General features: G+C 52.8%; 1 long non-coding RNA gene across 1 annotated transcript; it reads right to left on the reverse strand.

The window, feature by feature from the left end:
* Positions 1-40579: 40579 nt before the first annotated feature.
* Positions 40580-56531, reverse strand: LOC123652417. The gene is made up of 4 exons (XR_006741751.1): positions 56127-56531; positions 51519-51673; positions 51035-51128; positions 40580-40846 (listed from the first exon to the last, which is right to left on the reverse strand). It is a non-coding gene; the product is annotated as an uncharacterized LOC123652417 (long non-coding RNA).
* Between the last annotated feature and the right edge of the window lie 4417 nt (positions 56532-60948).

Below are 60948 nucleotides of genomic sequence, written 5' to 3' on the forward strand. Positions count from 1 at the left end.
CTATGGGATTCGTAGCAACATGAGCTCAGCGCTGCCAGGCTTTTGAGATAGCAGGTCTGAGGCTGCAGAGAAGAAAGATATAACTGAGGGACCAACACACGGGAGGCATCCTTGGCTCATTCATGCTTCTAACAGGGACTCCTGGGGACAGAGCACAAACGAAGTCCTCTTTTAGTCTCAAACCCACAGCCCCTGGCAGGTTCAGGGTGGCTCTGAGGTGAGTCACAGGCCTGATAAGCCCCATTTGCATTGCGGTAAAAATAGTTTATAATAAGCAGCATGCGCAGTATTTCCTCCGTTTTACTACAAACACTGCCACGCACCAAGCTCTGTGCTAGTACCATTTTTTTTAAATATTTTATTGATTTTACACAGAGAGGAATTGAGAGGGATAGAGAGTTAGAAACGTCGATGAGATGAGAAATATCGACTAGCTACCTCCTGCACACCCCCCCATTGGGGATGTGCCTGCAACCAAGGTACATGCCCTTGACTGGAATCGAACCCGGGACCTTTCAGTCCGCAGGCCGACGCTCTATCCACTGAGCCAAACCGGTTTCGGCTATGCTAGTCCCTTTGTTGCCTCCTGGGGCCTTTGGAGCAGTGAGAGTTGGCCAAAGCTGCAGCAGAGCCCCTTCCCAGTAGCAGCCCTCCTCCCATTGCCCCCCAGAACCCTACCTGGACTGCCCTCACTGATAACCCAATGTCCTCAGTGCTGTCCATGCCAATGCCCTTTCCAGGAGGCATCGAGGTGGTGAAGGAACTTTGGAATCAAATGTCAAATGATAGCAACAGCAAGCATTCATTGATTATGGATGTATTTATTTATTTCAGAGAGGAAGGGAGAAAAACATCAATGACGAGAATCATTGATTAGCTGCCTCCTGCATGACCCACACTGGGGATCTAACCCACAATCTGGACATATTCCCTGACTGGGAATCAACCGACCTCCTGGTTCGTAGGTTGACGCTCAACCAACTGAGCCATGCTGGCCGGGCTCATTGAGCATTTATTATACAGCAGACACAGCATCAAGCATTTTCAACCCACTTATCTCCTTTGGTCTTCACGAAAAACATCCTGGATTAGGTCATACTCTATGCATATACAAGAATACAGCGTGGGGCGGAAGTAGGTTTACAGTTGTGAGGACACGAAACAGAGTTTATTCTTGTGTTATTTATTATTGCATTATTTTTCCATACTAACCACTGTAAACCTACTTTTGTCCAACCCTGTCTGTATGTGTGTGTACTTGTACACAAAAAGGAGCATATTTTGCATACTGCTCTGCACCTCGGTTATTTTCTGTCAACAACATGCCTTATAGATGATTCCATTTCAATACTTAGCGTTTCAGTGTATGGTTGGTACCAGAATTGTGCAAACAAACCTCTCTTGATGGACATTTGGATTTTTTTTTTTCTGATATTCCTTATACTTGGTTCATTTTGGGGGGAAATTTCTAGAGGTTAAATTTCAGTGTCACTCTCAGTAATTCAAAGAATTGGAGTCACCCACCAGGTAGGGTTCAAGACTGATTCTTGGAGGAGGAGGGGTTGAGAAATAAGGAGGAAGCAAAGGGCAGGAGGAAGAGAGGGAAAGAGTCCTGGAGGGTCCTACCAGGAGGCAGCTGGGTAAAACTGGGGCTGGGCAGGGCTGTGCTGGGCTGTGCTGGTGGGTGGAGTCAAGGAGACTGAGAGAAGGCACAGGCCTTGTGTGTTTCTCCATCCTTCCCAAAGCCTGCTGCAAAGTGCCCACCTCTCCCTGTACCTGCTCCCCCTCCATGCCACCCAGTTCCCAGTCTGGGAAAACCCAGTCAGAATTAATAAAAGCAGCAGATTGCTTGGAGACGAAGGGCGAGGGATGGAAACAGTTTGGGGGCCTGATATTTCCCTCATGTGCAATAATCTGGTTGTGAGGTCTAGAAATAAAACCCCTTCGGTGGAGCCTTTATTAATATTAGCTCCTAATGCATAATTACCTGGCAAGCCCAGGGGGCTGGTGCCTGGGCCCCAACCCCACTGCTCTCCCCTAAGCTGGGCCACCTGCCCCGGGGGCTGCAGGGGGTGGAGGCACTGGGGGGAGGCAGGCTGGCTCTTCCCACACAGGTGGAGCCACTCTGCGGTCTGGGCTGCAAAGCTCTGGTCTCCTGGGGAGCTCAAGCATTTCACTGCCCTGTGGAACCCCACTGGAATCTGGGGTTCAGGCCTAGGCTGAAATCCACTGGAATTGGGGGTTCAGGCCTAGGCTGGGGTTCTCCTGGAGGAGTCAGCGTCAGACACAGCCGGGTTGCCCCCTTTTCGGCTCTCTTGGCAGCTGAGGTGTCACCGTGTGGCTGTGGGGCTGTGACCAGCACAGTTCCCCCAGGGCGGCGGCCACCACATCCTTCTGACTGCACACTGAAACCCTCAGGCCTGGGACTCAGCTGGAACCACCGAGTCCTGCCCGTTCCCTAGTTAAGGAGCTAGTCCTCCAGGCTGCACCTCCGCCCAGCAGCATTGCTCTGCAGTGGTCGCTGGGTTGCCTTTGGCAAGATGCTTGCCTTTTCTGACCTGTTTCACAGCTGGACAGTTGGGTGCCTCCTGGGTTCCTCTCTTGCTGCTTTGTATTGTCCGGTGCAGGTGTCGGGGGGCCCAGAATCACTCCCCACCCTGCCCTGCAGAGACCACGTGTGCACAGTCATTTCTGCTCCCACGTGATGCTGGGCAAGGGGGAACCTGCGGGTCCCCGCAGATAGGAGAGGTGGGTGCAGACCCTCTCCCTTGGCAGGCCCCATGGGGCGTGGGGATAGGGGAGACAGGGAGGCAGCTGCAGGACGTGTCCTCAGGGACCCACCAGCTTCTCACTCCTATGTTTCTCCAGCTCTTTCCTCCTCTCCTTGGCCAGGCACGGAGACCAGGCCTGGAGTCTGGGGAGAGGCGGGGGCACCGTGTAGCAGAGCTGTCCAGCTACACTTCCTATCTGCTGCTTCTGCCCCTCATGGTTCCGGAGCTGACGGTTCCGCTGCATCACCCTGGTGGTCAGGAGAGGGGCGAGGGCAATGGCCACTAGAAACACCAGACAGAAATCAGCCTCTATTACGCACACCAGAGGCAGCATCGAGTGGTGATGACAGTTAATGAGGGTTCTGGAGCCAGACAGACCGGGTTCAAATCCAGCTCTGCCGCCTGCCCATGGGGTGACATCGGGCAAGTTATCTCACAGCTCCGATCCCTCGTTTCCTCTTCCTTAGGTGGGGACACGGACCGTGTCTGCCTGAGTCAGGACTCAATGAGGCAACACATACAATGTGCTCGGCCCAGGGCCTGGCAGGCAGGACGCCCCCATGAGGTCATTCATTGTTCTTCCCTTAAAAAACCCTTCCCTCCTCAATAAGATGGCCTTGTTTGGCCAACATCTGATCAGTGCCCTCCTTCCCCCACCGCACTCAAGGAGGGCAGGAACTAGGTTGCTTCGTTGGGGTCCTTGCTGGTTTAGGGATCACGATTATGTGGCCCCAGTGCTGACATCTAGGGACATTGTTCTTTCTATTTGCATCCTTACCAGCCCTGCACACGCCTGCCCATGAACTCGCCCACCTGATTATGCCTCTTTCCAGGAAGCCTTCCCTGATGCTCTCATTTCGATACATCTCCCCCGCCAGACTCTCCACAGCCCCCATCGTCAGTGTGGCTCCCTCTTCCCTGCTCAGAGCAAGCCCCCCGAGGCCCCGCGCTGCATCCAGCTTTCCTCTGTCTCCCAGCCTGGGCCCAGCTCAGGGGCTCCAGGTAAATGCTGTCTGTATTTGTTTCCTGGTGAAAGACGAGGTTACCTCCAATTCCAGCCTCCACCCCAGCGGCTCCAAAGCTATAACAGCGTTGTCCAGCCAGTGGCCATGAGCCACCTCTTCCTGAGTGCCTGCAAGTGGCAGGCCAGGAGCCCAGCCGAGGACAGGGCAGAGCGGGAGACCTGCCTAGTCTCCCAGAGTGAGGCAAGACCCGGCTCTCAAGGAGACCCTCTCCCAGGCAACCAGCGAGCCCTTTGGCTCATCAGGGATCAGAAGGAAAGAGAAGGCCCAAGGCCCATATCCTGCATGTCCTGACCTGAGCCGGAGCACTGGACTCTAAACAGCCCTGAGATCCCTGGTCTCAATCCCAGCTTTAGTGGCATTCGGCAAGTCACTTAACTTCTGTGTGCTTCGGTTTCTTCCTTCCTTTCTTTCTTTTCTCTTTCTTTCTTTCTTTCTTTCTTTCTTTCTTTCTTTCTTTCTTTCTTTCTTTCTTTCTTTTTCTTTCTTTTTCTTTCTTCCTTTCTTTCTTTTCCTTCCTTCCTTCCTTCCTTCCTTCCTTCCTTCCTTCCTTCCTTCCTTCCTTCCTTCCTCCCTTCCCTTCCCTTTCCTTCCCTTTCCTTCCCTTTCTTTCTCCTTCCTTCCTTCCTTCCTTCCTTCCTTCCTTCCTTCCTTCCTTCCTTCCTTCCTTATCATCTATCTATCTCTGAAAAAGTCCTTATTGATCTCCAGGAGTTGGTGTAGCATCAAAGAAAACAGATACAACTGTAAAGCCCTTTCCCTGTACATGGACTTATGGTCACTGTGCATTTGTATGTGGAGATCCACTTAACTGAGGTCTGGGACTTTGGGGAAGGCCCTTCCTAATCTGAGCCTCAGTTTCCCTTCTAGCACAGATGCTTTCTAAGGTTCGTCCAGCTCCGGAATGCCACGCGGCAGGTTCCTCCATGGGGAAATGGAGGCGCTGACAGGTCTTCAGTGTCTGCAACACGATCTTCTCTCTCGGGGGGATACAGGCTCCCTGCTGGCGCGCCTGGTGATTAATACGCCCTGAGTGGGGCTCCTGACCTGCTGTCAGGGACGTCAAGGTAAGTGCCTGTCCACAGGCTGGGGGCTCCGCCGATGAATAAATAATAGCAGCAGCGAAGTAATGGGATCCGGGGAGGCCGCTTAGGATAATGGAGTGACAGACGTGGCGTGGAGCCCCGGGGACCAGAGCTGCCGGAAGAGCTCCTGGGAGGGCCGGCAGGAACACTGGCCCGTGCACATCTCAGCAGCCTTCTGTCTGCGGACCGTGGCGACAATGACCCCATCCCCGTCCTGGGTGACCTGCAGCACCGTGCTTACGTTGCAGCTGTGAGTGCAGGCTTTGGAATCCCCGGACCTGGTGCCACTCTGCCCGGCTGAGCCTCAGTTTCCACATTTGCACACTGGGCGTGATAGGCAGAGGCGGTGTTACTGTGCAGCAGCTCAGCCTGAGCCCCTGCTAGTGCTGGTGCTGGTTGTCTCCAAAGTGACCACACCCCTTTCAGAGCACTGAAGTCTTCACTCAAACTGCCCTGTGGACCGTGCAAGGCGGGGTGGTCCCTGTCTCTCCCCAGAAAATCCTAGCTTTGCACATGGCAACATGTGCTCAACACTGACAAAATCCCTGCTGTGGGTCCAGCTGTGTGCGGAGAATCTCACAGTACAGCTGGAGGGGAGAGGAGAGAAGGGAAGGGGCGGGGAGGAAATGGGAGGAGAGGTGAGGGGATGTAAAGAGTGGGTCTTTCACTTGGGCCTCTAAATGAAAACCACAATGAGGCATCACTACACACACTTAGAAGGGCCCAGTGAGAAAGGTGACAATACCCTTTGTGCTCGCAAAGATGTGTGTTACCTGGAACCATCTCTCATTGCCCATGACAGTGCGAGATGTTACCACCACCTCACAAAAGGTCTGACAAGTTCTTGTAAGTCCCAACATGTAACTGTCCCTGGCCCAGCAATTCCACTCCTACCTGTTAGCCAAGAGAAATGAAACTGTATGTCTACACAAAGACATGGGCATGAGCATACATAATAGCTTTGGTTATGGTGGCCAAAGCCTAAAATCCCACAAATGTCCATCGACAGGTGAAGGGATGAATAAAAACTCATCTTTCACCAGGAAACAAATACAGACAGCATTTGTCACCGATGTATGAACCAAGGAGGGTCAGTCTCAAAAATACTATGCTACGTGAGAGAACCCAGACACAAAAGAGTACGGATGGCCCAAAATCCAGCCAACGGGAGAGCTAGTCACTAGTGACAGAAAGTACATCCAAGGCTGCTTTCTGGGGCCAGGTGTGTGTGGGGGAGACAGACTACAAAGAGCAGGAGGGCACTCTCTGGGGTAACAGAAACATTCTATGTCTTGACTATGGTTGCTGGCGGTCACATGAGTATACACACTTGTTAAAACTCATAGAACTCTATTTTTATGGGTACATTGTATTGTATATAAATCTTACTTCCTAAAGGTTGATCAGAAATCACATCAAAAGAAAACACAAGTGCCAGAAAATAAAATTACTGACGAGAGTAATCTAAATAGCTGGCAATCAATCCCCAAAAAGCACATGACTGTAAGTGTGGCCAACGAGAAGCTCTAATACAAGCAACCCATTTGGTGTGAGGTTGGTGGCTAGAGAGAGGGAGAAGCTTTGCCCTATCTGGGCTGGCTAAGTCATGGTGCCATGGGGCATGGGCCCCCTCTCTGAGCACTGGGAGAAGGACAGGGCCTCCTCGTGGGCCAGTCTCCTGCCCCTTCCTCCCCAGAAGAGGATCAGCCTGGGAAGGACTCCTCTGCTGAGGTCTTCGTTTGGGAAGATGGTGAATTTGTGCAAAGAAAAAGGCTCCCCTTTCCCCAAGCAGACACAGCTCCTGCCTCTTGACAAGCAGAGAGTGGACTGGATTTCAGCCCCTGCCTGCCCCTTGGTGCAGGCCTTTGTGCTTGACTCAGCTGGAGGCTTCACGCTGAGCCTCCGCCCAGGAAACTGCTCAGCCCTTAGGCAAGCCCCTGCCCCTCAGTTTCCTTGTTTATTAAATGGGACCAACCAGCTGTGAAGATCTAAGGAGATAATAGAAAGTCGCTTTGGAAAGTTATGATATGCTTGATAAATGCCAGTTTCTCTCTAGCCCCTGGAGTGGATAGAGGGAGAGAGGAACAGATGGATGGAGAGATGATTGAATGGTTAGGTGGAAGGTAATTGGATGGATAGATGGATGACAAAATAATCTCTAAGTTCAAGTTCTGTGTCCTTTGTATTCTCTGGACGCAGTGAAAGGCAGAGAGTGAGATTTGGGCCCATTTTTGCACCACCCTCCCACCACTCCAAAGTGGTTGATCCCAGCTCATGATGGTTTGGACCCCAAATGCCATGAGCCATCCTCCTCCTCCTCAAGCTAGTTTGGCAGGTGGGTAGTGGGCTGAAGAAACGAGCCTGCTCCTCCCCCAGCCGGGCTCCTCCCCGTCAGGCCCCTCCCTCCTTGAGGTGGAGGGCCCTGGCTGATGAGCTTCTCTCCTAGGCCCTGATCTACAATGAGATAAGCAGTTATTCTCTTAGCAGCTAAGCCTCTTTCTCCATAAAAGGATGGACAGAGATGAGACAATTAAAAGGCGGTTCCTAGCCACCCTGGAGAGATTCAATGAATAATAACTGCCTTCCAGCTGCAATCTGGCTCAGGCTTTGGGAACAACCAGCTACAAAAAAACGGCTTAAGGGGCCCATGGAATGACTTAATTTTCTGGAGAACAATAGCCAGGAGGGAGCAGAGAGCTGGCTTTCCCTTCCTTAGGATGAGAGCTAAGCATCTCCTACAGAAGGAGCCACTGCTCTCCAGCTCACCAGCCTGCTGCCAGATGCCAGGACAGGGGAAACAGAGAGCAGGGACTCTGAAGTCAGGCAGAGGAGGGACACACCTCAGCTCTGGCCCAGCTACCGGCCTTAGCACATCTGAGCCTCGGAATCCCCTCCCTGTTTGCCCATGTGTGAGATGGGGTGAAAATGAAGCAAACCACACAGGCCAGTCCCATCTGATCACAAGCGAGATGGCTCTGCTGTGTCTGGGAAAAGTGGTGGAGACCATGCAACCAGCCGTAGTGACCACTGCTCGGGTCACCAGGCGTCTTGGTGTTGAGAGTCTTCAGGAGCAAGGGGGGAGGAGAGGCACACGTCACATATGGGCCACCTGCATCTCCTCCTCCTTGTACCTGCAGCCCTCCCCAATGTACCTGCTCACTCAGAGCCTATTCCATCTAGCCCACAGCCCAGCACAGATGACAGAGATGACCCAAGGGCTGAGTAGGGGAGGAGTAGCTTGCCCAAGGTCACTGGGCTCTGGAACTCAGGTCTCCCACTCCCCAGCGAAATCTACCTGGTATTACCCCTCATCCTTGTGGGCTCTGCACATGGGCCTTGTCCTTAGGGAGCTTTCCTGAGCCCTCAGACTAGGGAAAGCCCCTCTGCCCTGTCATCCAGGGATGCTGGAGCACATCACACTTGCACTATAATTTTCCTTTAATGTCTGTGCTCCCAGGAGAGAGGGTGGCCCCCAAGAACATTTTGGAGATGTCCCCAGTGCTTAGCACAGTGCCTGTGCACACCCAACTGTGCCCAGCCGGCACAGCCATGGGTGAGCCTGAGAGGAGCGGTGAAGGATTTAGAAAAGACAGACAAGAGAATAAAGCTGGGTCTAGGTGGGACGCTACTCTCTGACGGAGAGACAGTGCCACAGCCTGCAAGCCAAGTCTGTTTTATAGCCAGATTCCACAAGGCAAAGTAAGGGTGTGGTCAAGATGTTTACAATGTTATTGCGGGTTTCAAATCTACTCAATTGCATGCACCTGATCAAGCTTTGTTTACTTGCAGCACCTCCCGCAGCTTATATCACTTAGCCATGTGGGACCACAGGTTTGGACCATAAGGTCAAGCTTACAACGATAGCCTTTGGCTATGATTGTGCTGGGACTTGCACATGGCTTTGCCAGGAGAGGTTCATGCCCTCTCATTAGTCCCAGGCTTGAACCCATCCAAACGCTGTAGCCGCTCTCCACAACCAACGATCCATAAAAACGTACTTGCCCAGCCAGGGCTCAGTGGTTGAGCGTTGACCTATGAACCAGGAGGTTACATTTTGATTCCTGGTCAGGGCATATGCCCAGATTGTGGGCTTGATCCCCAGTGTGGGGTGTGCACGAGGCAGCCAATCAGCGATTCTTTCTCATCCTTGATGTTTCTATTTCTTTATTCCTCTCCTTTCCTCTCTAATTCAATAAAAATATATTAAAAAACAACAACAACAACGAACTGAACTTTGAACTGTTGTTTGCAATGCCTCCACCCTTTGAGCTCCCAAGGGTGGGGATGGGAGTTCCCACTGTGGAGCATAGGAGTGGTCAGAAGTGCCCCAGGCAGGCTATGGGCTCCCAGGCAGCCTTAATCAAGCCCCGGTTCTAACTCCAGCTCTGCCTGGACTGCACTGGTCCCCACTGACCAGCAGGTGTGCTTACTGGGATGTGTAAAAATAACTGCACGATAAGCCCACACAGCAAGGTGAAGACATGGAGAGCTGGGAGAGGAATGAGCTAATTAGGGAAGGTGAGTATTGAGCAGATGTCCAGGTGTTTAGCGAGCAGGAGTCTGGGAGGCTGAGGACAGCCTGTGCATCGCTGTCACTCTGGCACGTGGCTGGGACTTGCTGGCCAGGTATCCTGTCCTGCCCTTTGTGGGTACCTTCCCGAGGCCTCTGTCACTCGGGGAACTGTATGGACAACTATGTCCTCCCCTGCAGAGGTCAAGTCCCCCAGGGCCCTGGGAACAGTACTCATCTTTTCCCTCCTGCCTCCCCCATTCCTCATCTCCTGAGCTCAGGCCCGCAGTGCAGAGGAAAGAGCACTGTTCTGAGAGTCCAGACCCTCTGAGGGGCTTTAGTCAGTACATAGCACTTGATGTGCTGAGACTGTGCAAACAAAACCATATCAGATCCCAGACCCACCTCACGTTTTACATTGGAGACCACAATCTCTATTTCAGAGACAGAAAAATCAAGGCCCAGACAAAGAAGGTGGCACGGGTCAGGGCTGGAATACCACTCAGGTCTTCAGAGGACAGGGACGTGTGTCTGTTGTGGGACCTAGAGCAATGCCTGGCACTCAGAAAATATTTGTCAAGTGAATGAACAACAGCTACTATTTTCTAAGTGCATATTATGAGCCAAATCCTGAGCTACATGCGCTTCGAGCTCAATCTGAGGACAGGCCATCCGAGGGGGTGGGGTGAGGTGGGAAGGGGCCTACATTGGGGAAATGCACTGGGAGCCCTGACCGCACGCCCTCCTGCCTTTCCCCTCCTCTAACCTAATGAGCCCAGAAAGAGACTGTGCGTGGCCCAGGGTCACTCCCTTTAGAGTGTGGAAAGTCCTGTGGTTTAATTCATTCTGACAAATCTGCATTAAGTTCATTCCTTCAATATTATTTTTCTTGATGAATGCTCAGAGAAAAGGCCAAGTACCCGTTCATATCAGATATTCTATTCCCAGAAACCTTGTTATACTCTCCCAAGAAGACTATAATAAAGTCAAAAGACAGGTGACAAACTGGGAAAAATATTTGCAACATCTATGAGAGAAAAGGGTTAATGGTCTTAACATAAAGAGCCTTTCAAGTCATTGAGGGGAAAACAAACTAGGAACTTGTAGATGCACATGACCAATAAACTAGAAGGAACTTAAAAAAAAATTATCTTCCCTCATAATCCAAGAAATGCAAATTCAAATAATAATGGGATGCAATTTACCTCCTAACAAATTGGCACAGGTTCTCTAGCTCTAATGTGGGCTTGAATATCAGAAAGAGCACCGTGTTGGTGATGGTGCATTGTGGGTACGAGTGAACACTGGCACATCCTTCCAGAGGGCAATTGGACCAGGAAAATCATTAAAACACGAGCACTTTTTAATCCAGTGATCTTACTCCTAAGTATTTATCCAAAGAAATGTTTCAAGGATGTCTCTCTATGTCTGATCAGGGTTTACGAATAAATGGGTTACTAATAAATGCCTGATTTCAGACAATAAAAAATTAGTCAAATGAAGCATGGTACCTCCTACACCAGAGTATCATGAGCCATGAAAAAAGTTTATGGGGAGAGAGAAACATTGATCACTTGCCTCCACATAGGCCCCAACCAGGGATCAAACCCACAACCTGGGTATGTGCCCTCACAGGAAATCAACCCACCACCTCTTGGGATAACACTCCAACCAACTGAACCACACCAAACAGACATTGGGTCATCTTTAGAAAGACTCAAGAAACTGGTAAAAATGCTGAGCCCCTTGGGAGGAGAATAGGGAGGGCAATTTATTTTTTATTCAATTCTCTTTTGTATTAAATTCTTTATCATGTGCACATATCAACCACTAAAGTAAACTCAATTAAGATTTAAAAGACAAAATGATGTAGAAATATATTTTTGCAAAAAAAATGAATAGACTTTGGATGGCTCTCTCTCAAACTGTTAACCATGGCGACTGCTGGTCACAGAATTCCTACCCTTTTCCAGGCTCTGGCCCCCTATTCCCACCGCCTTTCCTCTCTTATACCCCTTCAAGGAGTGCTGCTCAGCCTTTCTGATGCCACGACCCTTTAATACGGTTCCTCATGTTGTGGTGACCCCCAACCATAAAATTATTTTCGTTGCTACTTCATGACTGTAACTTTGCTCCTGTTAATGAGTTGTAATGTGAATATCTGTGTTTTCCGATGGTCTTAGGTGACCCCTGTGAAAGGGTCACGACCCACAGGTTGAGAACCCCTGCCTTAAAGGAGGGAGAATTTCTACTAGTAATGGACCAAGCCCAGGATATGTGTGGGTGTTGGAGGCACCGTCAACAGAGGTCAAATTCACGGCACTGAAAAGACTCGAGACTGTTGAGCCCTCCTCTGTCCTGCTTCCCCCATCCTGCCGCTGGTCTTGACCCCAAAAGGCAGTCATCCCAAACGTGGGGGAAAGGGCAGAAATCCCCTCAGTCTCTCAGGCCTGGGTTCCTCACCTTACCTCTTAGCACGTATTAACACACTTATAAATAGAGTAGCATTTGGAGTCCGATCCAGCACTGTTTCGCGAACACAACTTTCCTGGCTGGGAACTCTGTGTGCGGTGAGGGTGGGGGATTGTGACCTGGGGCGTCTGCATGCCTGGCTCTGGTCAGTATCTTAACAGCACAGAGTCTCCACTTGGAGCTCAGAACAATTCTCTCGGGATAGTGGGGCTATAGGGTATTTTTAATGCTCATGTTTATGCTAATCTGCATTTTCTAATCTTTTCATTATTCAGTAATTTTTAAGTAGTTCCCACCCCAACCCCCTATCCCCTCCAAAAAAAAGATGAAAAAAAATCCCTCTTGGACAATCTTGCTGAAGACAAGGCCTTGGCCCCCACAACTCCCTCTTTAATCAGGTCATCGGATTCTCCAAAGAGGTCTTTTGTGGACATCAAATTGCCTCCCTGCTTGCAGGGGATTAGGAAATGCCAGTTTTGATCCCAGGGGATTGGTTTTTGGAGGAACCATGGCTTCTGAAGTGCAGAAGGGCTGTGAGAGAGGGCCTTCGAATCAACACATTAATGCTTGACATTTGTACAACATCCTGGATTTGCCGTGAGCACCCACATCCATTATCCCCTTTGATCCTCCCAGAAGCCCCGGGAGAGGTCGGGCTTCCTCTGGAAATGGGAAGGGAATTATTAGTAGTCCCATCTGACTCGTAAGGAAACTGAGGCACAGAGCCCTTAATTGCCCACGATGGTCGAGTCAGACTATAAGGGCAAGACATCTGACTCTCCACCCTATACCCTTACACTGACTTCTTCCCCAAGCTCGAGACTCCGTTTCCCCATCTGACAAAAGGGGGTTAAATATCGGCTACCCTACACTCCTGGGCTCCTCGTGAGGGTGAATGAGTCAATACACAGCCCGCCTTAAGCCCATGCCCGGCTTATAGTAAGTGTTGAATGAATAGCTCACTGAAGGCAGAAGAAAATAGGTCTGTGCCTGCTCTGCCCATCTGCTGCCTGCCCATGTGCAGGGCGCCTCCTCTGCACGGAGGCGAGAGCATTAAACCAGACAGAGGGGCCCCTAGGCAGAACCAGGAGGCAGGTACACACTCCAGCCCCCGAATGAGGCGCTTCTAGGCGCTGAGATCTCAGAGGGGAATTCATTCTCTCCTCGGAGCAAGGGCTCTGGGAAGACCTCTTTGATGAGAAGCTGGGGACTCCTGGCTGCTGTGGTCCCCCAGGATGAGGACTGGGTTCCAAAACTGGGAGGCTCGGAGTGCCTGAGAGAGGTGGTCCATTCCTGGCCCAGTAAGGACGCTCCCTCTCCCTCCCCCTCCATCCCCACAGCACAAAGCGGGAAGAGCCTGGCTTGGCAGAGGCTGCTTCCTGGGATGGTTTCCCCCATTACAAACCAGTGGCCAGGCTGGGTGCCGTGATGAAGAATCTATGGGGTCTCCCTGCCCCTCCTGCTCTAACCCGCGTCCACCCAGCAATCTCCCCAAAGCTTTCCAAAGTCAAGGTTCCCCTGTTTGCCAGAGTCTTCGGGTGAACCCTCTCAGTCCAGAGAGAGGCCGACGAGCTGGAGGAGTGCCCACCACACCCCATTGCTGCCAGCTGCCCCATAGGCACTCAGGCAGCCTTCGGGGAGAGCCAGTTAGGAACGCTCCAGGTTGCTGACTGCTGCTCAGGGTGAAGTGCCCACACCCCTCATACGTGACTGCTGATGTGTCCTCAGATCCAGGGAGACACACAGCCTCCCCTCAGTAACCCGGAGGCCGCTGCCCTCGGTGAAGCCGGAGGAGCCCCTGTCCTGTGTGCCGCTGAGTGACCTGGAGCACCTTAGCTAGCCTAGCTGGCCGGCTGTGTAGGAAAGATGCAGTCTCTCCCCGGTCCAGCACAGCAAGGCCTCCACAGTGGTCTCAGCACTGTTCTGGGTGTGATGATAGCATGTATGGTCTCCCTGTGTGACCCGTGACATGGGACTAGCCATGCGCTAGGGGGGTCCCTGCGGATCCAACAGGATAATGCACGTGCAAGTGCTTGGTGTTTGTCAGTGTGACACGTGCTGCCACATAAAGTGGTCAGTATCTTCAATCTAATATCTTTTAAAATATATATATATATATATATATCATAGCTTTTTCATTTATTTTTTTTTACAGAGAGGAAGAGGAAGAAGGAGAGGGATAGAGAGTTAGAAACATCCATGAGAGAGAAGCATCCATTAGCTGCCTCCTGCACACCCCCTACTGGAGATGTGCCCGCAACCAAGGTACATGCCCTTGACCGGAATTGAACCTGGGACCCTTCAGTCCGCAGGCCAATGCTCTATCCACTGAGCCAAATCAGTTAGGGCTTAAATCTAATATCTTAAAAAGTGGGTCTTCAATATGACAGTCACTGGGGCTCCTTCGGCTCTAACTCTGCCAGCACGTTTCTCTTTTTTCTTTTTTCCCAAACATATTTTATTGATTTTTTACAGAGAGGAGGAGAGGGATAGAGAGGTAGAAACGTCGATGAGAGAGAAACATCGACCAGCTGCCTCCTGCACACCCCTCACCGGGGATGTGCCCGCAACCAGTGTACATGCCCTTGACCGGAATCGAACCTGGGACATTTCAGTCTGCAGACCGACGCTCTACCACTGAGCCAAACCGGTTTCGGCCCAGCACGTTTCTTAGTGAGCGTACTCCGTGCCCTCAGCTCAGCCCCCTGGCAGCTTCTTCAAACTTCAGACAAAATCAGCCAGAAGCCCCTGAAGCAGCGAGCCCACCGTGTGCCTGGGCCTGCAGGACCCTCTCCTCCCAGCTGCTGGCATTTTCCGCGGCTTCACAGAGGAGCCCACCAACTGCCCGCGGGCGGACGGTGACAGGCCCAGCTCCCCTCGCCAGGACTTCCTGCTGGAATCAGCTCCAGCCACTGTGAAATCTGCAGAAATGTGGAGCCACTTGACCTGTGGTTGGTCACTGGAATGGGCCACACCGAGGCATTTATACATGGGAACCCGGCAACACTACAAAGCAGGGCGTTCTTCTTCTCCTTTCTTTTTACTCCGAGAGCTGGTTGTTCAGTATTTAGCAGCTCGCCTCTGCGGAAGGCTCACAAAATGTGGCAACCAGTGATGAGGAGCTGAGAGGAAGGCCCCATGTTAATCCCCAGGTTAACACGTGTGCTGCCAGGTTTCATTCCCTCTCTTGACTGCTTTCCAGCCCCCGGGCAGTGAGGCCCAGGAGACTGCCCGATGCAGTGGGACCAGGCGGAAGGAGACTGCAGAATGTAAAAACTCTTGCCCAGTCGGCACTGAGCATCGAACTAGGAACCAGGAGGTCCCGGTTCAATTCCCGGTCAGGGCACATGCTCCGGTTGTGCGCTTGATCCCCCGTGTGGGGCTTGCAAGAGGCAGCCCATCAGTGATTCTCTCTCATATTGATGTTTTTATCTCCCTATTCCTCCTCCCTTTTTCTCTGAAATCCATTAAAAAAATATATTTTAAAAAAGACATGATGTCTACACTGGCCAGGGTTCAGAGGTCAGGAACTGGGGTGCCCCGTGTCTGATGGCTGCGCTTTCCTCAGCTCCCTGGCCTGCCAGGGGCCACGCTGAGACATCATAGAAATGGGATCATGTGTCTGCAGGTGCAGCTCCTCAAGCTAATGAGCCCCCGGAGGGTGCTTCCTGTCCTGTATGCAAAGCCGGGGGCCCAGTAGCACCCACAACCCTGTCTCTGCCCACCCTCCCCCAGGCCTGGGGAGAAGGCAGCTCTGGGTGGAGGGTGAGGAGATCCTGGCTCTGACCCCATTACAGCCAGTGCTGAGGCCTGCCCTCGCCCTGGTCCCCCGTCTGAATTTGGTAAAACAGGAGGATGACAAAGAGACACTTTTTACTCTCTCAGTGATTGCCCTGGGAATCCTTCTTGGGGACAACACTGGATTTATTTGGAAAAAATATGTTTGCCTGCCCCTTGGGGTGAGGAATGAGACCCAGAGGAACGGGTTAATGCCACGACTGTGGTCCTGGAGCTGCCTCCCCTGGAGCCGGGGCCCCGTGTGCTGCCTCCGGTGATGCGGACGCTGTAAAGCAGGCCTCTGAGGCACCTTCACCCGATGCAGATGCTGTAGGCAGTGTTTCCCAAACTTCCCTCATGATGAGAATCACCTGGTGGAGTTGTTAAAATACAGATTCCTGAATCCCAACTAAGAAGTGCTAAACTAGAATTTTTGGGAACATACAGGTAAAATTGTATACTTAACTGTACAGCGTCTGCATGGGGTGAAGCTGCATCAGAGGTCCACTTTCTCCTCGTCTGCTATACGTCAATAGGGCCCTAGGGAGGGACAGTGGTGCCTGGGTCAGGAGGTGGAGGTGGCTGTGGGGAGAAATGGTCAGATCCAGATGTTTTGAAAGTTGGAAGACAGGGCTTCCTGGCTCAGATGCCCTCAACCAAAAAGACTCTGAGGCTCTAGGAGACTTGGGTGCGAATGACTGTCCCAGAGAAGAGGGAGGACAGGCCTGTAGGCTTCCTCCAACACTTAGAAAAGGCATGGCAGACCCTCCCTCGCCATCACTGGGAAGAGACTTGTGTTGGGTGCCGACCGTTTGCCAAGCAGGTGCCCACCTCCGCTGCCCTGTACAGCAGCCACCACCCCCGTGAATGTAAATCACACACCAGATTTCAAAGACTTCTTGTTTTAAAAAGCGTGTGAGATGCAGCATTAATACTTTATAGCGATTTCATTTCAAAGTAATTTTAGACATACCAGATGTAATAAAACATAGCATTAAAATTAATGTTACCTGTTTCTTTTTATTTGTTTAACGCGACCACTAGAACATGCAACATCACCAAGTGGCTCACATAGGAGGTGCACACTCTAGTCCTACCAGCCAGCCCTGTCCCGGTCCAGGTGGCAAGGCTGAAGGTCAGGGCAGCCGCTGGCCGGAGTCCCGAAGTCCATGCTGTCCCTACGCCGTGCGGTGCTGCCCTAGAGGTACGGGCTTTTGTGCACTTGAGCCATTCAATGCCAATGTGAGTGTTGAAGCATAGCGTAGAGGGATCGAGTGAGGGGTGGCTGACCTTGAACGTGGCACCCAGTCCTCAGCCTACGCTTTCGGGGGTGGAGTGGGCTGGGGACACTTTTCCCCTCTGCCACCACCTCTCAGGGGCATCCTGACTCCGGGACTCCGAAGGGCTTCCCAGCTCACCTTCCCACCCTCTGGACAGCACCCACCCTCCCCACCATCAATCTCCTGCATAATTTATGGGAGCCATCAAAATTAATTAATGCTATAGTTACAGAGCCATCCCAATGTAATTATTGTATAATTGGATTATAACTTTGGGTAATTTCCCACAAAGCACCTATTGCTTAATGCAAGGAGCCCGGGATTTTTACCCAGTGATTGATGGGGGTGTTGGGCCCAAATGGGGGGGCGGGCCTGGGAGACTGTGCGAGATTGGGGGGTGCCACTGTCCAAGCCTGGAGGTGAGGCTGGCAACTCCTGCCCTCTGAGCCTTGGGCCTTCCACCCTTACCACCCCCTGGCGGCTCCCGCACGCTTCTTCCTCTGCCCCACGGTCATTTCCAGCAGCCATCCCAGCCAGCACATGTGAGCTCTCCGTCCATTCCGTCTGAACTGCCAAGCTCCGACCTGGCCCAGGGGTAAGGACAGCATCTTTCAGATCCCATGATGCTCTTCCCAGCCACCGGGTCACATTTGATCCAAATGTCAGTAAGTAGCAGGAAAGAAGTGGGCGGTCAGATGTGAAGGAGGAGAGCAAACGCAAGACTGTTGCAGCCAAGTCATGACCCTCAAACTTCTGCTAAGGGAGTGATGAGAGAACCCAGCCCTTCGCTGCCTGGGACCCCAACAGCCTAGATCTGGGTAAGGCCAGTGTCCTCGGTTTGCCCCTAAGCACAGCCGACCAAACTTCGCACCCCGACCCATGCAGGCCGCTTCTCCGCTGCGTGTTCTCACCGCAGGCAGGACACAGCTCTTTGGAGCCTCAGTTTCTCTATCTGTTAAAAGGGGATAAGAACAGCTTATGCTTTTCGGTTGTGGGGTTGTAAGTGTAGGGTTCAGAACCAGCCACCCCAAGATTGTCTCTGTGGTATATACGGGGTGTTCTGAGGCAACCAGGGCGCTGTGGGCTCAAGAAATTTCTGTGCCTGCTTAATTACCTAGAAGAATTTGAATTGGGGGCCTTACCCATAAAGAGAGATTATCAGGCATAACCTTTTTTGACCTAACTCTAATTCGGCTGGGCAAACTACCGATTACTGAACATCTGCTCTCCTTACCATCCTCCATGACCTTCCCCGCACCCCCACCTCCTTCTGACGGTGACCCTGAGCTCAGAATGTCAGATACACCTCCTTTTCCCTCTGACCTTGAATCTCACGTACGTTGGGTCTCTGGCTCTATCATGTATGTGAGGTTCCCATACATCCTATATAATGAAGATGTAATATGCAAATGGTCGTTATGCCATGAAGCACAACGACAGACCATGTAACGACCAGATCACGGATCAGCAGGAGGGTGGGGCATCAAGCTATAAGTGGGCAGTGGAGAGCTACAGTAGGGGGCAGGGCGGCAAGCTATGGGGGGAGGCGGGGCAGCGGGCGGAGAGCTCCTGGAGGATGGCAGTGAGCTACTGGCACACAGATTCGTGCACAGAGCTACTAGTATGTACATAATTAAATTTGGTCATTTTCTCTTGATAATATGTTCATGTTTGTTTATTAGACCAGACAAAAGAACCTTGAGGCTAGGGGAAAGTTCCTTCCTCCCCCACATAAGCAACAGACCCACTGCGGACAACTTCAGCAGAACAGGGTTTCCTAGACTGGGACACGGGATCAGGGAGCACCAATAGGCAGCCGGAGGCCAGGCTGGGGACCGTTTTCCAAGGAACACAGAAACAGAAACCGGCCAGCTGTGATGACCACCCACTGGACAGTGTCCACTGCTCTCCCAGGAGGTCAGAGGACAGGGAGGCACAGAGGGGAGGGTGTGCTCCTGGGGCCAGTCCTTCTCTTGAGGTCATAACTCCCATCAGGAGGCTGGCTCTCACAGCTTCTCTCCAGGAGTGCAACGTGGCACCCAGTCCTGAGCCCACGCTTTGGGGGGTGGAGTGGGCTGGGGTGGCAGCTCCACTGCTGGAGGCATCGGTATTATATCACCTTGTTGGCTCTCCTTAATCCTGCTCATGCCCTGATAAACTGCTCCCGTTAAACTCTCCTCCAATAGCCCCCCGAGCGTGCCATCTGCTTCCTGCTGGAGCCCCAGCTCACCAAGGCTCCCACCCACCAACTGCTCTGATGACATCATCTCTCCTCACTCCTTCCAGCTTCTCCCGCTGGGACCCAAGGTGGGGATGGGCTTGGACCTCAGCTCCGCCCTCACCTGGGGCGGGAAAGGAAGGCGTTAACCGCGCCCCCCACCCCCACCCCGCCCCCCAACTCCAGCGTATGCCTGACCGTCAGGGCCGGGAATTGCCCTCTCCCCAAGACTTGGAATAATACAGATGGGCTGGAGCGAGGGCTGGATATGAGCATTACCCATGTTCCCTCTCCTTCTTTACAAATATAAAATAATGTGTATAAAGTGCTTAGCGTGCTGCCTGGTCCACAGTAAGCGATCACAGTAAGCGATAGTTGGTGTCACTATTTATTCAAGCAGAATCCTGGACGACAGATGTTCTCCAACAGCCCTCACTCCTGAGGGCAGCCCCAGGGAGCTCTGCCCTGGCCGCCCGGGGCCCTCGCTCTCCAGGCAGGGTCCCTTTGTCAGCCTCCTTCCGCGGGAGGCTGCTGTCCTGGTGCGGGTGTGAGGGAGACGCGGAACCTGCCTGCGTGGAGCATCCACCCTTTAATTCTGTGTAGGCTGCTTCTCGAGAGCCTCTTTCATTCAACAGGTGTTTATTGAGCAACTTCTATGTGCCAGGCTGTGTGCTGGGCCCTGGGATAGAGCAGGGAGCAGGACCGACAGAGTTCCAGCCCTCGGAGCAAAGATAGTCACAGACTAATGTCTGATTGGGGGCACATCTACAATGGGGACATGAAGGCTGAATGGGGGTTTGGGAAATGATCTAAGTCTTCTCACCCTGAAGGTGTGCATTTCCCCAGTATCTAATTTCTACTGGGAAAATAGGGGGGTGTAAAACCAGTCCCATCCTCTAGGCACCCCTGCTCCCAGCTGCTCATAACTGAGCCCTGACTGTAAGTCTGCTGATAGAGCAGGAGACGCGTAGCAAAGGGAGCACTCCCGGTGGGCTTCCTGGAAGAGGCTATGATTTGCAAGGCGATAGGAAGCGACAGAGCCAAATGGATTTCACTTGGCACTGCCTGAGCACCAGCCATTCCCTGTCACCAGCAGATGCCCTGTGGATCCTAGGAGCCCCTGGGTTGCCAGCTGGGCAACTGGCACCAAAGGCTGGGCACAGGCTTGGGCAGTACTCCCTGTCCCACAGACTGGAGTCCAAGGTGCCACCTGGACCCACCATGCCAGAGTTGGGCGGGTGTCTCTGTGCACAGCCGGCCCAGGGCATCTGCCGGGCATGCACGCTAGCTCTGCCAGGCGTATTCACCAGGAGAATTACCAGGTTTCACTTGCAAACCAATCTTTCTGAGGTTTCTGCTACATTCAAGTTATTTTCTTGCTCCAGAAACAATTTGCTTGGAGGCTATTCTATTTGAGCCTTCACAGGTAGTGTTTACACAGGTTGCATTTAGATATTTTTAGATACAGCGTGTCCTCATCCCCTTGTCTGATGTCAGCTTCCTGCCAAGTGGAGCCTGAGGCAGGGACTCAGGGTCACGGAGCGCAGAGGGGGTGGTTTTCCAGGAAAACCCCCATGGGGGTGGAACAGGACTGGGAGGGAGGGGGAGGTCTGGCCTGGCTGGACTGGGAGGCTCTGGAGAGCAACAGCACACAGGGAGGTGGTCCCGCCTGAGGCAGGAGCCAGGCTTCAGCTCCCTCCTCCCCCCGGGGAGTCACTGGAAAGAGGGGCCTGTGCCCTCCCAGCTCTGTCAGTGGCTGCTCCCAAGGCTCTGGGGCTGTACGTGCTGGTCACGGGACAGCAGCGGGGGAATGGGTAGACCTCTGGGAAAGGGACCCTGCGTGGGGCCCTGCAGCACCCTCTACAGCATCTTTCCCATGTGCCTGAAAGCTCTTATCTGACCCTCCCCTATCAAATAAAAAACGAGCACAAAAAACACCCATGCCTCCAGCCTCTAGTCCGGTGCCAGGGCAATAGAAGCATATAAACGGCGTGTGGGAAGAGAATGGATACCAGAGAAAAACCCGGGTGCCCCAGGTCCGTCCTCTGAAAGCCCCCAAGAAACACGAAATTCTGATGCCCGAAAGTCCCTCCCTGGCGGAGGGCCTAGCAGGGAAGGACCAGCAAGAGGAGCCAGGCCTGGGGTCTCGGTGCACATTGGTGTGTAAAGGCACAGGGACAGGGAGTAAGGTTACCTCTTACAGCCCTCCGCTTAGAGAATAATACACCCATTATTCTCAATATTTGTACCATGCTGTACAACGGGCATTATTTCCACGAGGCATGCGGCCCTCTGCTGCGAGTTTGACATGCTTGCTTGCTTTACAATCCTCAAAGGACTTTCACGCATGCACACACCATCTTTGAAAGCCTTCCCACATCATTCCAACGGAGGGCTCCTACCCCCATTTTACAGAGGGGGAAAGTGAGGCCCTTAGCTCCAAGGCTGCCCCGTTAGTAAGCAGCATGGCCCAGACTCAGCACCAGGCCTTTGGACATTAAATCCGCATGCTTTCCGCTGAGCCACACTGAAACGGGAATTAATGAGGCTGTGTCTGGGAGGCAGCGAAACAATATCATAAATAACCCCGGAACCTTGGGCTTTCTCTTTTAATAATTGTCTTAGCAGACTCAGCGGCATATGGAGCGTGATGCTTTGCTTTTTTTCCCTCGCAGTATCTTGTGAACATTTCCCCACATCATTAAATATCCTTTTACCGGGCCATCATTTTTAATGGCTGCATGGTATTCCATCATGGTATTCCATCCATGAATGCAACGTAACTTATTTAAGCAATCTCTGGGTTGGATCTGTAAGCTATCTCTCGTTTCTCATCCTCATAAACAAGGCTGTGATGGGCATCCTTGAACATCAATATTTGTACCCACTTCAGATTGTGTCCTTAGGCCCAAAGGATGCATCCTTTAAAAAAAAAAAAAAAAGTTTTTTGATGACTATTGCCATATTTCCCGAGGTGGTTCATTTTTCCTCATCCTCAAGATGGTAAAACTAACAAACCCAATTAAATACACAACATTTTAAAAATTGCACCTTTGTTCCAAATCAGCAGGCAATCAATTGTCTGCCTTTGGCAAGTCACCTCCCCTCTCTGTGAACCAGGCATGAAATGAGGGGTGAGGTAAACTGGTCCCTACATTTCCTTCTGCTCTCCTCCTTCCCACTGGGCACAGGGAGAGCCCCGGACTGCTGCAGCCGCAGGAGTGAGCAGGCCCCGTGGGCTCTGGGGAGGAGGTGGGCCACCCCTGAGAGATGCATAGGGACTAGGAAGAGGGCATGGAGGGGAGAGGGAGCCCAGGAGCCCAGCACCCTCCGCACGCTGAGCCTGGAGATGTGGAATCTCTCTCAGCGGGAGGTGGCCGGACACTGGCTGCAGTTTGCCTGACCCAGCGATCAGCGCAAAGCACAGGAGAGGCTTTGGTGACATCAGGCCTCACAGACGGGGTCAGGAACAGCATCAGGACCTCCACCAGTGTCCCTTGCTGCCCTTTGAGGGGTAAATGCCTGTCTTGGGCACAGGTAAGCAGGGACTAGTGCCTGTGAGCAGGGGCCTGCCCTTAGAGAGGATGTGGAGCAGATGACACCTAACACGATGGTGTTGTGGTTCCAATAACTTGGACTTTGGCTCAGTGAAATCCCTCATATGGTTCAGCTTCCAAGCTGGAGAGCAGGAGTGGTCACACACACTGCATTAGTTCATTAAATCCTGGCCGGTGCGAGGCTGAGCTAGATGTGAGCTTGTGCCGTACCAACATGGGTAAACCTGGGGGAGGGGGCGGTGAAGGATTAAGGAGACAGACAAGAGGATAAAGCTGGGTCTAGGTGGGGACACTGCTCTCAGATGGAGTCTATTTTACATCCAGATTTCACGAGGCAAAGTAAGGGCATGGTCAAGATGTTTACAACATTCTTGTAGGTTTTGAATCTACTCAACTACATGCACCTGACCAAGCTTTGTTTACTTGCTGCACCTCCTGCAGCTTATATCACTTAGCCATGTGGGACCACAGGTTCGGGCCATAAGGCCTAGCTTACAACGATAGCCTTTGACTATCATTGTGCTGGGAGGGCTTTGACCTCCAAGCTAGGACTTGCACGTGGCTTTGCCACGAGAGGACTGTGCCCTCTCATCAGTCTGAAGCTTGAACCTGTCCAAACGCTGTAGCCGCTCTCCACATGAGCTCTCATGGCCACTGGCACACTAGAGGGGCGGGCACCGAGGGGAGGGTCCTAAACAAAGAGATACGGGCACATGGACAGGGGCCCTAAAGAAGCACGAGAGCTATCAGAATAGGAAGTGAGGAGCACACGTGATTTGGGCCCAGGAGGGGGTCGGGGAAAGTGTTCCAGAAGAAGTGACCTTTGTGATTACATAGGAAGAACAAGGGGGTGGGGAGTGGGTGATTACATAGGAAGAACAAGGGGGTGGGGAGTGGGTGAAATCTGGGGAGGGAGGAAAGGCATTCCAGGCAGAGGGAACAGTGTGTAAACGGCCCGTGGCAGGGGGGGGGGGGGGGGGCATTGAGTCCCTCCTAAGCCAGTGGCTGCTGCACGGACCACAAAAGGGAGAGAGGAATGGTTACAGAGATCTGGAACAATCAAACAATGCAGGAGAGTTTGGAGATTCACTTTATTCAACCGCGGTGGACTTAGAGAAAATGAATTCAAATTCTAAGCAAGGCCACAAGTAGAACTTCCCTTTCTACTAAAAAGCCAGTGTGCACTTAGTGGTTATCTCACTGCTAGCCTTGAAAACAATACAGTTCTATCCAATTAAAAAATGCACCTGGCATGGCAGGAGAGTATGGGCGTATCTAGTATCTGGCCTACAAGGTCAGACAGCTAAGTTTATCTTCCTCGTTATTCAAGCAGGCTAAAGCAAGCTAGAAAGAAAACTTTTTTTTAGAATAAGAGGCCACCTAAGAAAAACAGAAAATTTCAAACAGTTTTTACAAAATATGGGTTTGCCTCCTCAGAACCAGATTGGTTGGGTGGTAGGGGCCATGGGCGGCAGCAGCCGAAGGGCTGTAGGCAGGGCCTGGGGCTCTAGCCAGCGAACTCAGTGGACAGGGACGGGAGGAAAGGGGATCAGGGGAGGGGAGGCTGGGAGCCACATGCCATGATTGTCACCTGCTCGGGGGCTGAGTCCTGCTCTGGTGCTGCTGTGGGTGTACAGTTCATCTTCCTCCTAGGGCCCCGAGGAGCTGGGCTGGGGACCAGGGAGGCTGCGGACGGAGGAGAGGGCCAGCCTTCGGCTTACTCATCACTCAGCTTGTGGTGGGGAACGGAGGGGCAGGCCAGGGCCCCCAACACAGCGTCTGGAGAGTTGGTCCTGGAGGCCACCCACTTCCGGGCCCAGCCTCCGGGGAAGCCGGTGCTTGCCCTGCCGCTGAGGGCTGGCCTGAGGAGGAGCCTTGGGTACAGTGCCACGGCCAGGACAATGCTCAGACTCCGAGATGGTCCTTCCACCAAAGTCCTTAACCCTCACCACGATACTGGGAGGGCGAGGTGCCCCAGTGTGCCGATGGGGAAACTGAGGCTCAGGGGAAGGGGAGCACAACTTGCCCAAGGCCACTCATCCAGCAGGTGGAGGGAGGTGGCCTATCACTGTCAGTCCAGGGCTCCGTAGGTTAACTCCTGGTGCGGGGAGGGGGGGGGCAGGGAAGACACAGGAAAGGCTGCGGGGCCAGCAGCACATGAGAGGGAGCGAGAAGGGACCATCTGGGCGCAATAATCTCAGGCCGGGAGCTGGCAGAGCTGACTTGCTGACCTTGGCTAATCGGTCACACAGCAGCTCTCTGCCTCTGTTTACCCACTGTGCATCAGGAGGTGAAATCTCGCACTCACAGAGGAGCGAGGATCACGAGGGAGTGTGTTTTGAATGAAAACAAAAGGCCACTAGAGCAGCGGATGGTGGTGTCGGCATTATTAATGTCATTAATAATCAGGCCTGTAATAAATCGTGAGGCTGCTGGATCACGTGTCCAATGAGGGGGTGACTGCTAATTTCCCTCACACTGTCTGGAGCTCTGGGCTCCTCAAGGCGTCCCCCATCCGTCATCTCTTTAACCATCCCACAGCCGCCCGGCGACCCTCCCCTCAGGGCCCGGCCGGTGTTCACCCAGTGCATAGATGGAGACCTGAGGCCCAGAGGGAGGGACTCCGCCAGGATCTCCCAGAAAGAGGGAGGGGAGTTGGGACTGGGACCTGGGCTCCTGATCTTGAAAGCGAGCTTTTCCTCCATCCCCCCAGCTCTTCCTCCCCCAGTTCTTCCAGAAGCGGCACCTCATGGAGTGGGTTCTCAGACACAAACACTGTGCCTCCTGCAGGGAGGTCTCGGGCCTCGGGGTGGAGAGGGGCAGGGCCTTCACAGAGCTGTCTGAAGAGGGGCCCATTTCTGCTTGTTCCCCATGTGCTTCTCCTTTCCTCATGGAAGAGGCCTGAGCGTGTGAAGACGGTGGGGGGACTAAGACCCGAGCTCCTTATTCCTGACAAATTCCGTAGTAGTAAACTTTCTTCGTCATTTCTGCCTCAGTTTACCACCTCTGCATTGGGCCTGGAGAGCTCGCTCCCTTGGAGAAGGGGCATCCATCAAAGCGATCCCAGACTGGATGTTGATGGAGACATCAGAGGGAAGCTGAGTGCTGCCCAGTCCCTCTCTCCTCCCCACAGAGACTGCAGGAGGGTGCGAGGGGCAGCCTGGCTCTAGCTGCTGGCCCAGGTCCAGCCTCCGGGGCCACTCAGAGCTGCAGAGGAGAGGCTCCGGTGAGGGAGTAGGACGAAGGGGCTTCCTGTGGGTTCCATGCCTCCTTCTGATCACTCCTGTTTACCCCACTCCCTCCATAGTTCAAACTTTGTGGATACCACTCCCTGAATGCAGCACTGCGCACCTGGATACACCCCCACCCCCATCCTTCTGCACAAGCTGCCCTTGAGGGCCTCAGTGGTTCCCCAGAGCCCCAAGGACCAACGTCCACACTCCTGGGCCTGTGCTCCAGGCCTGGTGGCAGGGCCCCGCCTCGCACCTGCTCCGCCCACCCACCCAGCTCCCCAGCGGGATGGAGCACCCACTTTTTTTCACATTCGCTCTGTGTACCTGCCTGCACACTTTAGCCCAGCAGCGCCCTGCCTGGAAACCCCGCCCTCCATCCTCCATCTCTGTCCACTCAACTCTTTGCCAAGCCCTAGATGCCGCTTCCTCCAGGCCTGCCCACTGCCACATGCTGATTCCCACACAGACAGGCTGGCCCTGCAGTGACCTCCCCCTGCCCTGGTCTTCCCTCTCTGTTGGCACCTCCTTTCAACCTGGTTTTTGCTGAACGTGTCTGCTCCCCACTCCACTCCCCATTCCACGCACCCCCTCCCCATGCACACCCCCCAGGCAGGGAGCTCCTTGACAGAGAAGTTTTATTCAGTCCAAGGAGCCTCGTTCAGGAAACAACACACCAAAGGGTCTCAACAGCTATTCATTGCATGGAAATCTCACTCGCTGATCCCCTACCCCAGGAGTGCCACTAGGCACACCCCCAGAAGAAATGAGAGCATATGGTCTCTAAAATCTATATCCTAGGATGTTCTGAGCAACAGTGTGCAATAATAAAAATCTACATTTTCTGGGAACAGGTTACATGCCCACAAACAAAAGAGTGGATAACAGTGTGGAGTGCTCTCAGCAGTGAACACGCATGGACCGCTGCTGCACACATTACATACCGGCTTCACAGACAGAGCCATGGCTGAAGGAAGTGAAACAGAGGAGAGCATATCTTATGATCCCAATTATGTAAAGTTCTAACTCAGACTAAACGAAGCTAAGGTGATAGAAGTGAGAACAGCGGCTTGCTTTGTGGGAGGGAAATGCCAGGGAGGAGGCAAGAGAGGAACTTCTGGGCATTGGAAGTAGTTTCTCCAGCTGGGCGGTGGTTGTAGAAAATTGAATGGAATGACATGAGGTAGATCACCTGACCTCCGAAGCTTTGTTATTTTTCAATGCTAACAGGACACATGCCCAGCACCAATCCCTCCAGCTGCCCACAGGCTGTATGGGAATGCACTGGGGCTGGGGGCAGGAGGTGCCCCAAAGCCTGAGGAGGTTCTCAGACACCCCCCACTCTCCCTGGACCTGGGCTGGCTCCCAAGATGCAAACCAGTCTGCCTGGAAACTGTTTGTTCCGGGCAGGCAGCTGGTACAACTCTGTCCTCAGCTGGGCAGCTGTTTGCCTGGCAAATGACCTAGTGGCCAGACATCCAGCACAGCAGCGCCTGCTCTCTAGGACCAGTGTCGCTGATGTTTAACAGCTGGCAGTCGGCAGGGACAGGTAGAGATGCCCTGACTTGGAGTGTTTGCTAACTGCCGTGGTGTAAACATTTCCGCCACAGCTGATTTCAAGCTGCCCATCTGAAACCACTGAACACGGCGTGGGGACGACGTGTGCCTAGTTGGTTTTTGTGGGCAGGTGTGAACCCTGAACTGCTCCACTACAGCACTGGGTTCGCCCTCCCAGGGCCCAGCCTGCCTGGCCCAGGAATGGAGGTGGGGGTCAGGGACCTGAGGATAAAAACCCTAAGGGGGGCTAGGACTATGACAGGGTCCTCCTCAGTGTGCCCTCAGCTGTCCCTCCAGAAAGGCCACTTCTCTGTCCCAATTCATGTTCCACTACGAGTCTAGCCTTCCTCCCCCAGCTGCAGCCCCACCCCAGCCCTCTCTAGATTACCCCACCCCGTCAGAACTCTCTTACCAAACTCCTTCAGCTCCTCCGGAGCACAGAGGGTTTTTAGGTTTGTGAAAACCTTCTGCCGACACTATCATGGTGGGTACATATCATTATAAATCTGCCAGACCTTGAGAATGCACAATATCAAGAGTGAATCCTACTGTAAACTATGGACTTTGGATGATGATGTGTCAATGTAGATTCACTGATGACAACCACTGTACTCGGCTGGCCGGAGATGTTGGCAAAGGGAGAAGCTATGAAATGTGCGGGGGCAGCGGGTATATATATATATATATATATAGGAAATCTTCTTTTCACTCAAATTTTTTTGTGAACCTAAAACTATTTTTTTAAGTCTATTTTTTAAAATCAATTGACCACATATGTGTGGGTCAATCCTGGTGTCTCTATTTTGTTTTATTTATGCTTTTGTCTTGATATTGAGGCGATCGTGTGGTTTTTCAAGTCTAGTTTCTTGATCTGGTGAATTACATTAGTTAATTTTCGAATGCTGAACCAATCTTGCATTTCTGGGGTAAATTTCACCTGCTCATGATGTATTAACTGTTTACTGGATTTTTAAATCAATTTGTCACAATATTAAGAATGTTTGCACCTATGCTCATGAGGATATTGGCCTGGATTTTTTAGATTATCTTAATGCATTTATCTGTTTTGGTATCAGAATAATACTGTACTTGTAAAACAAGTTGGGAATGTTCCAAATCCATCTCAAGTAATAAGTTATTGCAGTGTTTTTCAACCTTTTTTGGGCAAAGGCACACTTGTTCCATGAAAAAAATCACGAGGCACACCACCATTAGAAAATGTTAAAAAAATTTAACTCTGTGCCTATATTGACTATATATAAAGTAATTCTCTTGAATAGGAATCAAATAAACACAAAGAAAGTATTTTATAATTACTTTATTATGAAATATTAAGTAAACAAAATAGTGAAAAATTATAAAATTCTTGTCTTGTCTGCACCTATGGCACACCAGGCAACATCTCGCGGCACACTAGTGTGCCGCGGAACAGCGGTTGAAAAACGCTGAGTTATTGGATGCTGAACACTGAATTTCACGATGGAGAAGGTTCAACTTGCTGGAGTCCTTAAAAAAAGTGTTGGGCTTTGTTTCGGTTTGCTGTTAGGTTATTTGCAGATCTTGGTTCTCAGTCTGTGTGCAAGCTTAGCTAAGGTAAGCTTAGAGTGCTCTTTACTCTGAGCTACTGTAGGACTATTACCCTCTCTGGGAGACGCCCATTCTGACTGGTAAGAACCTAATGTCTCCCTGCCTGTATCAGCTTTGGGAATTGTTCAATTTATAGCTTCCTGCCATTCTTTCTTGGTTTGGTAGAGTTTCATTCTCAATCCAAACACTTTAGGTTAGGATTTAGCAACAGAATCGATGGGCTTCCTAGGCAGACCTCCAACGCTCTTCCTCTGCACAGCGTTCTTATCTCCGTTCTCTGCCCCACACCTGTCAGATGTCTTGGGCTCCTTGGATGTTGATCCATCGCTTCCACTGAGAAAGCCCACTAGACTCGCCAAGGCTGGTCCCTCCAGGCCATTCTCCCCGCGCCTGCCACCAGCTTCAGCTCCGGGACTTTGTTTTCCCAGGGAGGGGACTGGGAGAGAGGAGCAGTCACTGAGTTTCTGACTCTGTGACCCCTCTCAACCAGCCCTGACACCCTCCCCCCTCAGCCTAGCCTTTAGCTCCAGCACCCCTAAGGAGCCCCACGAGTAATCCCCTTATGACCGACTTGGTTAGTTCCAGTGCCTGCACTCACACCTCAGGGAGACCACAGGTCACAGGCCCATTCTGTCCTGCCCACTTCTTGTCCCACCCTGGGCCCCCGGGGAGGGGATTTGGGAGGGCCTGAGGACTATCCGAGCTCACAGCTGCTAAGAGCTAAATGTGTCCCCTGGGGAAATTTCCAGGACCTCAAGAATCCCTGGAGAATAGCTGCCCCATAAACTGAAACTTGGTCCCAGCTGTTACCAACCAAGAAAAGAATCACTGCTTGGGTAGAGGGTCTACCTAGCTCACCTGCCTACTCCTGGAGCCAGAGCCTGGGGAGGGTATTCTCGGGTGAGGGGGAGAGAGCAGGACGCCGAGGGCCAGCCATGTGCTCCTCTCTCCTTCTCTGTCCACAGCCTCCTTACCTTTCCCAGGCCCTTTCCCCACAGCGGAGGCCAGGACATGATGAGGTTACGTAAAGGCCAGAGCCAGGACCAGGACCCAGACTCTGTGCTTCCAGTCCAGGGCACCAAACCCAGATCCGCCCGGAGGCGCACTGCTCTCTCAGGAAATCACAAACCACGGCTCTCGTTTGGGTAGAGCCTAATCTCCTCAGTGTGAAAGCAGTAGTAATGACAGTCGCTATGCTTCTCGTGCCCTCCCGTGAGCCAGGCACTTCGCCCACTTTACTGCTAATCCTCGCAGACTGTGGGATCGATACCACAGTGTGTTTGGCAAAGAGGACACGGAGGGGCAGAGGGTGAGATGACTTGGCTGGGTCCCTGGTGCCAGAAGAGCAAAGCTTGAGGTTCAAAACCCGAGTGTGCTGGCTTGTGCTCCTGGCTCGTCTTGGCTGAGCGCACAGGCGACCTCATTCCTTGTCCAGCGCCTCACGGGAACCTGAGAGAGGCGGGGTTGGCATCAGCATGCCTCCAACACACGGGGAAACTGAGGCACCGGGCGCCAAGTCTCCCAGGGCCAGGACAACATCATAGGCTTCCTCGGCCTTTGAGAATGGCCTTCCGGCCCACATGCCTAGGTGGAGTTCTGTTGTTCCCGCGGACACGTGACTATAACACGGAAGCCAGGTGTCCAAAGAATCCAGCACGGATTCGGGCCTGGCTTCACAGACACGGCTTGGAAATCACTTGGTGCCACCCACCTCACAGGGCACGCCCAGCACTGCGTCTGCTGAGCCCTTTCTCCTGCGTGGCTAAGTGTGTCGCCTAGCAACAGCCAGAGAGGGAGAGACTTTGCCCATTTTGCAGGTTAGGAGCCTGAGTGGCATGTGCTTGTCTGACCTTCAAATGTCCCGCATGCAGCCTTCGAGGAGGCATGTTTGCAGTGGCCAGATGATAAACTGTCATGGTCGCGTGTATCTGAAGGCCGCTGGTCCAAAAGGGACTAATGAGCTTGGGGACAAGGCAGAGGCTTGGACACAGCTGGTCCCTCTGGGCCAGGGCTGATGGCCTGCGTGGGGTGGGATGTGCAGGGAGCCCCAAGAAGCTGTGCCCTGAGGCCCCTGCCAGACCTCTCTCCCAGAGCGCTAATTGGAGCTGAGCGGGGTCACGGGGGCCACAGTGCCCCTCCAGAGCTGGTGTCTGGAGCCAGGCAGGGGGCCAGCAGCTTTTGTCTCAAATTCCTCCCTTTGTCTCTGACCTCAGAGCAGGGGCCTGCATGAGGCTGTCCCCAGGGACCTGGAATATGAGCTAATGAGGCCACTTCTGGGCCAAACCCGAGCCAGCTGTGGTTGCAACATCAATAGGAGGGGACAGGAAGCATGGGGTCCTCTCTGAGCCCAACACCCAGGGGTCTCTTGTGAGTAACAAGTGTCATTTCTGAGCACTGGCAGTGAATATGCCAGGACAACAGGTGCAAACAGGGCCTGTCCTGACAGACTAGAGGGCATGGTCCCTCTGCCTGGACAGTTGGCATCATCCCCATTTAAAAGACAAACTAAGGGTCAGAGACACTGTGTCTTCCCAGGGGTACAGCTGCCAGAGGCAGGCCACCAACCCCCGTCAAATCTCACTCCAGCTTGCTCCTGTCCCAGGCAGACCCCCAACACCTGCCTGCATGGCAATAATACTTCTCCTTGATCAGCACCCACACTGAGTGAGACACTGCGCTGAGCACTTTATATTCATGATCTCATTAGATTCTCATAATCAGCCTAAGAAATGGGACTAGTATCCCATTTTAGAGACAAAAATGGAGCACAGAAAGGCTATGCAATTTGCTCAGAGCCACACAGTTAGGAATGTTAGAGCAGAGACAACAAACCCAGACAGTCCAGGAACTGCGTGAAGGAGGCTGGCATAGGGGCCCAGAGTCAGGCCAGCAGGGAAACACGATCCTGGGGTGGAGGTGAGGGACGAGAGGGTGGCACATGGAGAAGTGTGAATCTTGGAGGACTTTCTAAAGGAGACAACCACCGCCTGAAGGGGGCCATAGGAAGATGACAGCATGACCTCAGAGCTTGGCTGTGTCTCTCCTCCCAGCACCCCCATCCTCCGGCAGCTCGTAGGGAAATGCACGGTTCAGGTTTGGCATCCAAACCTGGAGGGCTGAGATCCTGTGTTTCCACAGCAACCGTATCCTTAACAGCATCCAATAAAGACATCATTTGGCTGCAGTGAGCACACATGATCTTTTGATTACTGCTTCAGGTACTGAGAGGCAGCCCTCGCCCTCTCCAAGGGCCCCCACCAAAAAGTGAGGGGACAAAGGAGGAAGAGTCCTCACCCAGAGAGGGAGAAATGGAGGGAAATCAATGCTCACATTAATAGAGTCGCCTGTTCAGCATTTCTCCTCTTTTTATGGATTCAGATAACACGCTCGTTGGGGATATCTTCATTTCCCAGAGCAAAGAAATTAATTACTCACTAATGGCATGATTCAGAAATTAATTTGCGCTACCCTCTCCAATATGTCGCTATTAATCAATTGGCGGTGTGGGGCTGGCAGGGAGAGGGGTCCGTTAGGGTCTGGGTGCTCGGCCTGACCTAGAGCCAGACTCAGAGGCAGGGTTGGAAGTTGGGCCAGGCTGCTGGGCCCCAAATTTCCCATCTGCATCCCGGGGAGGGGGGGAGGTGTTAAACTGGAGCGGTACTTTTTAACCTCCCTCAATGCAGAGTTCACTCAGCACAGCAGTGTACAGAATCCAGCATCCGGGCACATGGGCTGGGGTAGGCGTGGGAGGCCCAGAGACACTCAGCTCTGCCCCTGTTCCCCCTGAGGTGTGGTCCCCAGGGCTCTGCAGAGCACAGCTAGGACCCCTGAGGAGAGAAAGCTGACGGCTTCCACTCCCTGCTTCTCTGAGGCGGAGGCGTCAGCATTTTTGTCTTTTAGGGAGGCATACCCAGATCCTCACCCCCAACTCCACACACTGACCCACACCGCATTCGGCTCCAGTGCCAACTCAGTGATGGACCGGCAGCTCCAAGACATCTGGACCCGTCTTCTTCACAACTGCACCTTGAGTGCCTACAACAGGGCCTGGTTTACTTACTAATGATGTGGCTAGAAATGAAGAACCACTTTGGAATCTGAACATCGTGACTCCTGTGCCCACGCTCTCACCCACGCCATACCCCATCTCACCCACCCCCTACTCAACACAGGCTGGCAGGTGGGAATGTGTTTGCTCACCCTACAGAGAGTGGGACTAACCCAGCCCAGCCCCTTGCTGAAGGGAAAAGCCAAGAATTTAAACTGCATTCATCTGAAGGTGCTGCAGAAGAACCACAGGGACATGTGGTATCAATCCCATCATTGTGCATATGGGGAAACTGAGTCCCAGAGAGGGGGGAAGGGTTGACCAGGGAAGGGAAAGACAGGGGTCCCCTAGAATGAGATCCAGAGAGATAGCATATATACTCTAAAGGGCCATAGCCCCTGAGGAAGGCACCTCGCTGCCCTTGCTGACTTAGGGGTGGGCTTCCCTAGAACCTAGAAGGTGACATGATGAGCCTCAGGCACTGTGAGGCTGGAGAATGCCAAGGCAGGAAGTGGATGCAGCAAGTGGGCCGGCCAGGAAACAGCAGATCGGAGGTGATTTCCCAGGTGATGGTGGGCCTTGGGAAATCAATGGAAAATCGCTGCCTGGGGAGAAGCCACTGCCCTCACCACAGCCTCTCCAAGGGAGAAGCCTTGGGCTCTTCTATTAAACCACTTACTGAGCATCTACTAAGTGCCAACCACCTTGCACCTGTCACCCCACTTAGCCTTCAGCAGCTTCCTATTCATAAAGACCTTCCTTTGCTTGGCATCAGCCCAGGTTGGCACAGGGCTCAAAGAGCAGGGGAAGCGAGAGAGCGTGGAGCAGGTGTGAGGAAGGACAGAGAAGAGAAAGAACGTTTAGCATGGTTTCCCTGGTGATGCGGACTGCCCACAAGCCACTCTCACTCAAGACAAATAATAATTATAATCCACAACATCAGCCGACACTCCCAGGGTTTCTCTGCACCCGGGGCAGTGGGGGTGAGCAGGCAGCCTGTACGGGCGTGGGAGCCAGGAGGGCTGTGTCCTGCTCCCGGCTCTGCCCTCGCCCCTATGGGACCTTGCACAAGGGAGCCTGTCCCATAGCCAGTAAAATGGGTTAAACCCTCAGGTTCCGTGAAAGGTTCAAACAAGAGGATTCAGGTGAAGGGCTTGGTGAATTGGAAAGGCCACATAAGGCAAGTTATAGACCACCCCTAGCAATGTGCGCTCACGCGCGGACACACACACACACACACACACACACACACAGAGGCACCTGATTGTCCCCCAATCCCATTGAGACTCCAGGTTAGGGGTGTCGAACTCAATCAGAGAAGGGGCCAAAATCTAAAATCCAGCCTAAATCGCGGGCCGAATGGTTTACTGAACAGTCATAAACTGTCATTGTGATGGAAACGCAGTGGAGTGCAGTGATGACAGCGCGGTGCGGGCCACATTGCAAGGCCTGGCGGGACGGATTTGGCCCGCGGGCCTCGTGTTTGACACATGTGCTCTAGGTGGAAGTAGAGGGCCTGAGATGTATTGTGTATGTGAGTCTGTCTGGAGGGGTAACTAAACCCATATTGCCCCTCTCACCCCCTAAAAGGCAGAATTTTCCCAGCATTGGAGCAACAGGGGTTTGATAGCTCCTCCACAGAAATCCCTCCAGAGCTCTTGGCCAGGACCTTTCTGCAGGTTATAACTTATTTAACCACACCCATGCCCATTAGCTGGGTAGGCACCTGTTACTTCCAATTATGCAGAGTTGGTTTGGTTTGGATAAAATGGGTGGGTTTGAATGTGAAAGATAGGGTTAAGCTATCGTGAATACAGAAGAAGGGAGCTGAGTGTGGTGGTGCTGAGCTGAGTGTGGGCTGAATTGCCCCTGAGAGATAAGTCCTGGAGGGGGCTCAGTTTATGTTTGGGGGCCATAGCGATGGTCGGACCTTATGTGTCTGTGCCCTGTTCCTTACTCAGTGCTATTCCAATGGAGCTAGGCTCAGCCCCAAGGAAAGTAGTGATTAGGTGTGTGTTGCTCCAACTGCCTTGGGAAACTTGGACTGGCCCCTCAAACTCTCAGTCAAGCCCCCTCTGCGTCCTAAGGGTCTCCCTTAAATAACCACACCTGACAGCTGAGGGACCATTAGGGGTAGATTTGTCTGAGGATAGAGGGCACTAGGTATCACCAGAGGCGGGACTGGGGGACCAGGTCAGAGTAACGGTAAAATAGACTAGTGGAGACCATTGTGTGTTGAGCCATTCTCTCTTCTGTACTTTTCAAAACATACTGTCCTGGAGGCCAAGGACTTAGAACCTTGCAGAAGTCTATACAATCCAGTCAGTCAGTTCCTGCTAAGGGTCTCTACATGTGGTCCTGCTCAGGCAATGTTGCCTTTTCCCAAAAGATCTGTGGACATGATGCTCTAAACCTGATACGAGCTCTGCAGGGATCTCTGACTCCTTAGTAGTCTAGGGACTACTCTAGGGAGACGGGAGTCATTTTGAAAATTCAAGGACTTTTGGTCCCCATCAAGTCACACAGTGAAAGGAACTGCTCCAGGTCAAAATCAGCCTTAGGTTTGAGGATGTGCCCCAACCCCATGCCAATAGCCACCCTACTGGGTGCAGTTACAGAGGCCTCTCTCTAGACCCACCTTCCCCATAGGTGCCATGAGAGGAGAGAGGGAGGATGGGAAGATGATCTCTCTGATGCCTTTAGTGCTCAACACCTCTGAAGTCCAACAATGTACTTGGTGCCTGTCAAAGACTGACGGCCAGTGTTAGGAACAGTGTGGAGGAACAGCACTTGGTCACCACTTACAAGGCACCGGGCAGGGTGGCTATTAAGTCCCTTTTATGGATGTGGAATCTGAGCTGCAGAGAGCTTGACCAGATAGCCAAGGACACACCGCCCAAGGACACAAGAGTTGAAGCCAAGTGTTCGGATTTTTAAGATGACATTCTTTCTATATACAACATGATGCTGCATCTTGCTGGGATTATTATCTTGCCAAGAGACTATGTTTTATATCTCTAGTAATGAATTCCTTTATTTAATTGGCCCTGACTATTTAGCCCACTCTAGGGCTTAGGAAACCCTGACTGATTAGTGATGTAAAATTCTGTCCCTGGAGGGTCCCAAAGCTCTCCTTCTTCTTCAATTCATGGCATTGGCCTCCCTCCCCTTCTATCAATGCCCTTCATTCTCCTAGTCACATGTCTGCCTTACTGTGCTCTCTGGGAGGGGTGAAGCTATGAAGATGAGACCAGAGGTGGCAGTGGTCAAGTGGCCCTCCTCCATCTGCCTCCCTCCTTCTGCTGAATGTTCGTGGCAGCCTGGCTCTACCTAGAATAGATACAGGCTGGTTACTCTATTAAAACTCTGGTCCTGGTCCTAGCAGTTCCCACCACACGTGTATACACACACACACACACACACACACACACACACACGGCCACTCCTAGATTTCCAAGGAGCTGGGTCAAGGTATGGGATTCCTGTTCTCTAGTTTATACAATAAATGATGATTCTGAACACGTGGGGTGAGAAGTTATAGGAAGATGTGTTCAGGCTCCACATAAGATGTAGAGCATTCTAAGAATTAAAACAATTTCACCACCAAATGGACCACCTTGGAAGTGGTAAGCAATCCAACGCTGGAGGTATGCAAGCTGATGTTGTCCAACTTGTTAGAGGGCCAGCCAAAATTATTCCTGCATCCCAAGGGTGTTGACCTAGAGACCCCTCTACCTCTTTCCACATCTACAATTCTGGAGCAGTAGAATGTGGAAGCAAGTACCAGGTGCCAGGGCATGGAATTCTAGTCCCAACATTTTCATTAACTATTCAGGGGTGGAGAACTCCTGGCCCATGGGGCTTATAAAGCTGCAAAACCATTTGGCCAGGCCCTGCCAAGGTATTAGGAGTGAGTTAATTAAATGTTTGACCAAACATAGCAGGCTAATTTTTAAGTTGATAATTTTTCATGGCCCGAGAATGATGTTATAAATATCCAAATGGCCCCTTGAATAATGTTATAAATATCCAACTGGCCCCTTGGCAGAAAAAAGGCTCCCCACGCCTGAGTTTGTGATCCTAGGTTAGCCACAGACCCTCTCTGAGCCTCAGTTCCTTTGCTATAAAATCGTGGTGGTGGATGAAACCATGGCTTTCATACTGTGCTCTGTGGACCCGGGGTTCTCTGGAGCTGCCTCTAGGATGCTGGGAGGCTGGCGGAAAGTCAAAGCGAAAAGGGGAAAGGTCTCTGGGCTCTGCCCCAACACCAGAAGAGTAGCCTTGCAGCATCAAATAAGATCTCATTTGAGCCAAGGGCACCTGCTGAGAAAGACTTAAAAACCCAAAACAGGATTGAAAAACCTTCCCAGCCAGGACCGGTTTGGTCCAGTGGATAGAGCTTCGGCCTGCAGACTGAAAGGTCCCGGGCATGTACTTTGGTTGAAGGCACATCCCCAGTGGGGGGTGTGCAAGAGGCAGCTGGTCGATGTTTCTCTCTCATCGACGTTTCTAACTTTCTGTCCCTCTCGATTCCTCTCTGTGTAAAATGAATAAAATATATTTTTAAAAAACAAAACCTTCCCAGCTCTGACGTCTGGAATCACAGTTTTATTTCAGAGATATTGACTGCCCTTTATTAACCTTTGTTAGTGCCCAGCCTCACTCTGGGTCCCATGGGACAGTGAAGTCCTTGGTCCCTTTAAGAAGACAAAACCAGATATGATCACAAAGACCAGTGGTTGTCTTTGGGTTTAATTAAATATATTACTTAGTTTGCATATTACTTAGTATGCACTGCTTCCTGGGAGTGACCTGAGGTGTAATTAGGAGAGTTGCTAACCTTTGGGCATGGAGGGCATGGCTGATAGGAAAAAATCATTATTTTCTATTTTCTCGGCATCAGTAAGAGTGACTCCAAGGGCGATGGGAGTAAGAAAAGAGGGCCCCATAAGTTTACAAGGATGTGGGTAAAGCAGTCCTTGGGTATGTCCAAAGAGATGAGTGGCTTCTCTCCAACGGAGCTGCCACCAACAGGGGAAGGTTTCCTGTTGGTTGTACGAGGAGTCTAGAAAGAAAGGTCCGTCAGTATGGCACGTGGGAAGGGCTCTGGGCCATGGCATGAGCACAGAACAGGCTTCATTGGTCCAACAGATACTGACTTGCAGATGCACACTCAGAGGACATTGAGTTATCCCTGTGGGTCCTCATCTCCTGGGGCTTCCAGGTGTCCAGTGAAACCTGCTGATCAGGGCGAATCCTCAGGGCAGGCAAAACATGCCGATCCCTACACTCACACCTTCCTGCTACTCACATTGGCATCAGTTTCTGACTTGAACATGTGCAGTGCTCACACTACAGGTGTTAAAAGAAGAAAAAGATCCCTGGGGACTGGAATTGTCATGAACAGCTGTTCAGTGATCCATTTCTGCATAACAAACTACCATAAAACTTAATGCCTGGAGGACAGAAAGTTGTTGCTATTCTTATAGCTCACTGTTCTGTCGATCAGAGACTGAGGTCGGGTATAGTAGGGATGATCAGTCTTAGCTCCATGTTGTCTGTGGTCTCACTGGATGACCCAAATGGCTGGGGGCTGGAACTGACCAGGTATTCTTCTCTCCCCATATGGCCTCTTCATAGGCTAGCTTGGGTTTTCTCACAGAATGGCAGTCGTGGCATAGGCGAATTTCTTACATGGTAGCTCATGGCTCCAAGAAACCAAGGTGTGGGCTGCCAGTGCTTCTAAAGGCTAAGCCTAGTGCCGGCACACTTTACTCTGCTCCTTCCTTAGTCAAAGCAGTCAAGGGCTGCTTAGTCAAGATTCAAGGGCGGGAAAATATATCCACCAGTCAATAGGAAGAAGGTCAAAGGTTTTGTGGCTCTATTTAATCCATCACAGATGATGTCCTAGTTTTCTGTTGATGTTATAACAAAGACCACAAGTTTAGTGGCTTTAAATCACAGACAGTTATTAACTCACAGTTTTGTAGGTCAGAAGTCAGTGACAGCATGGCTTAGTTGGTCCGCTGCTCTCAGATTCACAAAACCAAATTCAAGATGTTGCCAAAGATGTGTTCCTTTCTCCATGTTCTCGGGATGAATCTGCTTCAAAGCTTGTTCTGGTTTTGAGCAGGATTCGGTTCCATGTGGTTGTAGGACCAAGGCCCCTGTTTTCTCGGCAGCTGTTTTCACTCTCTAGCAGCCACCTGCATTCCTTAGCTCCTGGCTGCCTTCCTCCATCTTCAAAGCCAGCACTGGAGGGTCTAGTCCTTCCATGTTTTGAATCTCCTGACCTCCCTTCTTCTCTCCAAGGCTTTCTTCGTCTACCACATCTCTCTGACCAGCTCTTCTGCTTTCCCCTTCTGCTTTCTGGGGCTCATGTGAGTACATTGAGACCACTCAGAGAATCCAGGACAACCTTTCTATTTTCAGGTGGACTGGTTAGTAACATTAATTCTATCTGCAAAGTCCCTTCACAGCAGTAACTGGTTCCATATTTCATTAACTAGTCAGGGACAGGGATCTCAAAATGCACTTTAGAATTCTGCCATTCCAGGTGGCTTCCTAGAGAAGAATGGGAATGGGCTGGGCTCTGTACAGCAGTAACATCAGGAAGGGCACCGAGAAAGTGTTGTTCCTGGAAAGAGGTGCAACAGGGACAAAGGTGTGGAGGCAGGACTTCTTAGCATGCTGGGGAAGAGTAAGTCTACCAGGTGATTTGAGAAGGGTGCTGGGCAAGGAACCAAGGGCGAAAGGCCTGGGCCTCCAAAGGGGCCCACACTGAAGTATGCAGGCTTCAGAGGGAACCAGCACTTGGGTTCAGAGGTTACTAACTGAGATTTCACACACCTCTGTGGGTGTTCTAAATTTTATGGATGGGTACATGCATATTTAAAAACATGTTTCTTATTAATTTTAGAGAGGAAGGGAGAAGTTAGAGAAATAGAAACATCAATGATTAGAGAGAATCATTGATTGGTTTCCTCCTCCATGCCCCCCTACTGGGAACTAGCCCACAACCTGGGAATGTGTCCTGACAGGGATGCACCAGCAGTGACAGAAACAGGGTTGGGGAAGGTAGAACAAGAGGTTACTCAGCGCTGTGTCCTCAGACAGTGCAGGTCCCCTTTCCTCTTATTCCTCTGCCTCCCTGGCCCTGATCCTGGCAGAGCCGGCAGTTGGACAGTAAGCAAGTGGTAGGAGTGTAAAACGAACAGACTCTTTATTCTTAGTCACCAAGTCATGGGTCAGACAGACCTGAGTGGAAGGAAAGAGAGGTTTTACAATGAGTGTGAGACTGAAGCGTTGACTGAAACTGGACTGGCCCTGAAAGTGAGTCCTACTTACTAAAATGAGGCTCTTGTTAATACCAACAGTGACCCAAAACTATGGACTCTAAGATGTTCTCAAGAGACAAGGAAAGAAGACTTGATAGGATCAAGTTTAAAGGCGGGGATTAGAGAAAATAAAATCATTTCCTATCTGCATCCCATGAAGTTCAATCTCTTTATATTAGTCACAGCAATTTCCACTAGCTGCTCTAACAAATAGCCTCCAGAGTTCAGTGGCTTTACAAATGAGAAAGTGTTTAGTATTTGCACAAACGCTGATCAATGTCTGGCAGCTTTCCTGGATATCTCTGCTCCATGCAGTGACTCGGAGATCCAGGCTCCTTTCACCCTCACGTCCAACATCTTGCAGTTTCAGGACTATCCTGGCACCATCCAGGTGGCTAGAATGAGTCATGTGAGGGAGTCGTGCAACAGAAAGAAAGATTGGAAGTATGAAAAACTCTCAGGTGTAAGGGATCACGAACATGGTGGTCACTATAGTGGTCAGACAGCCATAATCATTATGTCTTTTATTCTGATAATTTTTACCCGAGGCCATTTATAAGCTAGGCACTGGGGAGACCAACACCAACAAGAAAGGGTTAGTTCTTGTCCCTTCTGGGTTTAGAGTCACATAGGGTGTGAACAAATGACTGGCCATTGGCAGTACCCAGGAATGCACGCTGGAATGGGGAGGTAGAGGGTACCCTGGGAGTGTGTATGAGGTGCACTGAAGTCAGGCTCAGTGGGAGGGACCTTCCTGGAGGAAGTGAGGCCTGAAGGGTGAAAGGCATCAACAGATACAAGGTAGTTTGTGAAGGGCCTCGGAAGAGTGTTCCAGGCAAAAGGGTCACAATGAAGAAGAACATGGTGTTTTTGGAGTGGGGGAGGGATGCATCCATCCTGCCCTTCTCCTGAGCACTCCTGAGCCCTTTCTTCCTCCACCAGCCCTGGATCCAGATGGGGTTTGGCTGTGCATAGTGCCACTCAGTCCATCCCCACCTTTCCAGGCCTAGAAGATTAGCAAGGATGGCACATTTCACGTGTGCGGTGTGACCTTGGGCAATTTAGTTACCCCTCTGGGCCTCAGTTCCCTCTTATTGAATAAAGCAATCCGAAAGTTCTTGAAGGCCCCTGGAGCCCTCTTTTGGCAATTTCTTTGCCCTAATTCTAATCTAGCCGAGTAGCAGAGCAAAAGAAGCTGGGCCTGCAGAGGGAGGGGGGAGGCCAGGCTGTGACCTCGTGGACTGGGGGATGGGGAGAGGCAGCCTGCTCCCCACCTTCCAGACCAAACCCGCCACTAATGAGGCCTGTCTTTGGAGTAATTAGCCGCAATCACAGCGCGGTGCATTAGGCAGACACGGCCTTGGTACGGCGGCGGCACCTCCCCGAACGCAGGAGCCCAGGGCTTTGAACACTGCATTACAGCGGGGGACGCGTCCTAATGTCACTTAATTACCCCAGACAGCCTCAGATGTAATCGAGCCCGGATGGGCTGGTGGGAGCTGCGCAGGCGTCCAGAGGAGGCTGATGCGTTCATAATGATGCCACTTTGCAAGACAAATCTGGCTTTGGTAGGCTGACAAGGAGGAGCACACCGTGAGGGCGGGAGGGAGTAGGCTGTGTTGCCATCTCGACAAAGGAAGGCCCTTCTACTCCCCACACCCTAGGACATCTTGACCCTAGGTTGACTGGATGTCTCCACTTACCTGCCAGAGGCAGCGGGACATTGGGGAGAGGAAAGGTCGACTTTCCTTCCCTCACTCAAGATGCTGGAGGGGTGAAGACTTTCCTCCTTGTTCTTTCATTCCATTTTCTTTTCATGTCAGTGGTGGATAACCTGGGAAGCTCTGGCAGGAGGGGAGCTGAAGACAGAGCACTAGGGAGGGTTCGATGGACACTCCAGAGCATCAGAGGTAGGGGGGTGCCCTCAAGGATGCTGGCAATGAGTTTGTGGGGAAGCCTCAGGGGCAGGAGGAAGAGCTCTGAGGTGCAAATCTGGACGCTGAGTTTCGGGGGCAGATTCTCAAGATGGTGCTCCAGTCCCTGCAAGTCCTTCCAGTGGCCAGAGACCCACCGATGTGAGAACCTGGCCTCTGAAAGGCCCTGGAAGGGGTCTGCTGCACTCCCTTTCGTATCCTCGGCATCTAGCATGGTGCCTGCCCATAGTAGGTGCTCCATAAACATTTATCGCCATGAATAGCCTATTTATCCTCCCTCACCAGTCATTTTCCTCTTTGGATCTCAGTATCCTCATCTGGGAAATGGGGCTAATGATTCCCAGCTCACCACTGAAGGCTGGGATAGCACCTGTTGAGTGAGCTAATGACAAGAGCACTTTCGATGGGTTTGGAGTCCCTACCAGAGGTGAAGGGAGCAACCACATCTGGGGCCTGCCTTGTCCACCAAACCCCACAGGCCCTCTCAGGCCAGAATGGGGAGTGAAGACCAGTGGGGAGCGAACACCAGTGGAGAGCGAAGATCCCAATGGCCAGGACTGGGGTGAAACTGCTCTAGGCTTGCAGAAGTCAAGGTCTCACTCGCCATTTTCTCCGTCAATCCCTGTCTCCCTCTTGGGCCTGCCTGGTTCCCACATGCCAGGAAAGCAGCCCTCTGGCATCTGTACTAGAGGTACTTCCAATGAGTCTAGGAATGGCTGCCATGGAAGAGAAAGTTCTTCGGGGAGGTCCTCCCTAAATAGTAATGGAGCACCGCTCAGGTGGGGACCTTGTGCAGGGTTAGTTCAAACTGCGGAGTAAAATATGTGACTATAAAGGGCTTTGGGGTTTTCTATGGATTATCAGACAGATAGATGGGAGGGGCTTGGAAGGCAACCTGCCCCTGGGGGACATGAGCTAAAGCTGAGGTTGGAGGAGGGCAGATGGCCTGGGCTACAGATCGGGGAGGACCAGAAGGTGCCAACAGAACATCTAGGCCTCAACTGCTAGGCAAGAAGTTAAGACCATACCCTTCTCCAGCCTCCAATCAGTGAATACAGAGATACAATGATGCATCTCTTTCTCTTCTGTCTCCTGGACCACCAAGGACATTTACAGGAACCTCTGCTTTTAGCTTGCTGTGTGATCTTAGTTCATCTACCCCTCTCTAGGCCTGTACAGCTCCGCTTAGACAACGAGCAGGCTGGACTATATGGTTGCTTTTAACGTTGATATTCCATCTGTCTGTGACACAGTGGAGCTAGGGGAGACACTGTTCTTTCTGGGATCCCTTTCACTGCACCCCATAGCCCATGCCCCGCCCCCCCCCTCCGCCCCGGAAGGCCAGCAGTCACTGTGACCCTCAGTGACATTGAGGGGCATGCTATTCTCTACCCTGCCCAATGGGCCATGTGCCAACACCTGCCTTCTCCCCGTGAGCCATCCATCATTGTCTTGGCGTGTCGGTGAGAAGACAGCTTCATTAGCTCCTCCCCAGCCACCCGTCCCCTGTGCAGAGATGACTGAAGCCCTCCCACTCCCATCAGCCTGGGAGGGCTCAGAGCCCTTAGTTTGGTCTCTAAGGGGTCATCCTGAGCTGCCCCTCCACAGGCAGCTCTCCTGCCTGAGGTCATAGGCCTCCCCTTCAAGGTAGGAGGCACCATCCCCTTCAAATGTATCCCTGACAGCTCCCTCACCGCCTGTCACCATGCCTGGAGTCCCACCATTAGAGGCGTCGCTGAGCCACATCCGCCTCCACAAGTCTACCTCTGGCATCAGGAGACAGAGCACAGGCTGGAGCCAGTTGAAGACACTCCTCTCTGTTGTGCAACTGGTTTCCTCTTTCTGAGCCTCAGTTTGCTCATCTTGAAGATGTTGACCTAGAATCTACAATAGATCATCTCCAAGCCCTTTGATCGCTGAGATTACAAGGTTCTGTGGGGGAACTCCAGGTCCTGAGAAGATGCCAGTATATCTGGGTGAAGGGAAGAGCTTGCAGGTCCTAAGGCCCCCTTGGGAGAGGCAACATACCTGCCTTGTGACTGTGCAGGAGACTTCTCATGTCCAGTAATAAAATCATGTTGGATCTTCCAAGGTTTGACCCAAAGAAAAGTCTCTCCAGGGAGCAGTCTGGGCTCCCAGGGAATTGGTTAATAGGAAGCTTCCTGAAAGGTCTCTAAAATTGAAGCTGAGGCGGCCATCATAACTATACAATGAGAGTGCAGGGTCATCTCCCATAGACTCTGAGCAAACAGGGAGAAGGAGGCTTGTGTGCTCAATCTGGCATGTCTCAGCCACTCCAAGAGGAAATGAAAAGGCTCTGTGTCTGCATGAATGCACTCTTGCCCACGAGTGCCCGCATGAAGTGGGAGCCCCGGAAAGAGTCTGTGTCAGAGAGTGGACCACAGCCTAAGCTAATTTCCTCTCAGAGTAACTCCATTTATTGATAATCTTGAGAGAGCCCTGGTGGTTCTATCAAAAGAGCTTGATGGGCCAAAATACCCAATATTCACCCATGCTCCTTGCACATTATCGAAAAACTGTCGAGCCACTGAGCCCCACTCAGCACAATCCTGCTCTGCAAAGCCATGTGAGACATAGGCCTGCCTTCAAGATTCTGGCACAACCAGATGAAATCACAATGAGTGTAAGACCATTGCTGTTTAAGGAGAGGCTCATAAATCCGTTTTCACAGAGATTAGGAATGGAGAGTCAGAGGAGACAGTCGGGCAGTGGGAATGGCAAAGTCTCAGACACACACACACACACACACACACACACACAATGAGTGGAGAGAAGGTTCTTCTGGCTGGAATGAGAATAGTATGAGGAAATAGTGACCACAGTGGGCCTTCAGGATCTGGTTAAGGAATTTAGAACTTAATTCTATAAACAGAGGGAATCTATTAAGGACTTTTGTAACAAAAAGGGCTGGAGCTGGGAAAGCCTAGAGATCACATCTAATCCAACCCTTCATGTTACAGGTGCAGAACCTGAGACCCAGAGAGGGGAAGGGATGTGCTTATAGTCATCCAGGATTTTTAGAACCAGGGCTGGGCACAGTACATGTAAGCCACTGTTGACTTCATGCCAGAAGTAGTTGTGTTCTATGTGGATGGAGCACACTCCTGCCATCCCAGTCCTGGGATCTCTGTCCTCTCTGGGGACAATGGATGCTTTCAGCTGTACACAGGCAGGGTGCAGCTTCCAGCCACCCAGCTTCCCCTTGTAGCCAGAAAGAGGGTGGTTTTCAGCACCACTGAGATGGTGGACAGTTCCTACATGCTTAGCCTCCCATTTGGAGAGGATTTATAGGAATTTTTAGCACCAGAAAAGCTCCGGACAGCTTCTGGCCACCCAGTTTCCCTGCTAGGAAGCCCCAGGGAGGAGGGAGGGCGCCCTGGGGAGTTGGGTTGATGTGTTGACTTCTATTATCAGGGGGCCCAGATGTAAAATGAATGCCTGTGATATTTATCCCTGTCATCGCTAATAATAAATGGCCTGATTTGTCAAGCGGGGACAGATTCAAAGATGTCAATTAAGAAGAGAAAAAAGCCCAGCTGTACTGTATTTTATCTGTCGTGAAGATGCTTGGTAGAGAAAAGGACTCCTGAACTTGGGGCCTTCATATCCCCACCTCCGTCCTATGCTCACCTTTCTTCTACCTCACCTCTCCTGCCTCACCTTCTCTGTCTCCCTCTCTCTGCTTCCCTCTCTCTTTCCCCTAATATTTTGTCCCCACATCTGATTGCATGTGTCTCATTTTTTCCTCACCTATTATCTCTCTTTTATCTTTCTCCTTTCTTCTCTCCAGCCCATTGGGTGATCCTCCTTCCACTGCCATTCTTTGGCTTTCCTCTCTTTGCCTCCCCTCTATCTCCTCCCCTAAATCTCTGGCTGCTATGACTCTTGTCTTCCCAAATGGACCTCCTCTGTGATCTCAGTTCACAGGCATATTCTGAGTTCAGAGTTAAGTGGATGTAAACTATTGAAATAAAACTGGAAAAGCCACAAATTGGAAAGCTTTGCACTTAAATTACAAAATAAACCAATTCCTTTTTAGTTTTTGCATTGGAAAATAAAATAAGATCTCAGGAAATCAACTTGAATAGGTCGCTGAAAACAGATTAAAATGGAAACCAGCACTTGAACCTAAACAAGAACTTCTCAGTACTGCCTTCCCTGGCATTGAAGCAGCTATTGATGAGACCTGGTCCTCAGTGCAGGACTGTCTCAGGTACATCAGGGGTTCTGAAAAGCACCAAGAACCCTCCTTCGATATCACTATACCTTTCCAATCAAGAAGTCACAGAAGAATTCCCCCAAGGAAAACAGCCCCACAAGAGCCATTGTAATCTAAGTGGAGACTTGTCCATTTTGGTGTCTTTTATGGAGCCACAGGAAGTCAGAGAGGATGTCAATGCATCAAACTGGTGTTCTCCACCCACTGGCATTATTGGCCTCTTCTAAAGAATCCCAAGACATCCCAAGATAGGGAATGTGCTCTTTCCTCTCTTTGCCCCACTGGGGCCCATGACTTTCCTTCTTTGGGAGACAGTGGAAATGGTTTCCTGAGTTATGGGATTCCAGATCCAGACCTGCTTGTGTAAGCAAAGACCCCTCATCCTGGGCCCCCAGCCCCAGCCCTACAATCTTTCCAGCCCACTATGACTTCACATTGCAAAACACCACAACTGACCATTCACTCTGCTGGTATCAAGAGCTAGATCCAAACTAATCCCAGTGTGGCTCAGGCTACAGTCAGAGAGAAGGGGAGGCCACGTGGCCTCCTGCAGACCACCAGTGCTGCCAACCTGAACAGCTTCCCACTTCCCATGGACTAGGTGTGGGCAGGAGGCCCTTTAGCCACATCCTTCATGTCCCTGCATCTGTAAGGAAATGAGGAAACCTGTTCCCAATTGGTTATAACCCTTTTCAGATAACCACCCACCTCCCAGTTGAATAACTACCAGTCCCATAGTCCTCAGCCTTTGCCACTATCACCCCCAGGAGTCAGCTGAGAACATCCTCACTGATGTTCCTGAGTAGAAACTTCAGGCATCTCTTCCAAGGACCAATTTCCCAAGTACCCTTTCTTCTTCCCAGGCTGTTTGCCCTGAGGCCCAGCTGAGCCATCTTTAATGTGGCAAAAGGACATCAATGGCTCCTCCAGACATGGCTTCTTCTATGGCCATGATTACTTAGATGCTTGGAAGAAGGCCTGAGGTCAAGAAGCAAGCCAGCCACCTGGCTCTAGTCCCAGCTCTTTGTCCCTGGTGTTGACTTTGGATGGTGATTGGTGGTTTTCAAAGCAGTTGCACAGTCATGATTTCCCCCCTCATAATCTTATGTGATATTCTAACAATCCTAGGAGAAGACAGAGATTATGTGGCTTTATCCCCACATTCCAGATGAAGAGTCTGACTTTCCTTCTGGAGCCTGAATAAAGACTCCTTGTTCAGTGTTCCTACTTCTGCTCCACATCCTCAAAATCTGTTTCAGGGGCAATCTGAAGATGAAAGGGGAAAGATAAAATGATGCCAAGATAATGAATTCTTGATTTCTTGGGGAAGCAGGTGACATAAACAAAGGAGTAATTGTCATATGTAGTATCTATGTGAAGAAAGATATAAAGTCACTTGCCAATAGTCAATTTGATCTCACAAAGTCCACAAATGCTACCAGAGTCTATTCTTTAACTCCCAAAGACATTATGGGTCACTGAAAATTATTCTGAGCTGGTAACCTGGCTGTGTTTTCTGCAAACCTGTATTTCCCCCTCTCTCTTTTTATGAAGTTCTGGAATAATCCTATATAATAAAGGGCTAATATGCAAATTGACTGGACAGCTGAACAACCCATCACTATGATGCACACTGATCACCAGGGGACAGACACTCAATGCAAGAGCTGGGCTCATGGCTGGCAAGCACAACGGTGGTAGCAGGAGCCTCTCTGTAGCAGTTGGACATCCCCTGAAGACTTCCAGACTGTGAGAGGGCACAGACCAGGCTGAGGGACACCCCCCTCCCCCAGTGCAGGAATTTTGTGCACCAGACCTCTAGTAATGATAACAAACATTTATTGGCACAATGTATTCAAGGCACTGGGACATATATACTTCCCACACATTATTTTGCTTCTTGATCACAATAATCCCATGGTATAGGTACTATTTTCCCATTTTCAGAGAAGAATGAAATTCAAGGGTATTAAGTGATTTGTCCAAGGACATAGCTTATAAGTGGCAATCTGCACTTGAACTCAGACCTGTATTTCACCAGAGCTGGAGCTTAGGACTGAATTTTTTCCTCCTTCTTGTCTTGAGGTCCAGTCCTAGGCTGTCCTTGATGAAGGAGCACATGGAAGCGATTGACCTTTGAGTCAATCAGCAGCTAACCTTTGAGTCTCCTCAGCCAGGTGGTGGATGATGGAGACTTAGTGGAAACTGACCTCTGCCCTCTGCCCTCCTTTCTGGGAAGTGCATTGAGTGTCAGTCACTACAGCAGATGCTATTGGCGCTCTATCCATATCCCCTCACCCTCACCACTTCATAGCACGCTGGCTCAACTGCCAACTGCCAGCATCTTCTTTTCTTTGCCTGAGGGTTTTCTTGGACTGCTGGGATCCTCTTGCTGAATGGCTAGGGAAGCCCAGCAATGCAGGGAAAGAAGCACCTCCTGGGAGGAGCCTTCAACTGAGGACTGAGGGAAGTTGGTGGGTGAATACCCCAGCCTCCTCGCTCTAGGGGTAATCCAGCATAGGAGCTGGTCCTGTCCCAGCTCTCAGAGCTCCCAGCAAGGCAGGGCTCCACTCACCCACAAGGTACCCGGTTTGACAATGGCCTCGCTGCCTTTCTTTACCTCCTAACGTTCCTGCTCGTAAATACCTGTTTCAGGACCTGCTCCTAGAAGAATCCTCCCATTGTCAGCAGCATCCTCAATGCCCAGAGCAGGAAAGTGTCATGTGATCTGATCAAGGTGTGGATGCCATTTTATAATCAAATCCCCTGATGGCTCCCCAGTGCCCTCCGGGTGATACCCAGAGTCTCTAAGTTGGCATGCAGTGCCCACCTCTCCTCAGGATATGCCTCAGCCAGAAGGTAGTTTCACACAGGACTCTGTCCACTCAGCTCCCTCCACCTGGCAGCCCACCACACAGCCCCACCCCTCTACCTGGTGAGCATCTATCCACCTTTCAAGGCTTCGCTCAAGGGCCACTTCCTCTAGAAAAGACATTCCTGACCACTGCTCTCTGAAAAGTGAACCCTCCTGCAAGGAGCCCCCAGACCTGAACCCCCATCCACCCAGTCCCTGTGATCCGTCATGGGACTTCTCTGTTCATGAGGCCACCTCTTCCCCTAAATGCTGAGCTCATTCATCTTTAGCTGTCAGGCCAGCCTCCTAATGAAGGTGTGTTGAATGATGAGCTATCTGTGGGATAAGAGGAAGAAGGTGGGATGAGAGAGCTCCGATGGATGCTTCTGGGCCTCACGGTGCTGGCTGTGGTTAGTCCCTGCCATGCTCCAGTGGCCCAGTGGCTGGGCCCAGTGAGTTCCTCTTCCCCTCAGTCCTAGCTGCCCTGTCAGTCAGCCAGCATCTAAACTGGGGTCTTATTTGTACCCATCCATCCCAGGTGATCCGTGGACATGACTGAAGCTCTGGGAAAAGCACCCACCTCGATTAAGCCTACCTGGGACCTTGAGCAAGTTACATAGCCCCTGTTTTCCTACTTGAATCCCACTTTTTCCAACTTTAATAGGGGGATAATACAGGTATCTCCTTCCAGGGGATCTGTAAGCAGTGAAGACATCCCAGCGTGTCTCCTGGAATATGGGGGTGCCCTCCAGATTGGTTGTGCAGGATGTGGGAGGGAGGAGTGGAACTCATCAGGCATTGGAAGGGACTTTTGCCAGCTTTAACCCATCACTCCATTTCACAGATGGGCAAACTAAGGCCCAAAGAGCTTTCATCCTCCCAGCAACAGGCCTGGGGCTCTGAGCTCCTTGTATGTTCCTTCCATTCCACCAAGTGGCTTCCTTGCAGACACCATTGTTTAGCTAAAATAGTTTTAAATGTCTTCTTTCCCCACTTGTCCCCATGGTGGATCCTCATGCTGAAGTTATTGAAGCTTCCCAACCATGCCTCTAATCCTGGCAAGACTTCCCCACACACGACTGCCCACATCTACGCATTTGCCCCACATTCATCAGCAAGGATCCAGCTACTCTCCAGGTGGGGAACTCCAGGGCTGCAGGGCTAAAGAGGATGAGAGGGCCTGGGGGACTGGGAAAGTCTGTCTCCCATGCTTCCCTCCCATATCTCAAAGTCTATCAGCAACAAGGCCAGACCTCGAGACTGACTGAGGGACCAGAGGACCCCTTATTCATTCTGCAAATGTCTGCTAACCTCTCATGATTTTCCAAGCTCTGGGCTAAGGGTTGGGGATGCAGAGCTAACCCATTCACTATCCAGATCCCAAGATGCTCAGGATTAGGGTAAGGGGACCGAGCAAGTAAAAAAAGAGCCCTTATGACAGAGCAGACATTTCTCAGGGCAAACACCCGGAATGTGGGGCACAGGGGCACAGGCAGCAGCAGAGTAGGGATGGACATGATCAGGTGTGACTCTCCAGGGCCCAAAGTCCACTCACCTTTTCAATGTCTTATCTCCTCCAACAAATGTGGACACCACAGGGCCTAGCAGAGAACCCTGACTCTCCCAATAATGTCTGTGATTGGATCTACCTGCAGAGGGAACCCACTTATGAAAAAGGAAGTAGGGGACCATCCTGTCTCCTCCCTCCACCTCTTCTCTCCTTCCATATCCATAGCTCCTGCCTTCTCCTCTTCTAAAATCATTCTATTAATAGCTTGTGATACCATTAGCTTTTGCTATCACCAGCACTGACAACTCAGAAGCCCCTGAGAGCTGTCGGCAAAGACACAATAAATGACAACTCTTAATTAACACCTTCCTGAACTAAATAAATTAACTTTATGCAGTCACGATGTCAGCCATGTGACTTGCTGATGACTGAGGCAACTTAGACAGACTTGCAGGACTGCAGGGCAGGCTCTGCTTGCTGACCTCAATGGGCAGCAGGGTCATGGCATGAGTGCCTGGGGATTGCATACCGGGAAGGGCACCAGGGACTGGTGGCAGTCAGGCAGCTGTGAGGTGGCACATCAGACAGGAAGTTAGAGACTTTTCCAGCTTTGTCTCTTTGCCTCTACCTCCTGAGTGGTCTTGGGTGAGTTTCTTAGCTTCTTTGGGCCTCTGTTTTCTTCATCTGTAAAACGGGCATCATCTCTTCTCATACTATGAAGTGACGCTTGGTAGGGAGGGGGTTTTATAAACTATAAAGTGCTGTGCAATGTGGGAAATGATGATGGTGCATGCATCCTTCAGCGTCGGGAGAGTCAGTGTTAGCTGAACAGGCCTCCTGCACTTCCCCGCACAACACACACGCAGGAAGAAATGGTCCCCAAGTCTCCGAGTAGCCCTGAGGACACCTGGGGAACAAGGAGGACACCGCTAGGTCCAATGCCCTCAGAAAGCCTCCCGCATCCAGCTGGCTGGTGCTGCGAGGGCAGCAGAGCTGCTCCCAGCGGCTCCCATGAGAGGAAACCTGCCCCTGCCCAGGCTGACCCCGCCCGCCCTGAGAGAGCCTCTGATCCAGCCCTGGGTTAAAGCCCGGAGGCCAGGCCCAGGCTCTGAGCCCACCCCTGACCCCGTCTGAGAACTCAGCTCCAGCTCTGCCTGGTCCCTGATTACATTCTTCACTCAGGATCCAGCGTGAGCTCTCAGCTACTGCTGGAGCCAGCCCCAGGCCCAATCCTCAGCCAAGCCCCAGTCCAGGCCTCTGTGGCACCCCTCAGTCCTTAGGCCAGGCCCTGACACCCCACCCAGCCCCTCAGGACTACACTGTGCTCTAGCTGTGTGAGCCTCGGCCCCGGGGGAAGCGGAGAGGCTCCCACTGCTGCTGTGGCTCACCCTGCAGGCACCTCGCAAAGGGCAGCACCCCTGCCCACCACATCCCCAGCGCTTGCAGATCATCAGTCATTCTCCCCAGGCAGCGCCATTCCCAGGGATCTGAGCTTGGAGACACCAAGCAACTCACCAAGGGCCACAGATCAGCTGTGGCAGAGCAAGGACTGAGATGGTCTCAGTTCCCTCTGACTTCCTCTGAGAGGGAGGAAGGGCTCACTTGACTTGCCTTCCTGAGCCAGGAGTGGGTTCTAATTCACTCACTCAGCCACCCACCCACTCAACAAATATATGTTTTTGCAATCTCTATTGTTGGAACTATTACATATGACCCATTTTTTCTCCATTGACTCTTTTATAGCCCGCCCCCATCCCCTGCCTCAGGCCTCCACCACCCTATTGTCTGTGTCCATGGGTTATGCATATGTGCATACAATGTCTTTGGTTCATTCAACAAATATTAACTGAGGACCCATCACATGCCAGGAACATGGGGGGAATCAGAACAGGAGTAGCTGTGAGCAGAAGCCAGCCAGGATTTCAGAACTTGTCACGGGCCCACTTCCACGGCGGGACTGTGAGCCCAGGCAGGATGTCAGGGAGGCCAAGGCCAGCAGTCCAGGCAGGGTGTGCCTGGCTTGTGACATCAGCAGGTCCCAGAACCTAACCACGGCCTTGCCTCCTCGGCATTATGGGGTACCTGAGCTCAGGGCGCCCTTGCAGTATGGCCCGCCCCAGGCCAGCCCTCCTGACTTCATAGAAGCCTCCTCACACTTGAAGCAATGCCATTCCTAGCCTGGGCCCCTCTGCCTGGAAGCAGGAGACAAAGCTTGAGCCCCAGCTGGGTGACCTGGTACAAGTCCCCTAACCGCGTGTGCTGCCACGTCCCCAACTAAAAAGGGCAGCTAATAGTGCCTTCTCACGTGACTGTGGCGACATCAGAGGCTGTGGCTGCTCTTGACTCCGGGCTGGGACACATGGGTACCTGGCCATTGGAAGTTCCCCCATCTTGTCACCCTCTCGGCCACAAAGCCAGCCTTCCAGCCCCCCAGAATGGGAAGGACCCTCAGAATACCAACATGACTCACTCAAACCCCCTCTACAGCCCCCTCTTTAGTGGCCTCAACTTCGGCTTGTATGCCTCCAGGTACGGAGCATTCATTACCATGGCAGACATTGGGGCCCAGCTCCGCTGAGGGAGGGTTCTCCTGCTAAGGTGGAATGTGCCTCTTTGGAGCATCCACATGTCCCCAGCAGCCTGTGCCCTGCCTGGCTCCTGGAGACCCCTCTCTCTGTGGCCATCCCCGGGGTCCAGGCCTTGAGAGCAGCTGTCTCTGAATTTTCAATCAGGTCATCCTGGGGAAACGAACCTGAGGACCAAGTCAACCCTCTTCCCCCAGCCCTGGTCCTTCCACCTCCTCCCAGCCCTCACACAGAGCTCTCCTGATGCCCCGAGCCCTCCGATGCCTCTCACACATGGATCTGGAATTTCACGGCCGTAACCAGTGTTCCTTCTCCTGAGCATCCATGTTTCAGAAGCTGTGCTGTTGACCTAATTTATCCAAAGGAAGGACTCCCTAATGGTGGAATTATCTGGGCCTCTTGGTATGAGGGTTATTTGGAGCTAAGAACCTTCTTACTTCCCCTCTCATCACACTTCCTTTCGGGATAAGATTTTCCCTACACAGAGCCCTGGGCATGGACCCCTTGTGGCCCCCGAAGCTTGTTCTTCCGCAGGAGGGCTGAGCCAAAGCAGCTGGGAGAGCTGGGCTGTAAGAATAATTCCCACACCAGAGAAGGAGGGGAGGGCTCCTGGAGACTGGAGCTGAAATCAGTCTGGAATTAACAAGCCAAGTGTGAAGTGGCTTCTGGATCTCAGGCTCCCCTGTGCCCCCAGGTTCCCATCTCCCTTCCCAGAGGAGCCGCCCTGCTGCCTCTAGTCCCTCCGCCCCCTGCCTTCCGGGGCCCTGGCGGCAGCTCCGGAGGAATCCAGCTGGTGGCACCTCTTCCAGGGCCTGCCACCGTGCAGGGCCACAGAACAGGCTGGGAAGGGGGGGGGGGGGGGGGGCTGGCTGGGCTGGGTAAGGGTGCAGGAGGACCCTGCTCAGGCCCACAGCATAGCTGTTGGGGTGGCCTAGGCTCCTAGGCGGCACCCTGGCTAGATAGGAGGCAGCCCTAGGAGTGCTTTCCAGCCCACCCACTCCACCTCCCCATCCTCGGCAGGGAGAAGGCTGTGGCAGGGCTTCGGGGAACCTGGACTTCCGGAGGACCAGCACAGTCAGAGCGGAGAGCTGTCTGGCCTACATTCCTGGCCTGCCTACTGACCAAGCCCGGGGGACATGGCAACTGGGACGACTGAGCTCCGCATCATCCTAACCAACCCCCAACCCCTTTCCCACGCCTCTCCGGAGAAGAGAGTGGTTCATGGGGGAGGGGAGGAGGTTTCAGAGGAGTGGGGGCTGTCCCAGGAGAGCCGTGGCACTGACGTGAGAAAGCTGGGGTTCATGGGGGCTGTTTGTCTTTTCTGGCTTCCCCTGTGCTGTGTGAACTTGGATGATCCCCCTCCCCTCTCTGGGCTTCCGGGTATACCACATGGGGTGGGGAGGGGACGCAAGCGTGCGCGCGCACCAGCAGGGGGACCAGAGGATCTGACTGGGTGGGAAGGGCTCTCAAGGCTTGGACCATGACATCATTTAGGGTTTTCCCAAGTGGGCAGTGCTCTTTGCCAGCTCAGCATCCAGAACCCCGGAGAAGCAGGCTGGCTGCTGGGTGGGGCCCCCCTGCAACCAGGTCCCAAGGGAGTGGGGACTCGTTTGCGGCTTTGCACTCTAGTTCCTGGGCTCCAGTTATCTCTCCTACCTCCTGCGGTGGGGGAGGCGGGAAGGGGCTAGTGCCTGAAGGGGCTCAGCTCAGCCCTGAGCCATAGTAGTGGGGGCTGTGGAGCTTCGGGGTTCAGGGGCCCGTGGAGCCACCAGAGCAGGGTGCTTGGGCCTTGAGACAACTGCCTCCCCAGGCTGGCAGCAGCAGGTGCCCCACCCAAATGCAACAGCGCAGGAGTCCAGAGGTTCAAACGCAGGCCCTGCCACCTCTTCTGACCCCAAATGACCCCCTGAGCTACTCCCCCGAACACAAGACCAGGGGAACCCCTGGCTGAGAGCCCCGCCTCACAGTTCTCCTCTCCTGGCGCCTGCTCCTGGAGCTCAGTCACCTCTTGGCAGAGCCCAACGGCAAGTGCCAAGGAGCCTTGCCCTGGGAGGAGGCAGGAAAGGCGCCCTCTTCTTCAGTGACCCAGTAGCTCAGGTCTGAGCTAGAAGCCTGATTCCTCTTCTCTCTCCTTCCCTGTCTCCTCCTCTTCTTCCACCTTCCCCACCCTTTGAAGGTCAGAATCGTTTTAACAATTACCTATGTCCTTTGCCAGATGGTCAGGTAGAATACACCCATCCATCCATCTACCCACCCACCGAACCATTCATTCATCTATCCACCCAACCATCAATCCATCCATCTAGCAACCTAGCCATCCATCCACCATCCATCCGCCTGGCATGCCCTCTGTCCATGGTACCAGACCGGGGGCTAGGAAGACCAAGAAGAAATCCAGCAGAGCCCCTGTGCCGGGGGAGTCCCAGGCCCGCTGAGCAGGCATGGGCATGGCCAACTGCCCTGGCACACCAGGCACCAAGCACAGCATCCACTCTTCCCAAGAAAGCATGGGGACAGCATCCTGGGGTGCCCCAGCCAGCTCCTACACTCACCATTCAAGGGACCACCCCGTGTCTCGGCAGTCCTATGGACTAGCCCCCATTGTATGGGAGAAAAGGGCACGCCCCGTGAGGAAAGCAGGTGGGCAGAGGGCAGGGTAGGATAGACTAGACAAGCACAGGGCCTGCGGGCAGATGAGGGACAGAACGACTGGCTAAAGGGCTGCAGTGCAGGGAGCCTTCGGGATGTGGGCCGGAAGGGGCTGCCCCCAATGCTGTCGCCTGCTCCTCATCTCCAGCTCCTCTCCACCAGGGACGGCTCGCAGGGGCACCCCAGCCTCGAAGCTGCATCTCTTCCTTGCCCTCCAGAAGGCTCCGCTCTGCCGGTTGGCTGGCAGTCGACAGATGCATTCGCAATCCTCATTACGTCTTCATCGCCCAAATTTCTTCCCCTCGTTTTTCTTGCTAAAAGACAGTTTTTAAAAAACGAGTCCCTGAGCTCAGCCCTTTCCAGCCTGGTTAATTTCATGCCCTGCCTCATTTGTTCAGGGGACCTACTTTCCCTGCCGCGGCCGCCTTCCCCCGCCGGCTATATTGGGATCTCCGCTCCGTCCTCCGTAACCTTGTGTGCCGCTTCGCGTTCTGCGGGTTTCTCTCTGCCAAGGAGCTCGGGCCTGGGAGGAACCGCAGAGGTCGTCTGCTCACACCCAGCCCCTCCTCGTGCCTGGCGCTGGTCCCTCTCCCTGCCCCTGCCCTGCTGCCCAAGGTCATCTGGTCTCCGTGGCATTCCTCCAAGGACAAGCTGCTCCCTGTGCCATGGCCAGGCAGCGTTCACTGGGCCCACGTTCTTTCAGAAAGGTGGGACCAGCCTGGGATGTGCTGGCATCTGAACCACAGCTCCCTCTGTGTGCGTGTTGTTGTTGTTGTTGTTGTTGTTGTTGTTGTTTAATATATTTTATTAAAGGAAGAGTGAGGGATAGAGAGTTAGAAACATCGATGAGAGAGAAACATCGATCAGCTGCCTCTTGCACACCCCCCACTGGGGATGTGCCCAAAACCAAGGTACATGCCCTTGACCGGAATCGAACCTGGGACCCTTCAGTCTACAGGCCGACGCTCTATCCACTGAGCCAAACCGGTTTCTGTGTGTTTTGTCTGAGCCACGTTTCCCAGGGGGATCATGTCATGCCTTTCTCAGGGTCCCAGGGGCCACATCTTAGGGTCCCTTGGGTGTGACAGACATAGAACAAGGCTCCATCCTTTGCCTGCGTTACTGCCAGTGACAGGACTCTCATGCTTGTCTGTGTCTCCAGCAGCCCTGGGGGTCAGCCCCGGGCAGAAACCTCTCCTCATGTGAGCTGGAAATTGCCTCTTGTCCGCCTCCCCCTCTGAGGCTGTCCTGCCTTCGGAGTCGCCCAGGGCAAGTAGAGTTTCTGTTTCCTGGAGCAGACCATCAAACGTCTGAGCACAACCACCCTGTTTCCTCCAAGTCCAAGTCTAGAATTCCTTCCGTCGTCCTGTTCGTGGCCTGGTTTCTGTAGCCCGGCTCCACCCACTCCTCTCCAGGAGACACCTGGCAGTTAACTGATGTCTGTCCAAAGGCGAACTCCCTCTGGCTGTTATCTGAGCAGAGCAGGACAGATGTCACCTGTCAATGCAGTGCGACCTTGCACGAGAGCCGTGGCAGCAGCGGCTCACACTGTTGACTCCAGGAGAGCCAGGTGCTGGGCAGCCCCACCCGCCATCCATCGCAGGTGTGCAGAGCATGCAGGGGTGAGGGCCCTCCTCACCCATGAACCCCCATAGCAGTCCCTAGCTGCTATCTCCACGCCTCGCTTTCCTCTCACTCCTCACCCCTGACTGTGCCATGCCACACACGCCATAGCAGCCTTCCTACTGTGAGCCTGGGCCCCTCTGCTCTGGGGATGCACAGCCTACTCCAGTCCTCCATCTCCCAAGCGACCTCTGTCCTGGTCGGCTGCTCTGCTCCCATTCCTTCCTCCCACCGATCTGAACCCTCAACCGCCCCTTCTCGCCCTGTACTCACTCTGGCTCTGCTATGGGTACCCCACTGCCCAGGCCGCACTGCCAGCCTCCCTGAGCCATGAACAGAACGTTTACCCTCTCTGAAACCCTGCCTCTCCCTCAGGACCGAGCTCCGACTGCCCTCTTCCGGAGGCCTTGCCAGGCCCCTCAGAGTGCCTTCTAGCTGTGCGGTCCTGCGCACATGCTCCGGAGGGTGCGAAGCGGAGTGGGGCAGGACGAGCACGTGGCCCTCCCTAGGCAGCCCCAGCCAATCCTGAGGGCTGGCGCCAAGGGCTCTGCCCAGTGGGGTGGACACCATCAGCCCAGGCTCTCTGGGACTAGGATGGAGGTTACGGCCAGAACCTGAGCAAGAAGGCTGAGCAGGAAGCAGAGGGGAGGGAGAGGGGGGAGATGGAGAGGCCTGAGCTGGGGCCCTGGTCCCACCTGACTTCCCTCCCGGTGAACCCTGTTTGTTGCAGAGAGCGCTACCTTGGGGGTAGCACAGGCTCCTACGGAGCGTTTCATGTCATGGCTCTAACATAGGACCTTCTGGCCTGAGCACCTCCCCCCCTCTTTCTCACCAGGGCCTCCGTGGGACAGAGCTGAGAAGACAGGGGTGCTGGGGGGCTGGGCAGCACAGGGACTGTCAGGAGGGCTTGTGAGGAGGGTCTGCAGGGCCCTGGCCCCAGGACCCCTCCCAGCCCACACGGAGCACAACCTAGCAGTCCCAGCAGCCAAGGCCCTCAGAGCTGGGGGTGAGGCCCACGGTTTCTCGGTGCTATGGGGCAGGAAAGAGGCTGGGAAGCGCAGCCTGGCCAGACTGTGCTGTTGACACAGGAGGAAGCCGATGCCCGGAGCGGGTGGCTGAGGCCGAGGGTGGGAAGAGCCGGAGGGCAGGCACACAGCCGGCTCCGAACGGAGGCTGTTTCCAGACCGTCTTCAGCCTCTCTGGGGAGATCTGGTTTCTTCCCGCTTTCTGTATGACCTTGGGCGAGTCCCCTCCACTCTCCCCACCTCATTTCCTCCCGCATTTTAAAGAGGCCGAAAGCTCAGTGTCAGGGAAGTGGAATTGGGAGTGCTGAGCCACTGCGGGAACCGGGCTGTGCAGGGGGGTGAGCCAGGGCCCCCTGGCCTTCCTGTGGGCTCAGGCAGAGGAGAGAGCCAGCTGGGGCCGGGGCCGGAAGTATCCACTCAGGACTCCTCACCGACAGGGCGTGGGTGCCCACCTGCTGCTCCTCAGGGCCTCTGAGTCCCATGGGTGCTGGGGAGCAAGCCACTCCAGCTATTTTCACCCTGACACCCCTCTCTTCTTCGCTCCATCCTTTTCCCTCAGCAGGTAGCTCTGGAAGTGGGGGTGTACGTATGTGTGTGTGTGCATGAGGATGTGAAGGCATGGGGGTATGAGAGTGCATGGGACATCGGAAAGTGTGTCTGCAGATGAAGGTGTGTATGCACAAGAGAGAGAGAGAGAGAGAGAGAGAGAGAGAGAGAGAGAGAGAGAGAGAGCGCATGCTCACATGTGGAAGCCATGAGGAAATGTGCATATTGCTCAGGGAGGGAGTGTGTGACAAAGAACAAGGTGAGAGGCCCAGCCCTCGGTAAGCTGTGCAACACTAGCCCTGTGTTAGGGTTTTTGTGTGCAAGCTCAGCCCCTGACCTCCTCTGAGACGGCAGAGCCGCACATTCTGCCATGCGAGCCACAAAGCCACTGGCAGCAAGGAGGCTGTGCCACCCCGAGAGGAGCCCAAGGTCAGTGTGAGGTCAGCCCAGGACGAGGTGCCTGGCTCCCAGGCTTCATGCTGCCCTTCCTTAGCCCGTCTGCTCCCCACCCCCAACTCCGCTGAGGGACAGGAGGACCCCTGTCTGTGCCTCGAAGGGGCTTCCACACTCCGGGTCTGTCTTTCCAGGAAGAGGCTCCCACCTCAGTCCACCCACCCACCGGCTCTCCCCATCCCCTTCTGCTGAGGAGCAGGGAGCTGGGGTGGTGGGAGCAGGCAGGGGACAAAGAGCAGACTGGGATAGCTGGGGCAGGCACAATGCAAGGAACTGGTGAAGGGTGGGCCCTTGACCCTCTGCCCACCAGCTGAGACACCGGGAGGACTGTTGCCTCCTTAAATGCCACCTCTGCCCTCCCCCCTGCCCTCTCCCACTCCACCCTTAAATTCCGCAGCAAGAGCAAGGCTGGAAGTTGGCCTCAGGCCACGGAGAAGAAAGCAGGGAGCTGCTCCTATGTCAGAGAGGGAGAGAAAACCATGGGTGTCACTCCTCCGGCTACTGTGCACTGACGTCCCCATTTCACAGAAAGGAAAAGAGAGGCCTACAGAAGGGATGCAAGTGAGAGGGCCTCTAGCTGGCCTGGCCTATCACCACAGAGAATTCCTGGCCCAGGGCTGCGCGTCTGCCTCTCCCAGCTGTGCAGGCTACATTCCCGGGGCAGGGGGTGTCCAGAACATTTCTGCCAACCTTGGAACTCATTGTGAGGACCAGAGCTGTGCCAGCCTGGGGGGCGGGGGCAGCATTCCCGCAGACACTTTTTAGTAGGGTGACCATCGCACCCCAGGTAGCCCAAGACTTGCCTGGTTTCGCACTGAGAGTCCTGCTTTCCTGGCAGAGCCTGAGTGGCCTCGAGTATGGCGGGGCCAGATGGGAACCAAAGAGTCTGAGATGAGGTTTAGAGCCGAGCAGCATCCCTGCCTCCCCCTCAGCTCACTCTGACCGGCCTCTGCTGACGGCCCAGTGCCTGGGTGCCCACCCCCATGTCAGGCAGCTGTCAGGAGCATCTCTAAGTGCTAGAAAGTTCTTATAGCGGCTGAAAGCTGCCTTCCTTGGGCTGCTTCTCCCCTCCCCTGCC

This window comes from Pipistrellus kuhlii, unplaced genomic scaffold (genome assembly GCF_014108245.1).
Source record: "Pipistrellus kuhlii isolate mPipKuh1 unplaced genomic scaffold, mPipKuh1.p scaffold_m20_p_15, whole genome shotgun sequence".
Classification (NCBI taxonomy): Eukaryota; Metazoa; Chordata; class Mammalia; order Chiroptera; family Vespertilionidae; genus Pipistrellus; species Pipistrellus kuhlii.